This window comes from Corapipo altera, unplaced genomic scaffold (genome assembly GCF_003945725.1).
Source record: "Corapipo altera isolate COAL_440 unplaced genomic scaffold, ASM394572v1 48b, whole genome shotgun sequence".
NCBI classification, from domain to species: Eukaryota; Metazoa; Chordata; class Aves; order Passeriformes; family Pipridae; genus Corapipo; species Corapipo altera.
This window is the reverse complement of record NW_020884884.1, coordinates 17,181,788-17,253,876: the sequence shown is the minus strand read 5'-3', so window position 1 is coordinate 17,253,876 and position 72,089 is coordinate 17,181,788. Positions and strand designations below refer to the sequence as shown.

General features: G+C 37.5%; 1 long non-coding RNA gene across 1 annotated transcript; it reads left to right on the top strand.

Annotated features, from left to right (window-relative positions):
* The first annotated feature begins 30,015 nt into the window (after positions 1–30,015).
* On the top strand, positions 30,016–62,565 carry LOC113946334. The gene is made up of 3 exons (XR_003527394.1): positions 30,016–30,117; positions 61,916–62,000; positions 62,426–62,565. It is a non-coding gene; the product is annotated as an uncharacterized LOC113946334 (long non-coding RNA).
* The last annotated feature ends 9,524 nt before the right edge of the window (positions 62,566–72,089 follow it).

Sequence of the window (72,089 nt, the reverse complement as noted above, 5' to 3'; positions counted from 1 at the left end):
GAAAGGGAAACATTTGACTTGGGATGGGGGAAAGAGGACCATGCTGAGAACTGTAGTTAGATTCCTAGGACTACTGCTTGTGGTTAGTTTTGTTTTGGTGGTGGTTTTTTTTTTTACTTTTTTTTTTTTAATGGGAGATGAAGTGCCGTGAAAATTATATAATTGCAAATCCCATATTCCTAGAGCCTTTCTGATTGTGGTATATTTACCCTAAACCACACATTCAGTAGGGCCAGTACATTTGTGAGAAACAGTTTTAAATTACAATATTTGGGGCTGAATGAATTTTATTTTTGATGATTCTCTTCACCACAAAAGATTTGGCAATGCAGGATTGATTTATGATATGTGGTTACTTGTCCAAATCACTTTATTTGGAGGGGAGGGGGAACATGCAAAAATACACGGGGGGTGGGTCTCTTGTCTCTCTTATTCCAAAATATAGGCTGTGTCCCTATGCTCCTTAGGCTGTGTCCACAGTTCAAGGTTTCTGAGCTATCTTTCATTAGATATGTATGCAGTCCTTAGCTGTATCTCCTTACATGGGCTGCTTTGCAAAAAGTAGTCCATGTTATGCTCTCAGTTATGTGGACGCAAACTAAACTTAAATGTGGCCATCTTTGAGTAATCAAGAGGAGAACAGCTGCCTTTGTTTAAGGTAGATATTATATTTTTTTACAACAAGGATATTCTTAATATTTAATTTAATTTTTCTGAACTCAAATTCTTATAGAATATTTTCACTGCAGTGATGTGCTGTTTGCATAGTTTAAGTGTAATCAATGACTGTTTTGTAAAAAGTGAAAGATTATACTCTTAAGTGGTAGTCTTGTGGTGTGCTTTTTTGGTTTTGTTTAACTGGTTAGTTTAGAGGATTACTATAATTTTATAAATATAACCCATTTTGTATTTTGAGGAATGGTGGTTTTAAAACATATATTTTTAGGATACTCACCAAAATTCAGCAGGAGTAATGGCAAGGGAATAGGCTGCTAAGAAAGAGGGACACTGGAGTAAGCTTCTTTTATTATTCTTTTATCTTTATAGGTTGTGCTACTGCTGCATTGTGGGATTTTTTTCCTTCTATAATTCTCCCAAATTAGGCAAATTGTGGCTTATGGAAATGACAAGGTGCATGTTGGTATGCCACTGTGGATTACACAAGGTACATTGTGTTTCTGATAAAAAAATATATTTTTATATTTCATATAAATAGTTCTTGTCAGAGTCAACCTTGCTGAAGAGCTACTTCACATCTGAAGCCCTGATTCTAAAAGCAGTGAGTAACTGTTATTTTTAACAGCTATTTTTCTGAAACAGAATGGAAAAGAACATCTATGCAAATGGAAGAGCACTTCTATCTTCTTGGGAAAAGCCAAAAGCAGACAGATAATCACCAAAAACCTTATCAGTTATTGGTATAACTTCTGGCTGGCTGTTCAGCTTGCTTCCTCAAGCCATTATCTTGCTAGTATAAAACACAATGAGTATTCTTACAGTGCTAACAGCTGTCATGGTCAGGGCATTCCATTGTTACTTCTATTAGCTAAGCATATAAAGAAGGATGTAGTTACACTGGGCTTACATAGCTAACCAGGAGAAATAATAGTCAAGAGTTTGGCTGTGATATACATAACACTTCTGTGCTGCTTTGTTGCAGCTACTGCTCAATTTCAGGCATCAGGTACAGCATTTAATCAAGATGACATTTAAGATGGTACATAGATGTTTTAACAAAATATTATTGAGAAAAACTACAGAAAATGCTTTAGTTGATTTATTTCAAGCAGTAATGCCCAAAATGCCAGTTCATGGAGTACTTTCTTTAGGCAAATGCCCTCTATCAGACTATCACTGAATGACTGTATTTGCACAGCAACCTTAATTCATCATGCTTGACTCGGTCATCCAAGGAGAAGCATACAGAATAAAAAGCATACAAATATTCTGAACCAGTATATGTGGGTATGTTTAAGTATCTGTGCACCTGAATACAGAAAAGCACCTTCACTAGAGGGGAGACTCTTGTGGTGATACATATAATAGAAAGGTTTTAGTAGGTCACTGTTTAAAATGACATGCAGAGCCACTTGTGGCATGAAGTTTTGGAACAGCATATATTGTAAGACACAGCACTGCCACTTGAACACGTAGAAAATTGTGAGGGGAAGCTTCTTAATGGTTTTTATACTGACTGACTGAGACATAAGTTTCTCCAAAATAAGGAATACCTGTCCAGAATTGATGTGTTTGTTTGTTTTTTTTTCCAACATGAAACCTGAAATTCCAATATAATCTTAATTCTGGAATCTCTATCACCCACTACCAGTCTCTCCCCTACTAAAACATCCTATTTATTGTAAATAAGGTCTTCATGTAATAAAAAAACAACCAAACATTTCAAGGCCATGTGTTTATGCATGATACATAGTTAATGTACATAGGAACTTGCATGCTCAGTTTCTGTAATAGGTATAACTAAACCAATTCTCCCTGTAGCTGCACGGGCATTCAGAGTCTCTTCACTTTTGGTCAGTTGTAGGGCAGCTAGGAGGAAGGTTGTTGCTTTTCAAGTCCAGAGACAATTTTGTGGTAAAATAGCATTCCAGAAAGCAGAAAAACTGAATTTAGGTGAGATTTTTTTAACATGGTTGAAGGAACTGGGCTTGCTGGAAACTAGTGTTAGCTATAAATTATGTTTGATTTATCATTATTCTGCTTGAAAGCTTTTTTCATCTGCCAGTACCTTCTCTGGTCTTTTGCTAGGTTTTCAGAAGCTACATAGTCTTCCGCCCCTTGTGTCTCCTTTATCTTCAACTGCTCAGCAAGACTTTTGCCTGCTGCCTCTGCCTGAAGATCAATGGCCCCTTAGTTGCCTTGCCTCAAACTCTCCCATTCTTGATCCCAAAGGTGATGACTGGTTTAATGCTTGACAAGCTTCAATACCTCTGCTAGGATTAGTGCACCTCACCTCTGTCACAATCTTGGCCAGTTTCCAGTGTTCCAAAAGGTTAACCCTCTTTACCTCTCTCTGGTTGCCAAATTACATCCTGGGGGGGTAGGGTGTGGAGAGGAACTTCCTGCATCAGTGTCCTTAGAGCATGCATTTAGTGCATGCAAAAATAATAACAACTGTAAAGGAGAGTAATTTCATATTTCCTGGATAGTAGCAGGACATAAGGGAAATAAAAAACTCTTCAATTTATTAGCTGCAAAGAGACTAAGTTTTAGCCAATTTAAAAGTAGTGTTGCTTTTGCAATCTGGGCATTAAAATAACTGTAACAGTTCAATAAGCCTGGCTGGATGACAGCTTAGAATGAGAAGTTGTGTAGTCTCCCTGTCTCTCTCCCTTGTAGCAAGACCAAATAACTCACAGAGCTCTCTGAGGCATGGAAGGCTTAAACCAGAGGTCAGTGGTTGTAGGGCCAGGTGTGGAATCCCAGAGTGAAATCTCTGTGTAGCCCATATTATGGTAAACCAAATTATAACAGCCATGCTGAGATAGTTTATAAATCTAGGTGTACCTCAGATCTTCAAATGTGTTTTAAAGATAGATCTCTAAAGGAAAAAAATGTTTCTGCTCTGAAATCGTACAGAAATAAGAGCAATGGCATTCTTTGTGTATATATTGCAGATTTTTTTCTTTTTTTTCTGATATTCATATACAAATTTTATTTTATATTTACTTGGAAATATGTTTGTGTTGAGAAACATTGCAAACAGAATGGTATGACTACACATGGACATAAAAAGGTTAACAACTATAATTTTCTGTGAGTTATGACTATACTTGCTGTATATGTAGAAAGAGAACCAGTGAGTGACCTGCATGGCATAACAATTGTAATTGTGGCCACCACCTTACCAGTTGCTGCTGTGATTGGTAAGGGCACTGGGAAAAGAGAAGAGTAAGGGATAGTTTTAGTTTTGGTAAAACTGTGTTTGGAGGCTAATTCTTGAGTAGTAGAGAATGAAGTCTCTGTTGCAGAAGAACAATAATATACCTAAATAATTAAAGATATCTGTTTGAAATTATTGTATCAAAGAGATCAATTGAACACTTTCATTTCAAGTTATTCCTCTCTATTTGGAAGGGATAAGTTTTCAGACTAAGAAAACGAAACCTCATTTTCTGTCTGGGATATTAAGAAATTATATGGTATTATAAGCTGCTTTTCTCCATTTCATGTCTCTTTTGGGAGGAGTGAAACAGCCTATAAATTAGCTCTAGCTCATTCTTATTGTAAATCATTGACTGTGTTACTGATTCTCTTCAACAAACTGGAAAAGAAGAGAAGAAAATATGCAGTAAAGCTCTGCAGAAGTTGCCGAGGAGGCTACAGTTCACTGGGCAAGATAGCCTTTGGATTGAGAAGTTTTGAACCAGGTACACTTTCCCATAGAAACTCCCAGGGGAATGCATCAGGGCTTTTGGTTCTAACGGGTGATATATTAAAACAAAACAATGCAAACAACCCCTCCCAACTGGGAAAAAAACCAAACAAACACAACAAACCAAAATCAAACCAAAAATAAGCAAACAAAAAACAAACCAGAAAGGGGAGAAGATTTTTCTAGCTGACTTCCTGTTGAGAGCTATTTCCATGTTTCATTTAATAGGCAGATGCAGGTGAGCTCTAACCAAACTACTGACTTATGGTTGTGTGGTCACATTGATCTCGCAGTGAGTCCAGCTTAGAATGGTTCTGTTTTGCAGCAGGGTTATTAAATCAAAACTGTCTGGTCCGCCACTAAGATCTTTGGCTCAAAGTGTGCAGTGAACATCACTGAACATCGCTAGATGCCCCCAGTGCAACTTAATTAGGGCTGACCTCCATCACCAGGGAATGGGGCCTGTGTTTGGATACAGCTTCTGCAGCAGAGATGTCTTTGTTCTCATGTTTGTTTACTACAGAAGCACAGAATGGCTGAGATTGTAAGGGACCTCTGGAGACAGTCTAGTCCAACCCTGTTGCTGAAGCAGGATCAACTACCACAAGTTGCCTAGGACATGCTCAGTTGACTTTGGAGCATATCTGCAGATGGGTACCTCTCAATCTCTATGGAGAACTGGTGTTTGACCACCCAAATGGTACAAAAAGGGTTCTGTTCCATTCAGATGGAACTGTGTTTCAGTCTGTGCCTACTGCCTCTCATTTTCTCAATGGACATCACTGACAAGAGTCTGACTCATTCTTCTTCATTCCATCCCATCTCTTATTTATGTGCATTAAGATTCTCCCACTGCTTCATGGTCCAAACAGCAGTACCAGATTTTCTGCTTCTATGGGAACATAAGGAAAATGTGCCCTATAGAGCACACTGCTGTGAAGCAGACCTCCGGGCTTGTTTATATCCTCTTGTCCCTATGTTTTTGAAACACAGATTCTGCATCTTTGTACAGAAAAGGTTTTGAATCTTCTGGGCGTACATTCACAGTTGGAAACTTTTTTAGATGACATTAAAAGATGTAAAGATTTCATGCAGGATGAAAACTGATTTCTATCTATTCTTTCTTTCTGTCCTTGATTTATCTGTGGAGTTCTCTAAGAGCAGAGGAAGAGTTAACAATCTGAGGAGGATTAGCCTTGATGAGTTAGACTTCTGGCTTCTGCCCTCCTCTGTGGGAGGCAGCTTTAGGTGCTTGAGTGGTTTCTTACAGCAACAACTTATTCCAAAGGATTCATAAAAAATTGAATTTTCTAATGTGTTTTGAATCAATTACTGGAATTTACTGAGAGAGCAGATTTTGGGTCTTGGCAGACTCAATTCTCATGTACATGTTCTCAATACAGTTGAATATCTGTCAGCAATTCATGAAGTAAGCAAGAACATTTTGCAGGTGTGAGATTTCTCACTTACGAAATACATTTGGACATTGATGGGCCAAGATGGCTTTGAAAACACATATGAAATTTGTACTTGGAAATATGATCTGAAACAACCAGAATTATTGTACCTGTTCACAGACTATCCCCAGAATGTACAAATGAGTGCAAAAAATAACAGCAAGGGAATGTTTGTCTTTACAAATTAGGGAAATTCCTTAGGTAAAAAAGGAAATCTAATGTGTTGACACTTTTGTGGGACAATTTAACAGTGTGCTAAGTATTTTCCTTTCAGTTCCTTTCATTGGGCCATAACATGCTATCAGATATTTCCTGGGTAAGGACTGAAAGTAATGTTCACTTTGCCTTAATGGAACACAGCTTATGGGAAGGAAGGGACCAAAATTTTATGGTATCTGTTCCCAGAGAAACTGCTTTCACCACTTTTCTAGCTACTGGGGGGTTGTTGCTAAACCAAATAGAAGTTGAGGCTGGCATTAACCTATCAACTGAAACACAGAGATGTCCCATGCAAGACTCCCCATTTCTTTCCAGATTCCTGCCTGAGGATCAAGTATGACCAGGGGATAATCGAAACCGTCCTGAAACAAAGTAGGAGTAAAAATGTGTCCCTGGCTTTTTCCATAAGTGGATATTCAGCTCCTTAGAGACAATCAGATTTTTGTGGAATGGCTTTGCTAAAGGAAGGGTTAAACGCAGAAGAGTTTCTTCTGCTTTGAGAAAGGAACTATAGCCATAAGATTAGATAGAAGTCTATCTAATCATGGGAGACATGGAGGAAGTAAACCTACACACTCATTCGTTTATAAGAACAAATAACAGATTAAAACAGCAAGTGTCAGGTTTAAGATAAATGCTACTCTATGAAACTACTTGCCATGAAGTGTTGTAGAGGATATTGTTGATCCTAAATCTTTGAATGGGTTCAAAGGTAACTACATAAATATAAGAAAATCTATGATGATTTTCTTTAATTAAATGCAATGTTAGCACTTCTGTAATTTAGAAAGTCCACAAGCTTCAAGTTCTTCTGCCTTCTTGAATCAACACATCTACTGGCTGTTGTCAAAGTACTGTGTTAAAGGTATTTTAGTGAACATCAGTTTGGCTATTGACATGTAATGATAGTCATTCTATTCTCATTTTTTCAAAATTCCAAAGATGGGAAATTGAATCCACTCAGCAGAAGTAAATATCTAAGTGAGAATACCCAGGTTAGTAAGTTATGTTGGCTCTTACACCAAGAATTTCTCCCAGAAGACACCATGGCTTTGTATAAAGCAGAGACATGTCAAATTCCAGCCTTGTGTTTAGGTGAGCCTGTGAACCTTTTATGTGTTTGTTTAGCAGGCAATTTACCTTGTTTGTGTGTAGCAGTATGTTGCTGTTCTGTGCTGAAACAAAGCAAATATGAAATTATAAGGAACCAAAACAGAAAAGAAAATGCATTATTCAAAGGGTATGAAAAGAGAATGTGTGGAAGATGTTTTGTTTTGCTTTAGCTGGAATCAGTACTTGACAACTTCAGTGACACTTTATCCATACTGTTAGAACTCTTCAAAATCAGCAGGTTTTCAACCACACTGATACCCTGTGGGATGAATGATTTATTCTCATGTTCTTTCTTTGTCTTCCTAGAAGATCACGGTGCCCTGGGTTATCTGTTTCATAATTCATTCCAGGCCTGGAAGGAAAAGGGGGGATGTGTGTAGAAAATAAGGTCACACACAGAGAAAACTTCATTAGCCACTTATTAATTCTTCTGAGCTATTAGAGATATTGGTAGTTGTGCATTTAATACAACTTCTTGAAAAGGAAACTTTTTAATAACTGGGCTTCAGGTGTAAAACATTCCTACATCTCAATAGACCTTTTCTTACTGAGCCATACCCTTGGGAATTTTAGACACATCTGAAGCTATGGATACTTGTGAGAGCTGAATTAGTGGTAGAGACTCTGGTTTCTTGATACTTACTTTGTTCCAGACTGTGAGGGGAAAATAAGCCCTTAAAAAGCCCCAAACTTGGACACACAAGCCATAAACATAGTGATGTTTTCAAAAGTTATCATTGAGCCATTGTTCAGAGTGCCTACCCTGGTAGCAATAAACCATGTCCTGCTACATTCTCGTCCTTTGTAATGTCATAAAGAGTGATATGTGTCAGTCAAGGGTTGTCAGAAATACACCAGCTTTTGATTTAGAACACCATTTCAATGTGATGACTCTTAAATGATAAAAACATGGGCATGAAGACAACCCATTGTTTTATATACATATTCACACACGAGTATGCATCTAGATGGAAAAGTTTTTATTGAGTGAGAAGGGTAAAAATGTTTCAGAGGAGAGAATATACTGATTCCATAAATTAGAAAGGAAAAAAAAAAGGGGAAATGGATGGCAGTAGATAACATGTCAGATTATTATTTTAATTTTATTTATTTAATTAAAATATTCTAATAATTTTAGTGGAGTTTTACCTTGAGAAGAAGATAAACAACATTTGCAATCATGACAGTGGGCTCCAACAGTTAATGCAGTCGTATTGGAATAGTGCAAGTTAGCTCTCCCCACCTAATAAAAAAAAAAAACCGTTCTGCACATGGTACTGGGTACTGTGTAGCTGAGAAGACAACATTCTCCTTGAACAATTCAAACTTGATAGCTGTCAGTTGTCTGTTGTCTTAAGTCACCTCTTTTTTCCTGTATATTTCTCTCTCCCCCTCATCTTTAAATTCTATTTTGAGAACACGAACATAGGTCACATTCTAAGAATTTGAATCCCAAATATTCAAGATTTCTGGGGCAGTCAAAACACAGAATTTTTTCTATTCTAGGCTCAGATGCAAGCTCATTCATATCCTAGTCTTCCATTTTATCTCACTTTGGAAGGCCAACCTTGAAAAATCTCGAGGTATGGAACACTGTGACTACTGCAACTGAGGTCATCTGAATGTCCATGACAGGCAAATGGAAAACCAACAAGTACCACCAAGCATTTTGTGAATGCAGAGTTGCATAGCTGTCTGCAAGAGATCGGATACTCTGTCAAAATAGGAATAGATGGTTTTGGCTTAGCAGGCTGGAAAGTTTGCCTGTTGTCCCTTTCCAGCTCTCTGACCTTGTATTGCAATGAAATACAAGGTGAATGGCTCCACCACTTACAGTGATTGTCAGAATTTTTGCACCTTTGCTGTACTCTTGCTTCACAGATGCACAGTAAATATAATACTTTTAGAAATGATTCACAGACTTCTAGATAAGATTATGTGATAAAAATTGTCTTAAAAATGGCTGAGTTATTCTGTTTATTTTCCCTGCTTTTATCACTTCTAGTGTTCCTCTGTATGGTATACAGCTGTGTTCTTACAAGTGTTAAATTTGTGGTCTTGATGTTTGCTTGTCATGTAAAAGACATGTTTAATATAATGTGTTTTGACATGGTTATTTTTTGGGGCATGGCGGTGACTTCTACAAACTCTTGTTTCTAGGCCAGTTTATGTTGATGTTTATCCTTTTAAGTCAGCAGTATATGCAGGATCTTATATTTTTTTGTGTCATTTTTTCACATGAATATCTCTCTTTTTGCATTCATAGAACTTCCGTGCCCTCTATAATAAACTTATTAGCAAATGCATTGAAAAATTTCTGTGGGAAATGAATCACCACAGGACATTTCAAATATTTGGTGTAATCTGCCCTTAGAACACTTTTGAACCTTGTATTGCTTTTACATAACAAGGCTTTGGTAATGGAGGGATTACAGGAGTAGCCTCTGGGGGAAGGTAAGAATACAGATATTCAAAACTACATCTTTTCAATGGATGCATTAGATGATGAAAGTAAGCTCACCATTTCTATTTACACATGTCTATCACTACCTTGCTTCCCTCAGCTTGTAGGTATTGTCAGCTGAGCAGTGAGAAGTTTTAAGTTCATAAACTTCTAGGTTCATGCCAGCTTGTGGCCTTGTTTCAATGTTTTCATGTTCACAAAGAGCATCTGTAAGCTGTGCAAACAGCTTGGACCGTGAGTTACATTATTCTTAGACTAAGAAAAAGGAGGATGTGGCAAATCTCTGAGAAACAGCTAAGAGAAGGCTATACACACTGGTTTTATGTCATGAGAAGCAATCTGAAAAAAGAATGGCTGGTGGACTGAGTGTGCGCATATAGTCTCTGGAGACATAAAGATTTCAAGAGTTTGTTTCACAGCTTCGTGTACCTCATTGAAACCCTTATGTGGTCAGAAAAAGAAATTCCTCTAGCTTTAGTGTATCATAAATGCAAATACGTATTTTACAAGGATCTTCTGTATGTGCTAAAGTCTGGTTTTATCAAGAATCTAATCAAGCCTTCACTGCAGCTGATGGTGTCCGGATCAAGTTCTTAGTTTCTGTTTCATCAATTCCGTGTATAAAATTTACAAAGCATTTATGAATGTTTCACAGCTGAAGTTTTAACATGAATAAGAAAGAAGGTAATAGTTTTGTCTGGAGCAATAGGTTATCTTCTAAACTTTAAAAGCTTATGGTATTGGTGTACTATTCTCCATGCTATCTTCATATTAAACAGACTAGAACCAAAATTTTTTAGTTCTGTTTTGTTTTCACTCATCACAAAAGACTAGAGAGTCTAAAATTACTTATTTTTGGGAATTTTGTTCATAAAGTAGTAAGACTGATCTCTTCAAAATGTTATTACAAAAACAATGTCTTAATTGCCACACTGTCAGAACCATATTTGTGTCTGCGTGTTCATCCTCACAAGAGCTTAGACACTTAACTGTAGTTTTAAAACAGCTATAGAAACTAAGAAATAAATGTGGCCTATTTGTTTGCCACAAGAGAGTGGGAAAACAGCATGAAAAGCATGGAAGTGTGCATGGGTGGGAAACTTATCCTAATGGAAATTTATATCTCATAACCTCTATGAGTAAGTTAACAGGTAGTAGCAGCCAGAAGCAGTTGCACATCAGTAATTCCATCTGTAGGATACTTGAACACGTTGCACTGAGTTGTTTCTGGGAGAAATTACCAGAAAAACTAGCATGCTGTTTTTCAAGCTGCTAGTTGCATGGATTCCCTAGTATTTAAATACATATCAGCAGTGGTTGATTGTTTTCATTGCTTTGAAATTTTTTTAGCATGCAGTTAATATTTATGGTGTCAAATTTTGTAGTTTCATCACTTTACATTGATTAAACTCAGTGTGTACCTTCCAATGGGGAAGCTGAATGCAATGGGGATTAAGGGAAGTAGATGTGATGGATGTGGTTAGTTGTCTGGGATCTGAGAAAGAGATTGTGACAAGTAGAAGACAAGTCACACTGAAGATAAGATAAAGCAAGTTGGAAGCTAGAAAGTAGATTGATGTAGATAAGCGAGTGAAGAGATATGGAGACTGACAGCTGGAAGATAAGATGTGGCGCATGCATGCCTTGGCAAAAGGGCAGCTAAGAAAAATTCAAATAAAATAGAGAGTAAGAATGAATAGTTAAATGGTAGGCAGAGCTGTCCCATCCGGAGCAAATGTCGGAGAAGTAAAGCTGTGCAGCAAGGATGGAACATAAAGTGGGATCAGGGCTTTGTCCCTGGTGGGATATTGCATTCTGCCTTAGCTACTTGCTGTGCTTACCCTACAAGGTTGTGGTTTAGGTCTCCTTAAAACTGTATGTTGTCTAAGTATTGGAATCCAGTGCTTGAACTCTAACCTCTTTGGATTATTGGAATAGTAACTCAGCTGTAGGGACTTGACATGTCATGCAGCATCTTGTGGACACAGAACTCAAGCAGCAACTAGGGTGTTTTATCTCCTAATCATGCTTTCGTTCACAAGAAACCTGATTAAAGACACAATGATTATCATAGAATCATTAAGGTTGGGAAAGACCTCTACTATTGAGTCTAACCATTGCCCCAACACCACTGTGTTCACTGCTAAACTGTATTGCCAAGTGCCACACCTTTTGAAAACTTCCAGAGATGCAGATTCCACCAGCTACTGGGGTGCCTCTTCCACTGCCTGACCACCTTTTCAGTGAAGAAATTATTTCTAGTATTCAAGCTCAATATCCCCTGACACAACATTAGGCCATTTCCTCTGGTCCTATCACATGTTTCCTGAGCGAAAAGACTGACTCCCCTTCCTTTCAGGAAGTTGTGGAGAGCAATAAGTTCCCCTGAACCTCCTTCTTTCCAGGCTAAACAGCCCCAGCTTCCTCAACTGCTCCTCATAATTCTTGTGCTCTAGACCCTTCACCAGCTTTGTTGCCCTTCTCTGGACTTACTCCAGCATCTCAATGTCCTGGTTTATTTCTCATGAGCAGGGAGACCTCATCCCTCCTGCTCCAGAACTTGAGGACAAAGTGAGTGAAAGTGTGTTCATAACTTGCTTTTTACAATAGAATTGCAGGTTAGGGTTTTTTTTAAGGGCTTAAATTGAAATGATAATTCATATGATCATGTAGTTTTGTCTTCTATTGGCAAAGGACAACTAAGAAAATTAGTTACTGGTTTACTGTGGAGGTAAGTGAAGTAGGTGAATTGTTAGCACTAGGATGTCGTCTGATACCTGAATGGGTCTACTGCACACTGCAGTAGAAGGTTTGGGCAGAGATTCACCATACTTGAACATCAAGCTTGAGTTCAATTGTCTGAAGTTGTGCATAGACATTGTTGTGCTACTCCATACCATTCTCTGAAGGCTGGTCTAAAATGCCTGCATGCTTATTGAATAGATGACTCAAAGTGAGGTTAAGGACAAAGAAAACACTCACAAAAACTCGGGGATACTGAAAATTGTCTGGTAATTGCCTTTTTAAGCTATATTCTATTTCACTGGACTTTCTCTAACTCTGGTGCTGAGAGCTAGGCTTAGTCTTTCTAATAATTTTCTACTTCATGTAATCTACCTTTGGCATAAGATTTCCACTTGAGGGAGGTTGCTTGAGATTATATTTTGTTTGCTATGGTGTACTACCCAGTTCCTCACCTAACTCTTGAAATCTGTGGTTCTAAGACTCATGTTAAGCAGATCAAGGAAGATCAGGAGGTTGCACCACTGTTGTCTTTAATCTTTCTATTGATTCCTTAATTTCTTATTGACTGTTGTAATCTTTCACCTACAAAACAGACAGGAAATCCTGTGATAAAAAGAGAATGTTAACATTTTGAAGTTCGTGGTCTGACTTATTGTAAGTTTGCTTTTTGAATTTTCCAGCTAATGGCGTGAAGAGGAAGAAAAAAAAACCCCACAAACGTTTTACGTTTAAGTGAATAAAAGGCTGAATGATCTTTTCTATCGACTATGTAATACAAGGTATAAGATGCTGAGAAATGTCTTCATCTGATGCTTTTGCTAATTGGATGGTGCATGATTAGGTCAAGCTTGCCTTCCGGAACTAAAAAGAGCAATGCAATTCTTCAAATATCTAGGCCATTGCCGGAAGGTGTTCCAGCAAAAATATAATGGACTGTGAAACAGCCAGGGGAGCAGAGTGAAGCTTATCACAATGTCAAAAAAATGTATTATGAGAGGCCCTTATAGTGAAGATGGAAGGAGATGAAGTTACAATCTTTGCTGTCTCTGCCTTCTGATACTATTTTAGAAAGGATGCCAAGCCAGCTGGGAGTTTATAGTGGAACTGTAATCTGAAGTGGTGCGTTCCTCCCTTAACTTACCTAGTACTACAGGCAATTCTGTCAGCTTGACACTTGCTCTTGAAGTGTCTGTGCCAATTAAAACAGCTCAACAGAACTCCTTGATTTGAAGAATTTCAATTTCAATTGCATTTTTAATTTAAAAAAAGGACAGATAAATGGCTGCTTGTCTTTAGAAGAAGGGAATGGATAGAAGTTGGGATGTAGGCTAATTGTGATTAAGGAGCTTCTCACCATAACTGGGATTAGAGAGAGAGTTTGGATATTGAGCTGAATTTACTCAAATTGAGTGCACTAATGAGTAGAAAAGGACAGTGTTTGAGTAGAGTCTATTGTAATTTCAAGACAAAATGAGATATTTTTGCTTCCTTTTCACTGCCCGCCATTTGTTACACGCATTTGTCATATTGCACAAAATGGCATTTCAAGATACTTATAGTGGATAACATTTTTGAAAAGTGCTTATGGCTCAAGCCATCTGGAAAATTACATTTTAACTACATAAATAGATGTATGGAACTTGTGTTAGGAAATTTGTTTTAATGTAATAGTATGATTCTGATATAAGTGCCTAACAGAAGCACTTTGCCTGATCTGAAGAACAGAACTTGCATAGTTAAAGAATAGGAAAATGAAGAAAAAAATTAAAAAAATTCATTGAATTGGATGTAAGTTGATACTACTTTCAGGCACATATTTATATTTGTCTTTACTCCTCAAAGAGGTCAACCAGATTTATAAAGGGAAATATCATAGAAATTTTTCCTACTGTTATGTGAGAAAATAAATGGAGTCTAGTTAGCTACACTAAATGTAGTTCCCTGAAATGTGAGTATTCCATCAGATAAAAGGAAAGTTAGTAACAGCAGTGTCAAATAAGAAATGCTTATACTTCAATAATGAAATTCTTGAAGTGAGAATATGGAATGGAAGATGCTTTTTTGTACACTAGTATTTTTGATGCTGATATTCTCTTAAAAGGGTAGATTCATCTATTTTTTTCTGAAAGAATGCAGTTAGTACCATTGTCTTTCTCTCTAAATATACAAATCAGAACTAATTCAACATCTGGGATAAAAAAAAAGTAGGCATAAATTGTGACTGAATGTAAAAATATTAGAAAAATGTTTAATACAGTGCAATTGTACAATGGGAAATTTGTGGCTGGCCTCATTCATAGTCCCATTGATGTCAAAGGTTGCTTGATAAGGGTTTGTTCAGCATAACTTTGGGATTAGTCTTATTACATATCTAAAAGTGGCTGAAGGCCACACATCGCACATCATGTATTCTACATACGCTGTTATGTGAAAAACTGTGTTATTTTCAATTGTGATCTGCTGTGGATTTTTAGCAGAGTTTTCCCATGGTGTCAGTGTAGTAGAGAGGGAAAGAATGGTAGAGTTTGTTTATGTGACAATGGAAATCTGGGAAATGTTAACATAGTGAGAAGAAGCATGGAGGATCCAATGGTGGGTAGGTTACATGGTAGACTGGCTCACTGGTGATTTGAAGGACTTTAGAAAACCAGGAGTTCTCAGAAAAAAACCAAGAATTTGGGATATTCTTCTTTGAGTTCTAGAGATAATTGAGTGGAATAGAAGACTATTCATTGAGGAACTATGATTATGAAAAATATTGGCAAAAGTTGTTATTAATACTAAATATTTCGTAATATTCTTTAAAAGAAGACTTTCCAGGCAGAGAGGAAGAGAAACTCTTTTCAGTCTAGCTGTGTTCTTTGTAATTCTTCTGAAATACCAAATAAATTCATGAATCATGTTGGTAGCTACCCTGACTGACCTACTAATAATTTAGTTTGATTCATCTCCCACAACTGCAAAATATGGAAAGGGTTAAAAATGGCTTAATTGCCTTCCTTGTCTGTGTTCACCAGGCAGAAATAGCTGCTTTAAAAAAAAAAAAAAAAATCACAAGAGTGAGAAGACAGAACTGGAAACTTCTTACAGATATGCAGTAAGAGGACAAGAAGTAACAGACTTTAGTTGCATTCCAGGAAAACCCACTTGGATACAAAGAGGTGTTTGTTGTCTTGGGATTTTTTGTATTACCAGGAGAGTGTTCAAAACAGTGGAACAAGTGCCTAAAGAAGTTGCGCAGTCTCTGTTCCTGGAAATTTTAAAACTTGCCTTGTCAAGACTGAGTGACTTGATCTCACTGGCCATTTGAATGAGGTGCTGGACATCTAGAGGTCATATTCTGTGATAACATGAAGAAGTGCAAATTGTATCCTACCACTACATACACGGACAGTGAGATTCACTGTCTTTCTCTAACTTAGGGCAATTTCATAAACAAGTCTGTTCTAGAGGCTAATGGAGCTACTACTGACTATCAGTGTCTCTTCACAAAAAGAACTGATATTGACAGGCAAGCTAGGTTATACTCCTAGATAAAACAATGAAACAGAAAATGAAGGGAACACGAAGATTGGTATATTGTAGCTATTAAAATATTTGAATTTTAGTGTATCACTTGATACAGTGTCTCATAAAGTGATATTTGCTTGATTAATTTAAATTTGGGTGGATATCTGATGAAGATCAGAATATGCAGACCAAAATCTTCTTCAGAGACTGGAAATAAAGGTAAGAATTGATTTCTCCTCAGCTAGACCTTTGTAATATGCATAAAGTTACTTCTGGTTTTATATAACTTCCGTTTAAGGATAAAAAGAGATGATGTAATGGTCACAATTATTATCATTGTGACGAATCTTGGTCTTGTAGTGGACTTGGACTCTTTCCCCCTCAATCACTGATATGTCTATTTTGTGTGTGTTCCTGGGGTCTTAATGTTTTCAGTAAGTTATCTTTGATAATTACCTCAGAGTGGGTGTAAGCACACACTAATGACATTAAGAGGCAATATCAAATTGAAGTGAATTCCATGCATCACTGAAAATAGGAGGAGAAGGACAAATTGAGTTAATAAAGACATAAATTAGCAATATGATATTCCACTTGGTAAAAAAACTCATATGTTTGAGGAAATATAATCCAAAGCTCAGATAACCATAAAGGAGGTAAAGTGTGAGACGCTGAAAGTATTTCTGGTCTTAACAGAAAGGAAATAATTTTTTCTGTGTATTGGAGTTTTGCCTGAGACTACAAATGTGTGCTCAGGCACAAATGAATAGATGGCAGAAGGATATGCTTGTTCTGGACAGTGTGAACACTCCTGTGTTTCCAGAGAACACATGGTGTGGTTTTTGGGGTCCTGACCTCTCAATGATTTTTCTTCATCATATGCTCTTGTGTTCTTAATTTTACTTTTCTGCTTTAAAATCTTTCTTACATATTGATAAGTCTGTAGCACTGAACTGAACCTCTTATGTCTGTTACAGACGGATACCCATGATACAGACTAAAACTGGATTTGAGAAGGGCATGTGAGAGTATAATCAGGAATGTCCAGGCGTGCAAGTTACAAGTCAGTGTAACAAGTGCTATGTGAAACACAGTAGACTTTGTCAGTTCAGAAACTCTTAGGAGAGCATTGTGTTGATTTTGCTGAAGTATTAAGCAAGAGGGACAGTTGAGGGGGAGAGAGAGAAAAAGTGCTTGCTACATATCTTCATAGTCTCACACACCACCTGAATAGTCAGTATCTCGAACTAATTAAACAAATATTCTAACTTATTTTAATGAACCCCAAGTTGCTGCTCTCTGTCACAAAGCTTGCTTTCTCACTGTGGTTTTGTGGGTAGACATCATCTGTGCCTACTGACCAAGGGCTGATGTTAAGTTTTCAGAATGCCCTTGAATGCATCAGTGAAAGTCAGAGAAGAGACCTCCTTGCAAAGGATTGACTTAGCTATAAGTGCAATTGTGAAAAAAATGAAGACGACATTTTCTGCGTTCATCTCATAAGAACCATTAAAAGTTCATGGAGGTTGTGATTCATGCTTCTGAGCTTCTCTGCTCGAATAACTGGGAGGCTGAAGATGTTCTCAGTGGTACTACCAATCCCTAAGACTAGGCAGCTTTGGAAAAAAGTTCATATGTGACCTTGACTGCTGCTACCTTCCCTCTTTCTGAAGCAAATACATTCTGTGTATTATGTGACAAATTCTCTTTGGAGTTCTCAGATGTATCCAGTGAAAATGTTTACTTTGGTAGTTAGGGCGGTATGTCCCAACTTGTAGAGAAACAAGAATGTCAGTAATTACCAGAATTTTTTTTTTTTTAATAAAGATGGTACGCCTGATGATCAATGAATATCTGCCTTGGGGATTTCTTTCTTTCTTTTTCTCCCCCCTCTTTCCTCCTTTGTGGAGTTTTTTGGTCTTGGCTATTCAAAGAGAATTTCTTTTCTCTCTCTCTTAGAAACTGTTTCTGTGCAGCTTGGGTGAGATACTGGCATTATTTTGCAATAAGGAACTCAAATGCTTTAGGAGAGATGGAAAAAAAAAGAAACCATGAAGGTAAAAGGTGTTAGTTTCCCTTGTCAGATTACCGAGATTAAGAATGGTGAGTATTAATTGTGCTGTATTATTGAAGAGATGCTCCTTCACTCTGAAGAGATTAGTCAGCTCTGTGGTGTTTTTCCACAGAGAACTCTTCAGTGCTTGAGAATCTTTACTCTCAGCCTTTTCAGCTTTTAGGATGATTAAACTTTCTTTGTACCTCTTGAAGAGGAAAATATGAAGTGCAGTACAGAGCAAAAAAGAGCTTTTATTTTTAGGAGGCTAATTCTGTGGATATCAGCCTGACAAAGTATCATTCAGTCTGTATGTGTTTGGTGCTTATGAAGATAATATTTATCCCTCCTAATTTGTAATTTATCCCCTTAAACCTCAGGGGCACAGCAGAATTTCTCAGAAAAGTGACATATGAAATCTTTTGTTAGGTATAGTCTCCAAAGATAAGGCAGAGTTCTTAATTTTCTGCATTGCAACAGAGAACATCAGCTTAACAGTTGTCAGGCTATGTGGTGGTCTCCTGTAACCTGCATGCTTTTTCTCCTCTGCTAGGTGTGAGTATTCTTTATATAAAGCATCAAAAAGTTCATGAAGTCATGAATTAGACTACCGCTCTTTGGAACAGTTTGAATATGACCTGATTTTGTACCTCAAACTCTTGTACTCTTAACATCATTAAAACTGCTGCAAGTAGCCATATTGATGACACCTGACATAGCTGGGATATTCACCTAATAAATTCTCTGCTATTGCATGGGACTGGACTAGGGACACTAATGGTGCGGTTTTTTAATCTCTTGCCATGTTTTGCAGTTTTGTTTTTTTACTAAGAGCGAAGTTCTTCTTAGGAAGTTATGTGTTCATGGTCATTGGGATGCTCATACTCATAGGGAATGAACACTGTGTTCACTTCAGTGCTGCAGAAGGAAATTTGGAAAATAAACTCACCGTTCCTGACTGTACATTTTACCTAGGTAAATGAGTCTGCAGTTGACAATGGAGCTTAATATCAGCCATTGGACTAGAATAAGGCTTACTAAGAACAACCAATTAATATCTTTTTCCAAATTAGAATTACATCATTATGGTTATAGAGCTGTAAATGGCACTGCAATCTGTGTTTATCTGGAGAGTCTAAATATGGTGAAGTGGCTTAAAGGAATACTTCAGAATGAGGGGACAAATATTTAAGACCTGCCTGAAAAAGATTGCTTTGTGTCTCCTTGCTTTGGTGGGCTGTTCCAAGATTTTGCTAGGAAAATCAGCTAAAATGTTTTTAGAAACCATTTCAGAATGTACTTCGCAGCAGACTGCATATGCAGTAGCATGAATTGCTACTGCTGAGAAGTGGCTTACAATTGAATAAAAATACCTGTTTCAGTGCAGCACTAATAAACCCTTCTTACTTAAAAATAAATAATTAAAATGGAAGGAACTGTTAGATTCTTGGAGACTAAGCTTTTGGATACTCTTCTCTCATTGGTCTATTGAGACATAAACTAGTGCGGAGCACTTGCTGATATACTCTTTTTTTTTCTTTTTTTTAAAAATTACATAAATGTAGATGGAAATTAGGAGTGAGAGGGAGTACTGACACCAGAATTGTCATGATAATCATGTGATAAGCTGTGCCTAACCTGGAAGGGAGAATTTTAAGAAGAGATGCCAAGGATATGTATCGTGCAAAAAGACCAGCTGCTTGTACCTGTCCTGGATTCTGTTCTGGATCTACACATCTAGGAGTTGAGAAAAGCAAAATCAGTCTTTCTAACAGCAAATATTTTCCTGGACCTGAGTAAAATCAATTTATTTTAAAAACATACTGCTTATAGTCAAAAGTTTCACACTTCTATTCAACTATAAAATATATCTGTCTCTCCAGGCAGTACATGGATCCTTAATATGTCCATACTAATAAAAAATTCTGTTCACTTGCAATTAAATCAGCATAGCTTTTAAAGATCTACTTTAATGTACCCTAACCACCTATTGAAAATGCTATGTAGTTTGATTTTGTTACTGTAATTATACCATGTTCAAAATCAGCAATTGAATGACTTCATTTTATACTAATTAAAGCCTTAGATCTTTTTATTGTGAATTCAAATATAACAGAAAAGTACAGTAATTAGTACTTGGTTGTATAATTTTAAATTATGTAAAGTTTACAGCTACAAAACTATTCTAAGTGGAATATATGTCTAATTTATTTTTAAGTAACAGATAATGAGTAGTTCATTCTGTATAAGGATATTGGAGATGTGTAATCTAGAATATCGCTAAGCCTTAAGAACTCCTTTGCACTGGAAATTTCTGAATTTGAATATAAAAGATAAATTATTAATTTTTCAATGAAAAATCTTTTGGTACAGCTGAAGTCTGACAAACAGTCCTGGGGCTATCCTGTTGGTCTGCACAGCAGTCTGAAGTGGAGGAGGTTAGAGGAAGTCAGAGGAACTGGTTGTAGCCCACTGAATCTTCATTGCCAGGACACCTCATGAGGGTACATCTCTGGCATGCAGATACACAAGGGTTCTCACTCTTGTTCTACTCTGGACTTTTCTTTTGTAGACTGACTGCAGGGCAGAATGGCAAAAATTACTCTCCCAACCTGGCACAGGAGACTTCCCATGACGTTGGGAATTCTTCACTGATCAGCTTTGAACAGTTTCTGGTTTGTTCTCTTAGTAGTTCATTTCTGATCTTATCCCAAAAGTGCTGCACATTGTATTAGCTGGTTATCATGTGTGCAGCATGGCAGGATGCAAAACTGAGTATGCTCTGAAACAGTAATTTTGGAAAAAAATCAGAAAGGTTTAAGATCTGGTTTTCTGCTCTTGTGAAATATGTGAAACTAAGCCTTTTGTAGATCATCTTTGAGTAAACAATCTATACAACTGGACAGCTGAGCTATTGGTAGAGTAGGTAGGAGATCTAGGTTTTGGGGAAGAATTGTGAGGTTTCTTGCACTGATGGAAAATTCCATTCTGGATTCCTCAGGTAGAAAAGAAAGCGCACGTTTGATGGAGAAAACTGCTGTTGCAGGGTTTTTGGCTAAAATTCAGCTTGCCCAAGATCATTGTAAATTCTGTGGGATAATGCCCTAAGATTGTCTTTCCCAGATACATTAAGTCTGGATTAAGGGTATCTACTAAGCATCAAAACTGCAGAACCACATTATGAAAAGCACTTATGTTATTAACTTGCTCTGCCAATTCAGCTATTCAAAAATTGGGTAAGTCTGCAATATGTACCAGCACTTCTGGATTAGATATTGTCTGTGTGCATCATTTCAACTTTACTGAGTCTGTATTTTTAGCTCTTGGAAGCCCATAGTCTAATTAGTTCACCAAAAAGTGGAGCTGTATGTCTTTGCCGAATCAGGATCTGCATCAAATCTGTAATGCCATCATACCAGTGCATGGATTAATTCTTCTACGACTTGCAGTCTTAAACAGAGTACGTTAATTAGGAGATATATCTCTGAACCCTTCTTGCAGAGTCCTGGGTCTGCGAAGAGATGTGAGAACATGTCCCATAATGCTCAGTCCATGCACTTAGGATAATTTAGCTTCTTTTGTCAACAGACACATTTGCCAGAAAAAACATACTGCTGAGTTTCTGATTATTTAACTATTTTGCTAGGTAATAGGAAAAATGTGTTTCATTTATTCTGTGGGAAAAGTAAAAGGTCAAGTCAGCTTAAAAGTTTTAAGTAAATACAGAGGATGAAAAAGAGATAATTTTCTTTAACACCTGATTTGTCAGTAAATCTGAGTTAAAACTTGTACTTTAAAGTAGTGTCTGGAAAACAGGCAAAGCTTTGACTTTGACAACTTCTTCCTTATTATTCCTACTCTCTGTGTCTTTCATAATAAATCAATTTTGTTTGTATAAGTGGTGCTTTACAATCATTTTTAGATTCAGGCTTACCTGTGAGGTTGATAAGTACAGTTTGTAACAACAAGAAAAAATAAGAATATACTGGGGAATTAATAGTTCACTTTGCTTTGATCACTTGATAAATAGGAAGAGAATTAAATCACTGAATTTAACCTGCAATTTTTTCTCTGTAGGGCTTATGTGCTGCAGAACAATTCAAGCTTCTCCAGCTTTGCTCTTTTCATGTCTTTTAATAGCTTGTTTTGGCATCCTTGTTATCAGATACCCTTGTATCGGCATTTTTATCTGTTTTCCTGTTTGTCTCTAAGAGTGAAGATTATATATATATATATATATATTTGGAAACTGTTTCCTGTGAAATGGCGTATGATGGCTGATGAACTTTTTTATCATTGTGACTAGGATTGTTCGATTACCTTAAAGCTCTGGTTACATTTTTATCATAAACCATAGTTTTTAGGAAGGAAAATTTTTCAGTAATGCTGGGACTTGTACTTCATTTAGAAGTTATCAGAAACAATTTTTTGAACTTGTGGAAATACGTTGAACTTTTAAATATTTTAAAACTTTTCAGTTTTAATTGTAAATACTTATAGTTTTAATTTATTTGCTAATATTCAGCTAGGCTTAGTCTTGAAGACCTTGAGTAGTTCTTCTTTACTATATAAACATTTTAGCTATGTTATTTCTGACGTCTCTGTGAAGAGTTTGCTTTCAAAAATAAGCAAAATAAGTGATAGATTTTTTGATAGTGAAAGGAACACAATTTTTAGTATTGTTCTTTAGGTGTTCTGCAGGGCAATTTTGATGCATTTTGGGGCACACAAGAAAGATTGTTTATTTAAGCATTTGCTGGAGAAAGAAAAGTGTGTGGGTCATTGCAACATTGATTATGTAAGGTTACTAGCGAATATAGTGAGCAATATCAGTTCCAAGACTGAGTCTGAGGAAAGTCAATTGCTAGTCCACTTCCAGCCCTTTCCTTCTGCTTTTGAGAACAACTCTTCAAAGTCAGTCCCTGCTACACCACATTAATTCCTCTCTTCTATATTTTAGCTGATCTTGTGTGGCACTAAATCAAATGCTTTTCTAAAGTACAGATAGATTGAATACACAATTTTCCCTTCTCCAAAAAATTTGTGCCAGCCAAAGGTATGTTATACCAAATCCTGACACCTCTTCCTTGATTGCCTCCTGGACATTTTATTCTGATGTTCTGTCAGATAAGGCCAATTCCAACCCTGCGGCAACTCAGCTTGAGCTGATTTCCAATGGTAGAACTCCTCTAAGCAAGCAAAGGATATTTTTACCATATTTTTCTATTGCTGAGAGTCTCTAGTCTGCTTAAGGCTATCTTATGTAGAGACAAAATCCCTTGAACTTGTCCTGTACCAGTATGTTATGACAGAGTTGATCCTGTTGTTGCAAAACCCAGTTTGACCTCATCTGATGGGTAAGAGGCTGCCCCAAGGGTACTATCCCTGTTCTTCTTAGTTCTGTTTCTGCAGTTAAGGAGGATGTTGATTCTAAATACATTCACCTACAGTCTCAAAGTCATACTGTTTTATCTCCTGCTGCTTGTACAAGATAGAACTTCTGGTTGAGCTTCTATGACCATGAAAAATGGAGTCCTCAGTGCAAAGACTCTCCTTTGTGGTCATCCAGACTGCACCGTGCTCTTTGAGTCTTGTAGAGAGCTCTTTCTGCTGATGAAGAACCTCTCTGGTCTCTATCATTTTAAATCAGTATAGGGAATTAAAAAGTGGGTAGAGGGAGCAGGTGAAAAGGGTCCCTTGTTCTTCTCTTTCATCATGAAATAGAAAAGTATGCCACTTCAAACCCCTGGGTAATAGCAGAAAGCTCTAATGCACTGCCTTGTATATTGTTGAATCTAATAATTTTCTGGCAAGTGTCCTGTCTGAGAGTGTTGTGCAAAAATTTACTACTTTTGATACAAAATGAATCAACAGCACAATTCTGTGACAGAGGTGTCTGAACAAAGCCTTTGGTCACGCTCAGTCTTGTACAGTTGCTGAGAAGAGAGACCTGGGACATTTGCTAGGCTTATCTCAGTAAGGGAGATAGGAACCTTCATCCTTCTCTCTCTGTTTGCACAATGGAGAGGAGGCATTGAAAAGCACAGAGTCCCTCTAGAGTCTGGGTAATGGCTAATTACAAACTGTTTGAAAGACAAGTTGACAGGTTGCTTATTCTTCCCCATCAGCCAGTAGACTGAGTTGGGTGTGAGTGCAATTGCATGTACTGTAATCTCTCTGGTGTAAGCCTTCTATAGGGACTTTGGGATGCTTTTACTGCTAGAGGCATACTGGCTTTGTGGAAGCTGTATGGCTGAGTGCTTCTCCCCATGGAAAGACTGCTGGCTGAAGGAGATTAGTTCCTTCCGCTGTGAACTATTTTTTTTTTTTTAGAAACTTGTCAGGATTATCCTTCAGCTGTTTCTGTGGATCTCTTTTTCTGTGTGCAGTTTGTGTGTTGTACTGGAGAGAAAAAGAGGTGCATAAGGGCCAATTTGTTGCCTTTATTTACCTTGGGATGGGGTTTAGATGTGAATGAGACTTGAGCTGAGGTGCCAGATCTTCTACTACTTCTCTCCATGGCCCCAGAGTGTGATTACCTCAAACTATTTGGGATGATGCCAGTGGCATGTGTTTCTGGTAAACAGAGTTATTAGAATAACATTTGTGCTATAATTTTAAATACCAGCATAGTTTTGGGGCAGCAGACAATTAAGATAATTTGCTAACTTTTTGTAGGGATTGAGAGATTAGCAGTTTTTAGTGCTTTTCCAGTGTCTTGCTCACCATAAGCTCTCAACTTAGTTAATTAGTACGTGGAAAAGAACATTGCCAGGTCAGTCCATGATGGATCAGTTTTTAAGAGCTGTGATTTAAGTGTCACTCTGGTTATTTAGCCTTCTGAATCTTGGCAAATGTTTTCTATTAATTAAAAGTTCCAGAATTTTATAGCGAACTATCTATGCCTAGAATTCCTTTCTTGGTGTTATGTTAGATTGTTTTCAGTAAGGCTGATTGTGTGCATGTGACACGAAACAGATAGGACTCAATGTAATAGTGTAGGTGTTAAAATCATTAGTTCTTTTCTAGCTGTTAGGTGTCTCTGTAAATCTCTAGTCTCTATTATTTTAATTGGAAATGGAGTACTGTAATACATCAGGATCATAGGAAACAACCACCAAATAGGAGATTTTTTTAGATTTTGGAATTATCTTATGTATTTGCCCATGAGCAGACTAGAAGTTTGTCAACATATGATGCCCCAAACCTGGTAGTACCTCAGCTTGGATTTTACTTGCATGTATTTAGCCTGGTCTTCTTGTGTTTTCATTCTAGTTGTTTTCTGTGCAGGAAAAGCCATTGCAATACCTCTCACATGTTTACTCATGCTTAAGTTCTCATTGTTTTCATACCCGAGAAGAAATGTAAATGCTTTTGGCAAATCCACGCTGAACTTTGTAAGCAGGTATGATATAAATAAAAAGCTTTGCTTTATTATTTGTTGCAATGTATTTTACAGATGAAGGAATGATACTGGGGTTTCCACACCTCTCTCACTCCAGCTCTCAAAACTTTAAACTTCATAGACCTTAGTCAACTTTTATGAATTGATGAAAATAATCTTCAGCATCTCTCAGATTGCCCTGCCAAGTTCCTGAAGTAATCAGGAGTAAATTTCTTCAAGAGCAGTTGATTAAACACTTAATCTTGTCTCTACCATATAGTCTTATTATAGGTGAGTTATGGTAGCTCATGAAACATGTTGCAGTCAGACAAGTTCATTCTGAATGAAAATCTGGGTTTTCACTAAGGTCCCAACTCCAAATTGGTTTGTACAGAAAAGGAATCCTTACAAATTCATAAATGGAAAAGCAATGCATTGTGAAGAGATGTCCAATAGTACTATGGAGACAAATATTAAGTGCATTTTCCTTAACATCTTTATTAATTATATCAAAAGTCAAGTAAACAGCATATTAGTTAAATATAAAGGCAATGCTAAATGCAGAAACCTTTGCAAATGTATGAGCTAGTGTGGGAAAAATTCTAAGGTGTCTAGAAATCTTTGAAAATGGGTAAGAAACAAGAATTCCCCCTAATTTTCCAGATTTACTCTGCAAAAATTAGTATAGATAACATATTTGATGCAAAAAATAATTGGAAATTTAATTATTTCATATGTCTTTTCGTATCTTCCTGAACTATTGTTGCTTACCTGGTGCTTGAGAACCGTAAGCATTTTTGGTGCCTTAGTTCCAAAGCATTAGCAGTGACCACAAATCTGTGTAGACTTGAAGAAGGTTTGACATATTGATTCTGCCTGAAGGGAAAACCCTTAAAAGAATTTAGGGTTGTTAACTTTCTGAATTAGACTTAGAATTTGAAGATCTTGGCTTGTAATTGTAAAATATCTTGCCCTTGTGATGTTTCTTGATATCAAGCTACCTTAGATGGAACTTACACGGTATAGTCTGTTAGCAGACTAATAAACTCATGTGTCCTACATTGTTGTAATAGTGATGGCATGTTTTGTAACTTTAAACTGTTTATTTCAACCAATGTTGAATGTACAATTTTTCTAAGGTTTTTGGAAGCTGAATGAAATATGCAGCTATTGACATCCCCCCGTAATTTAGGACTGTTAATAAATACTAGCTCATATCACAGTGAGTCTAGAAGAAACAGCAACATACCAGAAGCCTGATGTTCTTAGTGGAAATGAGACAAAAGTAATTCTGCTAAAATAAATTAAACCTTTTTTAATGACAGTATTTTAAAACCCAAAGGGATGCAAATAGCTGATATGACAGATTGTGTATGTAATAGTCTAAACTAACCGTGACTACACCATCCCTTTTAAGATGGAGCTGAAAAGAAGTAGTTAAAATAACAATACTTTCAAAGACCGAAAGAGAAATTTTAGTTTTTTGGTGACTATTACCTATTAAAACTGAATAAGTATGTGGTAACGTTCCTTGAAAGTCTATAAACTTGCAGAACCCTCTGAAATCTAATGTAGATTGATCTATCAGTTTGTGATCACTGTACATTATGAACTATGTGAAAATACACATGCACAGGGGCACAGTGAAAGTTTGGTTAACCTTAAATTTGGAATTCCCTTAACTCTCTGGGTTTCATCATGTAGTCTTCTTAATTTGTCAATAATTCTTTTTCTGTTTACTCACATGGGAGGAAGAAAGAGTGAAGGAAAACATGAAAGAAAGCTTCTGGAGCTTTCATGGGATGCTGGCATGCCAAAAAAATTAAAAAAAAAAAAAATCAGAGGGTATCTGACAAATTCTTTAGTCTTAAGACTATTTGATTAGGCACTTCGTCAATTTTGCCACCAGTGTTTGTATTGGAATTTTCCTTGTCTCAGACAGACTAATATTTGCGCTACTTACCAATCTCAAGTATTTACCCCTTTTGAACCCAGGGTCAGGATTTCTGGACTGACATCATGGCCTTGGCCTTTGCAGCTCCAGCAAATGGAGTGGAATAATGGAGTATAGGTATTATATGGTCTGCATGAATGCCTTTTATTCCTGCAGTGTCTCTTTTGGTCTTGTGTACTGTATTACATGCCTGAAGTAATATTTCCCTATGATGGCACTACCACTTGCCTAGAAAACTTGAGTAGCATGTAAGATCCTAGGGTTCAAAATGTAATTGCCAATTCACCTTTCTTGGCTTTCGTGTGGCCAACAGCCTGGATTTGTCCTTAGTGGAGGGGAACAAGAATGTTCTAACTTTGGGAGAACTATGCTTACTTGAACTAGACGTGAATTTGCCCCAACTCTTCTCAATAGGTGAGTTGCTACAGAGCGTCCACAAACACAAAGTGCAATGCCATGAGATTTGACTAGTCTAAACTTAGCCAAGCCATTAAAGCTACTAAAAAAATACTGATATCTTTTCTTCATGTTTCTTGAAAGATTTTCAGTAGTTTGTATTTCTTTCATCTTTGTCATGTGTCTCTCAACCTCTGCTTTTCAATTCCTTGAGTTAACTTTGTGAAAAATTAAAATAATTTTAGAGGATTTTTTTAATTTTAAATTTTATTCCCATGGGCCCTGTGCCAGTAAAATGCTGTTAGAATTATGCAGTATTATAGGATAACATAAGTCAGATGCAAAACCACCACTTTGTTGGTTGGAAGACAACTGAGCACACATGCTCTCTGCAGAATAATATCAAATAATATGCTCAGTGCTTTGTATCTCACTTGTCCTTCATTGCGTGATCATGTGGATTTCTGTTTTGCTCACTAAGACAAAACAGTATAATAGTGTTTTGCTATGCTGGGTGTTGTGTGAAGATGATTAATTTGTTAATCAGGTTATTGGATTTGATATAGGGGAGCTTGATGAGACTTACAGACTAAATAAATAAAATGAAAATTTCAAAGGTATTCACTGGATATATTTTGATTATAGCATAGCAGAGGTTGACTAGATACTGGATAAAATAATGGCATTTTGACTAATTTGTTTTAGGAGAAGTGAGACTAACAACTCTCATTAAACCAGCAGCATCAGAGACCTAAATGCATTTTGTTTGAATGCGTCTGGACCTATTACAAAACACATGTGGCACTAGCTACAGCCCATTAGCTCAGGTAAAAGATAATGTTGTGTAGTCTGGCCTGGGCTGTGCCTGGCTGCCTGTTTGTGTTTAAATTGGGAAGAAAACCACACCAATTCCCTCCCAATACAACTGGGGCAACTAGGCTTTATAATGAACTGCAGATGTAATATTTTCTTGTTTTCAGCATTGCAAAGGCTGAAGGGGGCAAGATTAGATGGTAGAAAGCAATAGGGATGATCTAGTTAGGAAAAAGGGAAGAAGAGACCAAACACTTTGGTGTAAAGCTTTGCCCTTTTATTGTGGTGTTGTTGAGAGGAATTCTGTGCATAAAACCTGTTCTTGGTATCAGTATCTTGCTTTGGAAATTGATTTATCTGAGGAAAAACTGGAAACAAGGTGCAGTCAAACACCTTTCTAAAATGGGGGTGAGTCAGAAGCACTTTCTGACTCGGAACCCAGGACCTCCCAGTTCCAACCATGAAGCTGTGTACTGGAACAGTAACTGCTGAACTAACAGTTTATGCTCAAGTGTTTACTCTTTTAATTATTAAGAAGAGGAGACTTTCAGTTTTTTTCATGTTTTTGTGAGACCCGGACTTTCAGGAACCTTTGTTGTATTTATATCCACTTGGTTCTGAACTTGAAGCCTGAATTTTGATGCCACCTCTGAAGTGCTCTGGTTCCACACAACTGCTGAAGTTTTTGAGAAACTGTGAAATATCTCCTTTTTCTGCTTTCAAGGTAGAGTTGTATCAATACAGTTTTATCTGTGTGCTAGGATCTACACTATGAATCTGTAAGTTTATTACATGCAAGTGTGCGTACTGCTAATGCGTTTTAAACTAATTTTCCTCAATAATCACTTCTTCACGCATCTTACCTTTGTAGAGTTTATTATTTTGCATATTGAGTGATTTCACAAGTTCTCCCACCATCAAAAGTTCTCTGGAAATAAGTAAAATATAAAGCTCTTACTCTGGGGTCAAACCTAATTTTTTCTTACTGTTTAAAAATAATTTTTATTCTCATGAGAACTTTCACAACTTGCTTTATTTAGACCCAGTATTGAAGTAAAATGACATATTAGTGTCTTTAGTGTGTTACATAAGCTAAAACAATGCCAGAAGCTGAGAAATACAATGTTCTGGTCTTATCTTGCTTTTTTTGTGGAGGCTCTGCTAGCAAAAAAAGTTCTTATGTTTTCAGAGCTCTAATCCTTTTTTCCACTGACTTTCTTCAATGCAGACTGGATATTAGAAGCTGAAGTTGTCCAGGCCCTGTGCACATAAGGATCTCAATTCAGATTAGTAGTTATTTTGAGCTTCGTATACCTACTCCTTCAAAGCAGACAATTTGGAATGGGTTGCCCAGGGAAGTGGTGGATTCTCCGTCCCTAGAGGTTTTCAAGATGAGATTGGATGTGGCACTTAGTGCCATGGTCTAGTAACCATGGCGGTAGTGGATCAAGGGTTGGATTTGATGATCTCAGAGGTCCCTTCCAACCTGACTGATTCTATGAATTGTGGTGCTCTAATCCACCGTGGTTCTTTCTCCAGATACTGCACTGCCTTAGTTTCATCAGGCCTGAGGAGAACCTGGAATGTCAGGGTAGGATGAAAAGCAGTGGCTAAAGGTAGACAAGGAGGGAAAAGCTTGACAGAAAATGCTGAAACTTTGCAGATTTACTATTGGTAATGAGCACAAGTGAAAAAAAATAAACTTGAAAAAGATGTATTTTGAAATACATATATCTAAATGTAAACTGGATAAATAGTGAAATATTTATACTTTTTCAGTTCTGGGTGAACTCTCTGTTGTGAGAATTATCTTCTGATTTGTAAAGTCAATGGTAGTACTGAGAATTTATCAGCCTGTTAAGAGAAAATGTATCATTAGCAAAAATCATAAGACACTTACTACGTCCATTGTTCCTGAAAAATTAATGATTTGGAGAGCAAGTTATATGGCTGGATGAGCTCAATGGTTTTCTATTTATTAATTCTGATGATCCCACATTAAAAGTTCATTTGGCAGCACTATAAATAAGGAGTTGGGTTGGGTTTTGCCTTGTTTCTTTCTCTAGAAATAGATTTATTGCTAATAAGCATCACCGAGGGAGGTGAATAATGTCTTTTGTTTCAATAGTCATTCAGCAACACAACTGCTTATTACTAGCTCAGTGAGTCAGTGTTTTCAGAAATTACTAACAATTTTATATGCCTCCATTTCTGGCTACCCAATTTGAGAGGCCATAAAAAGGCCTCTGTGGGGGGTGGTTTGTGGTTTAGTGATTTGGTTTTTTCCCCTCCTCGTTTGTTTGGCTTTTTTTGTTAGTGGGTTTTTTTTCCCTTTTTTTTTTCCCCTTCTAGAAATCTGGATGTCGAATACTTAGTGCATGTAAAATTCAAGAGAATCCATCTCCTTCAGTGCTGCAAAGGGGCTAAGAGGCAGTTCTAAAATGTATTGATGACTTTTCCATGCTCTGAGATGATAGAGAAGGACACTTGATTCTTCAACTTTACAATAACTTCCATGAAATATTTAATGTTCATCTGATGATTTATTCTTCTCTGCATAATGCATTCTAATAAAATGGCTTGGTAAATTATTTACATTGTGCTGCTGCTGATATTTCTCTCCAAGTGCTTTCCAGCAGTAGTTGTTTCTGCTTTTTACCAGGAGAGACTTTAAAAGGCACATCTTGTCAAGAAAACAGAATTATAACTTGTCTTATTTCTATCTGTGTGCTTTATAATGTGTGTGCTGGGTAGAAAATACTAATGAGGCAAGAAAAGAGGGACTTAAAATCACCTGGGAGACCCATGCTCGGGAATGAGAATAAAGCCCCAGACTTTGCTGGGGCTTGTGAGTGTGGCTCTGAGGGCTTCTGACGGCTATGTTGGCAGGATGAATATATGAAAAGGGCATTTTAGAGAGGTTTTTGAAGCAGCATCAGCATAGAGTGAAGAACAGTAAAGGACCTAAGCGAGATGCCTGAGGGTGATGATCCAGCACCACTGCAGAACACTGAACAGCTTGCAAGGTGGTTGTGGGTATGCTTTTACTCCTGTAATCTTGTTTTAATAGGGTGTATGTCTGACAGCCAGTAGTGAACATGGCAGCAGTGGCAAAGGAGGGACGGAGACTGCCAGTTCTTCCTAGGGAAAAGAAGGTCTTCAAGTCTTTAGGTCTCATGTTGGTGATCTCCCTGGCTGCCTGAAAACATGCTCAAGTAAACATAGGAAAAGGAGATCTGCTAATGCTGACCTTCCATCAAAGGCTCCCCTTGCTGAGTCTGTTGCTTCCTCTCAGAGCATGAGGTAGGAGAGCAGAACAGCCCTTCTGCCTCCTGCAGAAGCTGACTGTCTTCTCTCTGTGACAGCTGAATTATTGTGCTACTCTTGTAGTGCAGTGGGGACCAGCATTTCCAAATTCATAGGAGGGAGAGGAGCAGGCTAATGTTTACATTTCTCTCGATCAGTCTTTGAAAAACAGCACTTCTAAAAGGGAAGAGTGATTCTCAGTTCCTAACCATTTGTCCAGCAAAGGTCAAAAGACATTCTTAAATGTCTTAACTTCCTAGATAGGATTAACTGGGATAGCCAGGTGTTAAGGTGACCAATCGTAAATTATACTAACAAACAACCTGAAAATTTTATTTCAGGAGTGAAGTGCTAGGGCCTGAGATAGGCCAGAACTGACTTACAGATGAATGCTGTACTGTCCCTATTTGATATAGAAAAATAGGTGAACTTTATACATAGATTAGCTAGACTGCTTATGCTAAGTATTATTATGTCAAACCATATACTTAAGAAATCTTTTGCCAAATTTTGTCTGTTAAACCAGATGCTTGAGAAGTTGTGCTATACTATTGTGATTGTCTGCAAGATATTTTGGGGACCTTTAGAGGACCTTGCCCAACCGAGGCCTGGACTCTGGCCATGCCCTGGCCCTGGGTGGTCGGGAAGACTATCACCAGATGTTTCCGCGTTACAAAATATGTAACGTGCTCTGACTTGCCAATTTGACCCTATGAAAGGCAGACGGACCTCCTCACAGCAAAGATGTACTACAAGTAGATGCACTGTGTAGGATTTCCCCATCCCATTGCTGGGACTCAGGACTCCCCACCGAATGAAGTGGTCTGGATGATGGTAATGTATTAATGGGGTAACTGGTGATGTATCTTTTTTAATCACTATTCTTTGCTTGTATAGTAATGATTAGATGCATTACCTTGCTTAGTTTGTTGCCTAAATGGTGCGCGTGCTAAGCTTATTGCCATATTAAATGCATTATTTTGTTTTTGTGTTGTCTTAATACTGCTAAAAAAGTAAGACCATTCCCTCTATTGGTGTCTGTGTCCTCTCTATTGCCCATCAATTGGCAAAACAAGGAGATAAATCACAGGGAAAAGACCCTTGTAAATGCTTTGTAATATGTGCTATCAAAACCATAAGGGAATTTGGTTTTTTAGCTTTCTCAAGAACTGCAATTTAGTCCTACACAAATTTAGATTATTCACTGCAGTGTGTTATACTAGGAAATAGATTTCCCGCCTCCTCTTTTGGTAGGGGAAGAGGAAATAAAGTCCCTGTGCACAGTGGAGGACTTCTCTTGGGTTGCAAGGATGTGCTGTGCAGTCTAGAATCTAACTCAGGGCATCCCCTGAGAAGAACAAGATAGATTATTCTCTCAGAAACAGTGGCAAAAATTAGGAATAATCTCAGTCAGTTGACTTGCATCGGTATGAGAAAAGAACAAGGACCAACCAGTAAGGCTGATTAGGTAGTTTAACTGCTGAGTTGACTTAGATTCACTTGCTGACAGGTCTCTTAACTGCTGATGCTCAAAGCTGTAGTAATATATTTTGGGACAAGATATACTCCATTTTGTGAGGTACAACTACTCCAAGGATAAAAATTGTGCAGTGGTTTGTAGGAGATAAGGTGTAACAATATCTGACCCCTGTTACCTGTATGGCACCTGGATGCCTGTACATGCTTATTGACTCAGTCCAACAGTCAGAATAATCCTGCTGACTTTCAACACAGCAGACCATGCCCACAACTGAGAGGAATGCTCTTGTTTATTTTTATGCTTTATAATAAACCAGCAACAACATATTGCTGCAATTTTTTTTAAACTTTGGAAAGCCTGAGTGACATGTTAGGGTTCAACTGTGCTGCAGACCTTGGAAACTTTCAAACACGTAGCCCTTTTGGTCACCACTGGCAGTATTATGGGGCAGAAGCCTTCCGAGAGTGCAGCTTGGAGACTTCATCAATGGTCTTATTGCTCAGCTGGGGGCTTCAGATACATTCCTAACAATTTCTGTGCTAAGCCAGTTGCCCCTGGCTTAGCCATATCAGAGGCATACCACATATCTGAGAATCTCACATTAGACTCATTTAAATAAACAAATGTATAGGGCAGTGAGGGATAGGGAGAGCACTGCAATTTTTTTCAAAGGCTTTTGGCATGAGTTGAAGTGCTTCTTTATTCTTTCTAAGAGAATCCAGACTTGTTGCTTTAGGTCTCTCATGAGTTCTCTGTGCAAGGCTCTTGTGAAATTCCGTTATGCATTTAGAAATATTCAGGCTTTCAAATTCTGTACATCCATGGCACCCTTTCAGATCTCTGTGTGATGAAAAAAAGCTGACAATAGACTGATCTTTATCTCATGGCCTTTATATATAATGCAATATTTATATTCTTAAATAGCTTGCAAGACAAGGAAAATTAATTGTTCTTGTACATCAGTGATCATTGCTCCTATCAGTGCCCACCCAAGTCAAACACTCTTGTAAACAGAAAACCAATGTCGACAAACAACTGACCCATACCTGCATGTTGCTTGTATACAGGTCCTCTCTTCTGTGCAGCCACCCATCAAAAACTGAGTTGGCAGTGGTAAATGCTGACAGGTTCAAAGAGCTGTCACAGATATAATCTGCAGGAGGACATCTTTGAATTCACTTGTACATCTTACAGAGGTGATCATGAACATCACTGGCAGATGATAATAAATAAATTTCTTAATAAATACAAACACATCCTATTCCAGCATTAACTACTGCAAGTCATAGAACTTACTATAGTATTGCTGCAGTACATAAAAATGCTGCAGTCTTGTGTGAGTAGAAACTAAGCAAGAACATGAGTGAGATTTGAGGGTGTATGAAGTCCCAGGAGAAAAAAATGAAATACATCGAAATATGATTTCAAGTTATCTGGGTCTTCTAAGACTATTTCTATTACTTCTTAATTTCCTTTGCTCTTTGTTGGATATTGTTTCCTTATCTGGTATTCTCTCAATTATTAAAACCCAATTACTGTTTGTTTGGTTTTTAAAATTAATTATTTAAAATTCAGAATGAAGCATAAGAGATATCAAATAGCTGTGTCCATCACAAATTTTTTTGTACCTTATTAAAATTCCCATCAGTTTCTCATACAACTGCTAGCCATCTCATTTTCTTCAGAGGAATTAATTTCAAGACTTGTGCATTTGTATATGAGATGGAGAAAATCTATTTCTACAGTTCTGTGTGCTATGAGCACCATTAGACTTGTCCTTTGGTTGAGGGAACTTTGGCATGATTTTATTCTGTGTGGCTGTTCAGGTCACTGCGACATTCAGAAATGGGCCTGATTTGCATTAGAATATTTAATTTGCAGTGCTGTGTCAAGAGAAGAGAATTAAAACTTCAGCAGAACTCTTTTCTTGCATGTCTTCATGAATTATTTTGTTGTAAGAGTCAATGTGGCCATACTGTTATCCACTGGCTCAGGATATGCGGTAGATTTTTTGGGGGCTAGTGTCTTGGTGATGCTTGGATTTTTTTGCCCTGGAGGCCCATGAGAAATAGTATTATAAATTTCTTCTGAAAGCATAAAAAAGTTAGACTTTCATATCCATGTTATTATTGTCATATATTTCCTACTTAATGTTGGACCAATTTTTAAAGGGTGTTTTGATTTCCAACGCTTCTCTAATGCTTGCTGACTGGGCTGACATCACACCATGCAGTGAACAGCAAGGTTCCCTATGTCTCCAGAGGGATGCCAAGTTCTGCTCCTAAAATATAAGTTTCTTTCAAAACAAAATGAGATTGTAAACCTTCCTCAGGAAAGCAGTCTCATGTCTGGCAGGAAGGTGAGGTCAGATGCCAGCCATGGTAGTACAGGTGCTGCTGCAGGACTCTGACACAAGCAGCACTGAGCTTAAGCACACATGTGCACACCCTGCTTCTGGCTGAGGAGCACTGTCTGTGGAGTAAATTCCTAGATATGGAGGCAGGGCTAGAATGTGTCCTCTAATACTTTCCAGGTTTCTCAGTGTTGTTGCTGGAGTCGAATTTGTTTGTCCCAAGTGGGAGGTACCCAGGCTGCATATGCTGTAGAAGAGAGAGTTAGGGGGAAAGGGCAGTTGTTCGGGTGGACACTAAAAATAAGAGGCCTGTAGGTAGAATGAGGCTTGTTGGACCTACTTCTCTATGTCAGGAAAATGAGGAAATAAGTGAACTTTGCTCTGGGAAAGGCCATTCCCTCATCCTCTGCACAAGAGCTGCTACTGTCCCATCTGCCACCCAGTGGCAGCTAATATGACTTCCAAAAGTTCTTGGTGGAGAAGTCAGCATCCCTCTGGAGACACAGGGAACCATACTATACACTGCATGGTGTAATGTCAGTCCACCAAGCAGGTATCACAGAAGCACTGGAAACCAGAATGCCATTTAAAATTGGTCCACCATTAAAAAGGAAAGAGAGGTGATGATAATATGGATATGCAAATCTAAACTTGAATGCATTTACGAATTGTTAGCTCCATTGCCTCTTGGGGCGGAAGGAGTCCCAGGGAATTCCTGTGCTGACTAGTTACTGACTAGTCTATTCTTTGTACTTTACAAGCTACTGGAGACCTCGAGATTGAAAGTTGAGAGCAGGAAAATAGGTTTTGTTGTTGAAGAGTCAAAGGATACTTTCAAAAATACATTGGCACCTAGTTACCTCTGGAAATTTGAAGTAGGTGGCATTTGCATATTTATGTGCTTCTGAGTGTTAACCATTGTGTAGAATTTTCAAAGAACACTTAATGTGCATCAATAGGTTCTTCTGTTCTGTCATTACCAAAGCAACTGATTTGAGATTCATAGCGTGGATACTTAAGAACCTCAGAAACTGTAAAACTTACTTTTCTGGATCCCAGTCTAGTATCTTCTCTGTAAAAATATGCCTTCTCAATATTTTTCTTGTGTCTGCAATAGCTTTTGATTTATTTGACTGATTTCTCAAGGTTGCTAATTCTTCGGTTCAAAAAACCTCATTTTCCTTGATGCCATTATGCTGATATATTAGCAGAATAGAATGTGTTGACAGTCAGCTGTTGCATTCATTACTAACTTGCTTTAGCTGCTTGTCCATTTCTAAAACTTTCCTTTTGTAATGTGTTACATTAATTTTTCTTATAAGCTAAAGCTTGTAATGATGAAGGTAGGCTGGAGTGGGAGCTGATGGTCTGCAAGAACTTACAAAGCATATGGGCAGCTGTTGGGAAAATGTGTAAATGTGTGTCTTGTTCAATGGTTGACCTTAAGCATTTATTTATTTTTTTTTTTAATTTAATGTATTTTTTTATTACTCAATTTAAACTTCTTAACCTACACATGAAAGAGGAATCACATTTGCTTGAGGGGACCACTAACAGTATGGATTGCTTTAAAATTGTTTTTCATTGGAGTATTATTAAAGGCGAAACCTAGCATAAAGGATTTGAATTAAGGACATTTAACAGCAGGAACATTGCAGAGAGTCAGGGAGGAAAAGGCATTTCTAATATAAATGATGATGGGCAGGGTATTTTGCATGTAGACAGTGCCACTAATTAACAACTGCGAGGTGGCCCAGGACCGGGACTGAGCTCAGAGGAAGACAAAAGTCCAGATGGCAGGCTGTGATTGGGAAGTGTGGAGCGTCAGACTGTGTTACAAGGTTATTGCAAGGTGAGAACAGGGATTTTTTTTTTTCTTTCTTTTTGTTAGAGCAAATGCTCTAAGAGACACTTCATGGGGTCGTGATGATCTGCTGCACAGATAGACCTAGCTTTAGAGCTAAGTATACCTCCCATTTTTCTCCCAGGGTTTTGCGACAGAAATGTTGCCTGGGAGATATTTAACTGCTGGAAAAGAGAAGCGAAAACTGTCACATGGAAGGAAATGTAAAAGCAAATATTTCATTTACCTTGTGTGCTAGGCATTTAGCTGAAGAGTTCATAGTCTAGGGGTGATATCATTAATCCCTTTGTGGAAGTGCAAAGAAACGTGTCAGCCCAGGAGGCCTGGGAGAGTGTTAGAGAATGGAGGGTGATGCAGAGGCCAAGGTGCTCCCTCCCATGGGCATGGGAGCTGTGTCTTCTGGGACAGTGAGCAACATTTGTTCTTTACTTCACCTCTGCAAAGCTTTTTCATCTTATTGTAGCATGTATCATGTATGCCTTGTTCATCTCTCTGGGCCTAATGTATCTCAGTACTTTTCTTTCAAGCGCTGCATTTCTTAGGTAAGTAATCCCATGTGTTTTGACAGCATCATCGCTTTGAGAAGTATCTGGCACTACATGGAATACCTGCAGAACGGAGCCATAGAATAGGACATAATTAGGATGACACACATCATATGCCAATACTCAGTGAAATGTTGAGGTCTCATAAGTCTAATTTTTCATGACATATATCAGTTTTTGACATAAGGTCAAAAAACTTTTGAGAAAAGATGAAACATTACTGATTAGTGTGTGGGGCAGTCAAATTTCAATAACAAAATTCTTCTTCACACAATCTCTGTTTTGGATGCAAAATATGAATGCATAGCAACCAGAAAGACAGACTCAGACTATATCCTGTTGCTAATACCACTTGACATGGTTTACAGGTAGATGTTTCATCCCTTAAACTGATCATAGAAGGGTGTCTGTTAATGGTTTTGTCCTATCTAATACTTGATTGGAGTCTCCAAATGTGAAGTAAATCTTCTCAGGCCATATTGAATTTCAGATTAAAATCTGGTTTTAGTTTATCTTTTGTGATGCCTTAATAAGATGTGACTTCCAGACTTAAGGCTGGAGATACATTTTTTTTTTCTGATGTTTAGGGTCTATATTTACTGTTCAGCTTCAGTCTGTTAAGAGGAGAAACTTGCACTGCAAATTCAGGCCTGGGCTACTAGTTGAGGACAAACTTTAATACCTGTATGTATATTACATAAGAATAATTCATAATGTACAGTATGAGACAAATGCTCTTGCTTACGATTGGAAGAATGTTTGTGAACAATTTTTTGTTCTTGTTATATAAATATTTGTTATGTGAAACTAGTTCACCATACGTAAAATGTTGAGCCAAATGTTTGCTATGTGAAAACATTTGCTGTATAGAATCTCAATTAATGTTCTTAGTAAGCATAACCAAAAATGCTGGAAATAACAGCTGCAGGGAATTGATTGAAAATCCACTGAGTATAAAAAGTATAATATCTTAGTACAAATAAACTACGATGCTCAGTTGAGTTACTGACTGAAACTTCTGCCACTCAAAACAATTTTGTATATTTGTGGAAAGCACAAAATGACAGCACTGAATATGTCACTTTTTCTGTTTCATTTTTGCCTTGGTATGAGGCAAGAAAAGGGTTGTGGGGCACATTATGGCAGTCAGTAGAAGGAGCACTAAGTAAGATTCCCAAAGCTCTAGTATGATGTTCTAGTGATGATGAAAAATGTCCTTCTATGCAATTTTGGATTAAATTGACATTGAATCATTCACTTTCTATTTCAATATACTTTCTTACAGTAGTAATTTCCTGGATTTTACTGTATGAGAGGCAGCTGCCAGCTTTTCTGTTCTCTATGTGAAGACAGAAATGTTGTAGTCTGACAGAGCTGACAATGACACTACATAGACTAAAACTTTCTGTAAAATTTATAAAGCTCTGAGTTTAGAATTTAGGGTAGAGTTCAGCAAAAAACCAATACTAAAGATGATCAAGGGCAAATTTCAAATTGCTTGTGAAACACAAACTCTGAATAACTTTTTCTCAGGACTGTTCTGACAGATTTAGTCTTCAAACTTCTAGTTTAATTTAATCAGACAAATTTTTTTTGGTTAAAAACTGTTTCATAATAGAAATAAATGCTGCAATACATGAGGTGTAGTGCTGCAAATTCAGGTATTATATAGGCAGCTTAATGGAGTCCTATGTTGATAAAATTTACTCTTTTCCTCTTTTGTGGACTCGGTCTCTTCATAATCCTTGGGCCTGTATTTCTCCATCCTTACAGTGGTGTAAATTGGGAGTAATACAATAATATCAATGGAAAACTGATGTAAAGCCTCTCAGAGATCTGTATTCAAGCTTTTGCCTTTAATTTCAGCTTCACTTGAATCTTTATAGTAGGTACATAAAACTTTGTTGCACATGAATTGTGTGTACATGTATATTATATATTAAATGCTTTCAGGTAGTAGTGAAATGTTTTGTAATAATTCTTTGTTGGTGATGTAGTAAGAAAATACAAAACAGTAGGAAATTGGACCACCAAAGATTTAAATCTAGGGTTTTTCTACTCTTGCACAGTTGCTACTGTGACTGTGCACCAGGGCATACCTGAGTTAACTTTAAATTATCTGGCTTGGCCAAGAGAGTAGTAGTGTGAGATACCTGCCAAGAGTTTCCTAAGCTTCCAGGAAAGGCGTTTCAGCCTTGTGTTGAGCTTGTTGCTGTAGTTAGCTCAGCCTAGCCTGACCTAAATTTGAGACATTGACTGTGCTGCAGAGGTGGTTTTCGCATCACATGGATGAAAGCGTATAACTTACATGGTATTTTGTTCTCTGTGTCTGATCTGCTGCTTCTGAGGGCTGATGTAAATCCTACTGAGGGGCACACTGAAGCCTAGAGCTGTCAGGGGAAAAAAAATATTTATATGGAAAAGTAAGGGTAGTTCTATCTTAGACATTTTTGCCCCATCTGACTTGCAGGTGCAAGGGACAATGTAGAAAGAGGAGGAGGGAGCTGCTGAAATGTGAAGGTCAGGACATGTAATGGCTGGCCTTCTCCATGTGGTCTCTGGACATGGCAAATTCACTTAAGGTAGTTCAGGGGCCAGGAGTGATGTCTAGCCTCATCTGTGGAGGTGGTCAGAGGGAGGTTCTGAAATGCCCATTGGGGAAGTGAGAGTGCAGGGTTGGAGTATGGGAACAGATGTCGTGAGGAGGGAAGAATGAGACGCTCAATATGAGAATCAGCAAGCTTCGTTTATTGATCACTACTAACAGCTTAATATACACTTTATAATTAGCTCATACATATTGCAAAAGCTAAGCTCATCATTGGTTCTGCTTAAATGTTGACTTCATCTCTTACTCCTTAACATTGTTGACACTTAGATGTTAATTCTGTCTTTCACTCCCTTCCTTTGTTGACACAGGTGGCTTTCAGTTACTTTTTGTTTTGCTAATCACAGTGTCCTGTTTACCAGCCAATTAACACGTACAAGGGCACTGTAACTTCCTTATCTCAGATCTTCTCATGGCCTAGACAGGCTGTGTTCTATACTCTAACAGCTCATCCATAGCTTTAGCTATATCCATATGTCCTTGTCTTGCTAACAAATCCTCTACAAACAGAGACCTTTATTTCTGGTGATGAGAAGAGTAGCCATTTGATAACTTTTCCTAATAGTGATATGGGAGCAGAAGGAGAGAGAAATACCAATTCTGTCTTTGCTTCTGCTAGAAGATATTGTGAATTACTGCTTTATCTCTCCTGAATTAGTCTACCGCTTCCAACTGAAATTGGGTTGGAAATTTTAGATGTATAGCACTCCTGAAGTGAAGGAGCATGTTAGTATGTGCTTCATGTGCAAGACCCTGATTTCTACAAATATATTTATTTCTTTTGGGTTGTAGAAGAGCCTCTTACGTTAAATGTTCTGATATGAATAACAAAGCAGAGTGACCTTTTGCTGTCTGTGCATACCCAAAGGATATAAGACATGCAGTTTATACTGCTAAATATCTGTGAAGTTATATTGTTGCTGGGTTCATTATTAGTAGATCTTTATCTTCTAAAATCAATGGTTCCCTCTGTGAGATTTAAATTTTCCATGCAATCGCTTCCCTGTGGTAAAGAAAGATGCCTGATTTAACAGCGACATTTGCTAGAGGGACTCACCATCAGGTGATTCAGTGTGTCCATTGTTAGTCTTTGCTTTGCTCCCAGGGAGTACTTTTCAATTCAGTTTGCCTCATACTGTGTTTGGCTTGATTTCTTATTGAAAACGAAAATGTTTTGCCCTTAGATTCATCAGAGGCTTTTAAAACCTGAATAGTGAGAAAAAAAATCATTAAGGTTAAAGGCAAGAATAATGTATTTGAGAAAATGGGAGCATTGGAATTTTTCACTCTTCGACTCATGCCAGCAGCTTTTCACTTCATTCTCAACAATATTGTTGTCCTTTGCTGTTTGTCTCTCAAAAATCAGTCATCTGTGGAGCAAGAGAACGAGATGACTGTCTATATATAAAATCATGAAGGTGTCAGATGCAGCCACAGAAGTGCTTGGTAAGATATTTTCAATAGAGGTAGCAGAGTTGGTGTTGTAGCTGGTACTGGGCATTCATTCAAAAGGCTGCCTACACCCCTCTTCTGTTAATGAAAGGCAACGAGAGTCAGAAATGCAGCATTGACGCGGAGGGAGGGCACTTTACCAAAGGGATTGTAATTGCCTGGATGGCAGTGCCAGAAAGCCCAAAGTTACATTTCAAAGTACATAAATACTGACTCATGATACATCTATATTAGCAGTTTAGTTTGGACAGAGGACATGCTTTTAAACTGAGCCTCTTGAATTTTTGCACTTACTGCTTTGGGTTCTCACTGAGGAACAGTCTTGGACTGTGGAAACTGGTGGTAAAACTAAACTGTCAGACCTAAACTCCTGTGTGCAGGAGCACACCTGAATATGCTCCGGCTGCTAATGGACTTCCAGCCTGTGGGGACAGACTACAGCATGTCTGAAGTGCTGCTTCCCCTCTCTGCCTGAGGTATACCCAGTGTGGAAGTGTGCTGCTCAGCACCAAGTGTTCTGCTCTACAGTTGCACTCCAGTTTGCACCATGCTACCCGATGATGCAGATATAGCTGTAAAGCGTCAGCCAAGGGCTTCATCTTGTCTGGCCAGCTTCTTAAAAGTAGTTCTGCTAGTCAGGAGAAGAGATATAGACATGAATCACCCTCTTCTTTAAGGGGGTTCTTGAGATAAGCTGAACCAACCTTAGTGGTCTTCTATTTTTTTTTTCCCCATAGCCTGTAAAGGAAGGCTAACTTTTAGGCATCTTGCATCTAATTACTAGAGTTAAATGAAAAGAATAATGTGCAAAATGGGGAAGAATATATTCTGTAAGAGACTCAAAATTACAAGAGAATAGAGCAAAACCAGCCATGAGAAGATGACTAAGAAGCTCTTATTCTCATAACAATTATTTTAGAAGAATGTGCTATAATATTAACTAAAAAATATTTTTATTGGGTGGCATTAAACTGAGATGTTAAAAGAAGACACTATATATTTGGCTGTGGAAATAATGATAAAAAAAGGAACAAATTTTTTTGTATAAGTGGTACATCATTCAGCAGCTCATCAGGAAGTTATGATTATGGGAGGGTTTTTCTTCAAATCATAGACAATTTGCATGTTCTGTGAGAGGGGAAAAAATGGTAGTTAGATATTGTTTGTTTGGAAGCCATACATGAGATAGTAAAACTCTTCACTAGGAAATGGATGTGTCACTTGACTTAAACCTTTCATTGTCAGTTGGCCAACACATCTGATTGAGTATGGTATGGTGTACTTGCACCATACATGCCTGTGTTTTGTCTCACAGTAAAATAGAGAGGGAATAATTTCACAAGGTACATCTCAAAGATTCTTAATTGCTGCTTTTTTAGCAGATATTTTGATTCAGTGATCAATTTAACTTATTTCCAGAAATGTTCTAAAAATGCATTTAGTTTAGTCTGTTTTGAATGTTTTTGGTAAGTAGGACTATTAATGGACTCTGTTTGGGTCACATATTCTGATATTAAATTTTATCTTTTTTTTGGTTAGCTTGCAAATAACATCTGATAATGCATTACTTTTAACATTTTCAATAAATCTTTTTATTTTTTATGCAGTGGCATTAATGCTAGAAATGCTGAAAGAATAGGTTCTTTAGTCAGGCATTTGCAGAGCTTTTAAAATTGATTCTTTGTATTTTTTTTCATTGTGTCTAGCTTGATTTTTTCTTGTTACATGAGCAAAGATCAGCTCTTTTTAATTCTCAGTCATTTTAATGGGGAATTCAACCTCAATGATGGTTTTAGGTTATCTCTGATATTCTAATGACAACTTAAAGACTCCACTTTCCAGCATGGGTTAAGCAAACACAAAGAAAAACCTTGCAATCTTTCTTTGTGTTGTCTGAAAATCCACTGAGAAAAACTTATCTTTTGATTCCTTGGTTACCACCTGGGGCAACAACAATGTACTCTCTACTGCACTTTCAGCTGCTTATGACAATTACTGTTTGAAACATAAACAGCTCTGGTGAGACAGTGTATTTTTAGCTGGTATCTCCTTTTTCCTCACTGAACAGGAAAAATGTGGGTAGGAGTAAAAGTCAGCAGATACAGTCTTTGCTCTGTTTTGCTTGATATGGAACAGTAAGTCTTGTTTCCTATAGTTGTGTTTAGTGATATGTTTGCTAATGGGCATGAACCGTGATCAACCAATATTTGTTTTAGGCTCACTTGCCTTTTTCCACCCCTCTTTAGTCTAGCTAAGCCACCAAGCCTATTAAGCTGCTGGGCTCTTTCCAGAGTACCAGCAAAGCTGCTACCCACTTCAAACTGATCTGACCATTTTGGGTCACTGACTCTCTCAGTGACTCTCCCATAATAAGTATTAGAGGTAAAATAAAGCAGTAGCAGCAAGATAGTCCTGTATGTGAATTTTATTGTCTCTCATATCTTTGTCTGACGTGAACAGAATGTAGAGTTTTCTTGAGGGTTTGCTGTTGGGAGCAGCTCAGCATTGTGTGACATACTTATAGAAAAATAAAGAGCAACTCTTTACTCTAGGTAGCATTCCTACCTGTGAAGTATGCTGTGAATCCAAGTTCCTCCTCTAAGAGGAAGAGGCATTGTGCATCCATCTGAGATACCTCTGCTCTTCTAGAAGGGTGATCTTTTTGTTCTTAGAAGAGAGTCTTGCTGTGAAGGTAGTGAATGAAACGAATATATGGAAATTTTGTTTTAGAATTAAGTAAACAAAGATATATATTTACTTAACTGTAAAAAACTGTCAAGTTAATGAAATGTCTTACTAGTCTCCTAAATTTCTCATATTGACCTGATAGGTAAGAGGAATCCCTGTGATGGCACTGTTACTTTGTTACTTGAGGTAAATTTGGCGGAGGAGATCGGATTAGTAAGGGAGAAAAGGACTACCTATTCCAAGTCATGCATTTCCAGTACCTTGATCCATTTAAATTTTTTTGCTCTCAGTATTATTTAAAGATTGCATCTTTGAAAATAGCCCCAAAGTATAACTGTTCTCCCAATAATGGGAAAAAATAAAGGTATTAAAATGTGCAATTTTCTGTTGGAAAAAATAAAATGATCCCACAGAGGAAATAAAATTACAAGATAAAACAGCAATAGTCTGTGTAGGTTATATGAAAGTGTATGTGATGGTGTCCTCATAAAGTTGTTTGTCTTCTCTCTAAGGGTGCTTTTCTAACAATAAGGTAAGCTGACCCTTTGGGAGAGTAACAGTTAATACTTTGCTATCACAGGAGGGAATAGTTCTGTGGTCAGCTTCCCAGGATAAGGTGATTTGGGCTGGCTTTGTTAATGCATGGCAACATCACAGTAATTTCGCGTTATTGTCTAGTGCTGCTGGAAGCTAACAGGGAGGATGGTATCTGGAAACAATAAAAGGTAGAAATAAAAGAACACTAAGAAAAGAATAAGTCTCACTTGAGGGAGTTCACATTTGTATCTGGTTTTACGGGGCTGTGAAATTATACTTCTTACTGAATATCATTTTGATTGTGACTGCACTAACTATTGCTGTTACCATGAAAGTTTATTTTAATGCTTTTTGGAAACTGACACTGAACTTTCCAAAGTTTTAAGTGTTTTTTGTTCTAGGCTATCAAAATGCCTCTCATAAAAACAGAACAAGAAAGGCCAGAAGAAAGGAAATGAATGAGGCTTTAGTAATGCTGGAAGTGATTGGTATTAGAAGAGAAAACTTTGATTTCAGGAAGCAGGTCCTGCAATGAACGGATTTTCTCATTTAAAGAACAGCAGATGTGTCATGGAGAACTTCTCAAACTGTTGTGATTTTGCCTATTTCTTGCCATTATTTTTGTTGTCTTTTTGCCTGTTATTACCACACATAATTGCATAAGAGCAAAGCATATTGTTTAGGTTTCATTTAAGTTTATATTTCCCACAAGAAATAGCATTACTTTGAGTATCAGTAATTGTCCCCTTTAGTGGAGCATGAGGCCACCTGATAGTAGCAAGGGTAAGAAAAATACTGTAACTCAGGCGATAAGGTACCTGTGATGACTTACTGCTAGTTTTGTCACCTCAGGATCCCACTTTTGGTCAGTCTTGCTGGCAGCAGTGGTCAGTCAAGCTGCCAGTAAAAGAACACCACTATCTCCTTCTGTTAAATGCTGTGAGATTAAGGTGAAAATCAATTTCTGCTGTCTGAATTAGATCCTCTATATGTGTGGATATCATGGACTGCTGGGTTGAAATGCCAGGTGGTTTTTGGAAGAGAGAAAAGATTGGACTTTGTGGAGTAAATCAGAAAATAAGTTTTCATAAATAAAAATATAATTTTTTCTAGGGAGATGCAGGTGCCTGGGTTTTTTTCTGACCTCCAGAGAAAGAAATGAAGAATGGAAAGAGGAGGCAGTGGTTTAATCTACTTCCAAGTTATGGAGATGGGAGGAGGTGTCAGTGTGATGGGATAGTGCTTGAAAGGAGTCGCTCCCAAAGGTGGCTGTGGCCTCTGGACACTGCAGGGCCCAGGTACGCAGGGTGACCCCAGGTGAAGCCGTGTGGCTGTGGGAGGTGACCTGCCTGATGCCTGGGGCTGAGGCTGCCCTGCCCTTGGCTTGGGCAATGAAGACAGGTCCTGGCTTCAGCACTGTGGCCCTGGGGAGCCAGCAAGCTCCATGGTGTCATGGCAGCTCTTCAGAGTGAGAAGAGCAGGTCTCAGTGGTGTCTGGAGACTGGTGCTTGGTAGGTGGTCCTTGGTACTGTTAGCCTCCTTCACCAATTTGGTGAAGAAATATAACTGGTAAACGATTTGCTATTTCTTCTCCTTGTTTGCATGCTTCCTTTTTTATTGTCTGGGCATCTCCAGATTTATGCCTTTTTTCTTTCTGAATGGTTTCCTTTTTTGTTAGCTCTTTGTATTGCTTGGTATTGAAGCATTTATTCCTGTTCTCTGTTTCTCTAAGTTATCTTGTCATCTCCTAAGAAATCACCAGAGCTCCCCTTATTGTCCTCCCTTCCTCTTTCTCATTAAACCATTTTTTTTTTTTTTTTTATTTTGAGAGATTAGCTTGCATGGGACATTTTCTTAAAAACACAAACCTTGCTGCATAGGGAATGCACGTGTCTCCTTTGCTGTGCCTGCCTCTCAGGAGTTAAGTGATCCAAAGAACTAAGTCACTTTTGATGTCTGCTTGTTGTCAGTTCTTATTTGGTGCACAGTTTGTTCAGAGGAATTTAGATGGGAAAAGCCAGTGAACAAATGGATCACAACTGTGTTTGAAGGAGAAGTTGGATTAATATAAAAGGGAGTGTTTGCCAAAAGTTGCCCTTGAGGTGACAGTGGGTTTACCATTGTGATTTCTGTGATTTTGCTGTGCTGACTGTGCTCATGATAGCATGCAGACAGCTGGGGAGAGGCACTGCTCATCCAGCATGAAGTGGCTGTGAAAGTGATAAGAGGTGGTTTATACTGCATGCTGATAAATGGCCTTGACTAGGAGGTTCAAAGCTGTTCTCGTGATGCTGGCCATAGGCAAGCCCATTGCTGTGGTACTGTTTTTACCTGTTTGTTACACTAGCCAGTATTTATAAAAAATAAAGTGTTTATGCTATTTCACTCCTTTAATAACCTGTAACTACCTCTGTCCTAGGGTACATGTTTATTCTTACACACTGGTGCAGTAGGCAGCAATTTTAACATCTTCAGGTTCACTCTGGAGTGAACTTGGCTGTTTGGAGAAGTTGCTGGAAGTGTTGGGAGATCACCATTCGTGTGTGACAATTTGCAACCAAAAGTTGTTCTTTTTCAAGGAAGTATTGCAACATTATTTGTAAGGATTATTTTGAAAAGTGGGTTCTCTGCACTACCTGTTAGTGATGCTGCTCTGCTCCTGTAAATTTTTCTCTTCTAATAGGATATCCTCATCAGAGATGGAGACCCTTTGACTTTACCTTCTTGGTGAGGAACAGTCAGAGGTGATAGAGACTGCTGCTAAACTTTGTTTTGTAAATGGTGTCTCGAAGAGTAGCACTTAGCTTTGAAAGCTGTTTTGTGTAAGATGCCTCAAAGAAAATAATTTTAAATTAATAATTTTTTGTTTTCAGCATTTTCTTTTATTTGGTATGTCTGAGAAATCACTGCCTTACAAAGCTATAGTCCTCAGTAAAGTACACATTTTGGATAAACCTCCAGAAACTTTTCTCTCAAAGCTTAACTCTCTCCATCTTGAGAGTGAAAGGACCTGGCTAAGGATGGGGTATATGCTTGCCCAGTCCTCTTTAAAGTGATCTTGACTTCATTGTTGTCTGTCATGAATTTAGTTCAGTCTGGGAGTAAAGAGTTCTAGGGAAGCAGAATTCTCTCTCTGTCTGCCTAACCTCCAGTCAATAAAGATTTCTTGTCACTTTTTGTTAAGTATTCAGCCTTCTATCATTTAAGTCTTTCTCAAAATTGCTATTTCACTGTTAAGGCATTCTGTGATACAAAGTTGTTCCAAATACCATGCTTACAGTTGTGAACTGTGGCTCACCTCACTTTCACAAGCTCTTACAGCATGCTGGAATGTACTTCCAAACGTACCAGAGACAAAAGACCCTATGAATTGAAACAAGTTATATGGGCTTAAATTTAGACCTTAATATAACATTAGGAGGACTCTGGACAACAGATATGATGATCTAGAGTATGCAAAAGTCATACAATCAGAGAATGGATTGTGTTGGAAGGGACCTTAAAGGTCCAACCTGGCCTTGAATGCTTCCAGGGATGGGCCATCCACAGTCCTAATAACATAAAAAGTGCATAATTTGAAAAACTACGTAGTTTTCCTATGGCTACCAAATATTGCATAACTGCCCATCCCCTAAACACAAATGGTTTTCCACATTCACGTTGTCTCTAAAAATAGGGCTGCTTTGTTTCTTTTTTCTTTTTAGAAAGATGTGTGTGCATAGTTCCAAGAGTCTTTCCACTTTCATCAGTGTTGTGTGTTTTACCTCTAATTTGATATACTGTCACTTTCTTCCTTTCCTATAAATATGAATGTTTATATGAAAATATGTTTCACCCATTTTCAGGTGGCATTTTCGCATTCTTGATGATAACAAGATGACAAGCTGTGATATGTGTGTTCTTCTAGAGGCACAAAGAGTTTATAATGAGTCATTATTATAATTTGTGTGTGTTTCTTTGATGTTATTGTAGATTTCCAGGCAGATGTCCCACCCGCTGTGTGTTCCTAGTTTCAGTCTGATGAACTGCTAAAGCTACTGGACACTCAACAGTAGCTCTGGCATCCCACAATGCACTAGTAATAAGTTTTCTTCAAGATGAAGAGGCTTTTACTGCAACACACAATCAGTAGCCCACACTGAAAGAAACAAATCAGAAAACCGCTGTTCCATAAGCATAGAATTGAAAGAGATGCATAAGTAAAATGATAGACTATCCATTCCAGTTTGGAAAGCATGAATAGGATTTTTGGTGAAGCTTAATTTCCTTCAAGCTCTTCAGCCGTGGCTAAAGCATTTAAAATAAAAATAGATGTGTTAGGGAGCAGTGTGCTCATCACTGTTTATTATTTTGAAAAGGCACGGGTCCTCCTCTATCTGTTTGCTAATGACAAATGAGTTGAATTCTTCTCTCAATTTCAGCAGCACAGAAGTGGGCTAATTCCCCCAGCTGCTGTGACTTTGCTTCATATTTATGGCAGAAAATGGAAGAAAACATCTGGACCAGTGACTTTTAATGACTTGCAAATAAGAGAGCATATATTCTCTGACACATCACCGAGCTGTAGACTTTTAAATTGCTTGGTGTAACTTAAATAAGCCTCCAGTGGATAAAATGTTAATTGAAAAAGATGTATGTTACTGACCAGTGTCATGCATTACTATTGTTGTCAAATGAGCCTCCCAAGCATCTTATACCTTTTGCAGTGACTTCAATCTGTTTCACCTTTTAACAGAATGCATCCTTGAATGATTGTGTGCACTTCATCTAAATCCACTAAATCTTAGAGAACTTGCCCATTTCAAGAGACTTAAAAACAATGAAAAGAACCAACCCACAAAACCCAGTGCTTTCAAAGAGAGCTTTCAGTCCAAGAATACACTCACATCCCAGTAAGACGAATTGTCTGGGGAAGTTCTTGACCAAAGGTCATGTTTTAATGCTGGATATTGTCTGCCTCAACTCTTGGTGGGTCACTGTCTTGCTGTACAAATAGTCATGCTCACTTCAGTGAACCTTCTTAGGGGGCACTGCCCCCGTCAGCTCCATTGACATTGCAAGCATCTCGCCTTTTATTATGACAAGCTCCTTGAGGAACATGCAAATCTGTGATGGATGTGCTAAAGAGCTGGAGCAGAAGAGGGATATGAACAGAAAAACACAGCTTTCCCTCTTCCTCCTGATTCCTTCTTTTCTTACACAATTATTCTTTGTGGTAATCAAAAGGATGGATGAGATCCTAAGTCAGTATCTTTTGAAAAAACCTTAATGAGCTATAAGATTACTTACTTTCTTCTGTACTTCTAGCCATTTTGAGTGTAACACATATAGAGCAGAAGAGGTCATATGAGTCTCTGCTGCAGCACGCCTATGTTTTCAGCTAAGGCCTCTGCCTTTTCTTTTGCTGTGTTTTTTGAAGTGTGATATCATAGGTAGCTGGAAGAAGTGTTTTTGAACATATTTTCTAAAGAGCTGATCAAGTGGCCAGGCTGTTACTGAAAGTTTTTGGAAACTGTTTTGTCTTTGCAGTGGTACTTGGGGAATTACAATATATCACTTGTTAACCACTGTTGGTTTGTAGGTTTTCTTTGTTTTCTGTTATGGAAGTATCTGTATGAGAGAGCAAAGGGATATTATGTTACCCCAGTGTGGTCAGCCAAAGCCAAGGGAGAATGTAGGAAACATGAAAATATTTTGCCAACAAGTACCTTTATAGTCTCACACAGCCAAAGCACAGGTGCAACGAACAAATATGGTAAAAGAGCTGAAGAAGGCAAATGGAAAAAAAAAAGTTACATGTCCAGGCTGTTGATTTATTTGGGGCAATAATTTTGCCAGCTCTAGCTTAGGTGGCAATCACTGGAATAAACACTTAATTTGTAAGGAAAATTAAAGGAAAATGCAGAATTTTTTTGAGGCTTGGAGATGTATTTATTTGTTTTTCATGCCAGTGTGCTAGATGAAAGGTAAGGTAAGTGGCACTGGTTAATGCTAAAAGAAAATAAAAATGCCAACTAAATAAAGATTTGCAAAACTCACAGCAGTAATACACCTCATTTAGCTACAGACTTGAATATTGTTGAGGTAACAGTTGTTGCTGTCTGTACTGACATATTTTGGACCTAATTTTGATTCTGATGAGTAGTACTTAACCATATGAAGCTATGGCCAGAACTGAAGTCTCTTATTGTCAGTGGAAAGAATTCTGAGAAAGAGCCAGAAGGTTTTAGATCAGCCTTCTTTAAGACAGTTTATTTCAGTGGCACCACTTAGCAGAACAAGCAGTCAATTCATGTCTGCAAGCACACAAAACTAAAGCTGTCTGTTCTCTTCACTTGTTTCAGTAGACACAAAGCTTGAATGGGACTTCCCATCAAGTTATACTCTGAAGCATCAGCCATCTGAGCATTCCTTTTTCAAGTGAGTAATTCCTTTTGATCCTGAGGTCAACTGTAAAGTTGCTCAAAGTGTAGTTAGTATTTTCAGAGCATTATGAATGCTGGAGATACTAAATAGATTCCTGTGGATCATGGGTGAGGGGTTTTGTTGTACCTCTCTTTATGATTAGTCTGCCCACAATCCCAGTGTTTTCACCATAGATATAACTTTTGTGCAATGTCCTAAGTGAAATTGTCTGGGATGCCAAAATAGCCAACTTTATTTGAAGTGAATTTTTACCACTTAAGTGCTGACAGTACTAAAGTGAAGTTATAGCATCACTAATTAGCCATGATTGAATAGTATCAATCAGATTCAAATGGTAATATATTTTCTCCTCCTCTCCTCAGTGAAGCTTGACAATTCCTGTGAACTGGTGTAATAATATTTTTATTCTGTCTTTAGTATATAATAGTATAAGTGAGAAATGAACAGTTTATGGACTGTCCACTATCTCTCCAGAGATTGTATTGGAGATTTTAAATTTTTTACCCTGGGGCAGAAGAGTTTATGTGCTTTCAGAGTGACCATAGCAAATATAGAGGAAGAGCAGTATTGCACACATTTTCCTTTTATTTCTTCTAGGGTGAGTGAAACGCAAAAGCTCAGCTGGTCTCGTAAACAGAAGTCCCTCAGAATGAATAATCAGACCTCAGGAGTTTATACTTTCTTTTATTGCCTGTGTCAACCTAACAGTGTCGTATTATTTGCTTTTGCATTCAAAAAAGAGTTTTTATTAAAGAGGAGCAATGCATTTAGTAAATTTGCAAGACATCTTGCCACTCCATCTTTTGCCTGGTTTTTTTTGTTTATTTTTTTGTTTGTGGGTTTTTGTTGTTGTTATTGTGGGTGGGTTTTGTTGTTTTGTTTTCCAGAAAATTTTAAAGAAGGGTGAAAACAGGGCCTTGACTAGCTTCTCTAAAAGCTTCTTGTTCTGTATTAGAATCAGTCCTAACCTCTGTGTGTTAAATGTTAGACTAATATTTGTATAAGGTGATTCTCAACAGTAGATATGATTCTATATTGATATCTATAATTTGCCTTACTGTGTTGTGATATGATTAAATAGGAGTCAGAAACTTGAGGAGTTTTTTAAATAATTGAAAACTTCACAGGAAAAAATATTCAATGGTCAGACTCTGGAATAGGTCTTTGAGTTCATTAGCTCTGAACCAGCTTACGTACCTGCGAATATTTTTGGAAGAACAAAAACTGTTCCATTTCTTAATTTTCTCCTTTTCACAGAGATTACAAATCAAATTGTAATTCTTCCAATCCTCCTGGTTTAGGTGTAATTTTTTATTCTGCTTGCAGTGTTACCTTGCAAGTTCAAGTAAATGCAATATAGTGCTTGTGTCTAGAGTATGGATGTGCTTTTACAGAGGTGTCTGTTGTCTGCCTGGCCCAGGACACTGAGGTCCTCTCTCACTTGGCACAACACTGTGCCAGTGCTATGATCCTGCTGGTTCACTGGAGGGAACAGATATTTTTATACTTCAAATTTACTTCCTCTGAATTTAGAAAAAAGAAAATAAAAATAGTAGTGAATGTTTAAACTGTTTAAAATATAAAGGGTTCAGGTAAGTGTGGAAAAAACCCTTTCTAAATAGAAAGTACAAATTCACATATTGATTGTTTTTAGATATGTTGCAGAAAGGATGGGTCTGGAATTTCCCCAAAGATCTTATACATGAATGAAGTTACAAAAAACCCCCAAATCAATCAACCAAAAAAACCAACTACAAAAAATCCAAATCAAGACCAAAAAAAACCAAACCAAGCCAAAGACTGAAACAACTAAACCAACAGTAGAAATCAGTAAAACTCATTATTCTGAGATCAAAATTTTTTTAGCTTTTGAAAAAATTCTGCATATATATAACTATGTAAGTTTTATTAAAATTTCAGCATACTTTCAATTTGACTTAATGTCAAAATAAATTCCAAACAGAATACTCCCTGTTAATTGCTGTGTGGTCTTTGATCAGTAAGATTATATTCATTTCCCCATTACTCTTGCAGTGTTTTACAGTAAAACATGCCAGGGGCTGGATGTATAAGTGGGGATAGGTTTTTCATTTTCTAACAGAGATGATACTGATAGTACTCATTCTAGCTTCTCCCCTCATACCTGCTCAGAGGTAAAAAGTGAAGGCTTCAAGATGTCCAAAGGGCATGTGACCTGCTAGACTACATAATGTTTTGATAAGTAATCACAGTACTGTTTGCACTTCAATTAGATTAACAGCTGAACTTGCAAATCATTTCTCTCGAGGGTGTTTTTTGATAGCTAACTGGTAGTTGTCTGAAGTAAATTGCTTGATATTGGTCAATGGTAAATTGTGATCATGTTAATTTAATTACAGCTCTGCCAATGCTATAATTAACGCTGCTATCAAAGCAGTCAATCAGTTCATTGGAAAAAGAAGGCAACACTACGATATTAAATTCCCAGGTGCCATGACACAGAATGTGATTCTGCATAATAATAATAATGTTGGCTCTGTTCACTGTGAGCTAAAGCCATTGTTTTCAGTGGAAATGGATGCAATGGTGTTGTGCGTTATTACAAATATTGCCAGCAAATTGCCCCAGAAAGACTTCTGTCACTAAGAAAATAAGTTATTTTCCTAGCTGTCTGGGAAAAGATGTGACCAGGAGCTGTGTTTTATGATCAGTTATGATTGACAGAGATGCTGCATAACACACACAGAAGCAGATCACAGAATCACAGAATGGCTAGGGTTGGAAGGGACCTCTCGGAATCACCTAGTCCAACCTTTCTGCTTAAGCTGTGTTCCCTAGAGCACATTACTCAGGGTTGCTGGGACAGGACGCAGAAAATCCCATTATCAACCCTTTCCCATATTCATATTTTCTATTCTCACTTTTGGGAGTCATTTACAGGGGCTAATGACATGGACTCTGTCCCACATGCACCTTCTTTTCTTCAGATGTGTTCCTCAGGCATAAAGTGGCCCTCTTCTTTCCTCTTATGCCCAGCCCATGCTGATGCCTGCCTCCATTTTTCAAAAGTATGTCTTGCCATCACTGGAACCCAGGGCCTTTGAAGTCATTGTTTTGGTTTTGTTCTGGTTGAGCAGGAATAGGATCGTGTGCCTTTTTATCTCCAGCAGTTTGATTCAGCAGTTGTCAAGCAGCGTTACGAAGAAACTACCTTAAGTGAGTCTCTGGCACTCCTGGGTTCATTGTATGCCTCTACAGCAGCAAAATTCTGCAATAAAGATTGTCTAAGCAGGTAACTTATAATTTTTTTCTGTATTTGAGGTATACTCCAGTGAGTTGTAGGTGTCAAGAAGAGTTGGAAAGCAAAGGGTTAATGCATTCTGGCAATCTCCACTTGACAAATTGTTGTGCTGGACCTTATTGTGGCTGACACAATTTAGAACAGCCCAGAAAATATGTAGGCAGCTCCTTAGGACTTGTTGAGTACCTAAGCCACCTGCAGAAGTTACTTTCTAGAGCCTCTTTGCCCCCCTTCTTACTTGTGATATGCTTCATGTCCAAAGAGGGAAATTTTAGAGGAAGATCATAGTGTGGAAGACCATATTGTCTTGACTATAGAGACCAGCTATGCTGCTGAGTGATTACAACTGTTTGTTATAGCGAACTCACCTACTCATTGCGTGCTCCCCTCCCCAATTGCTTTGCATTGTTTCTGATAATAAATACTTAAAGTGGACTAGGGTGTGCAGGAGGCAGGACAAGTTAACCTCTTATTCTTAGGCATGATGTCCTGTCTGTTCTTTCCACATACAGAAAGTACCCACGTGCACAAACATATGTAAGTGCTTATGGATAATTAAGATTTTCTAAATTTGGATATTTAAAAAAAAAAATCTAGGTTTTTTTTCCAGTTCTGTTTTTTATGTGATGAAATAAAATGAGATCTATAAATTACCCTCTCCAACATCTAGTATGCTGCAGTCAACAGGCTGATATTGGGTATTTATAAAAATACAGTTTCAGAGCTGGCTACTCTAAGAGGCCAGGCTCTGCAAACCTACTTGAAATAGGATTCTAATACCACTGGGTGCAAAATACTAGTAGATATTCCAGATTTTCTTCTAGTTACTAATACCATCAAAGTATATAAACTTTGTAGCTGCAACTTGAATTTCAGCTTTATTTTATAAGAATATTTTGTGAAGAAAATAAGAAAGACTTTTTTTTCTTATTTTTCTTTTTTTTTTTTTTTTTTTTTTTGTTTTTTTTTTTTGATTTTTTTTTTGACTCACTGAAACTGGTAACCAGATTTACTATGGCAAGAGATGAAAAATGGTCACACAAAAATCTCATATTTGAAATGTAAATATATAAAAATAAGACATATAATATTTTCTGTCATCAACTAAAAAGGTAATAATTCGTATTTGAAACACTAAATGGAAGCCTGAGCAGATAGTGATCATTTGAAAGGAAACTGACTTTGGGAAATATTGTTATCACCCAGAGTAAAGCAGTAACACAGAAACTGGATTTTCATTGGTAAGAGTGCTGATACTTGAAAAATAAGGTAATACAAATGTGTTTTAGGAGAAGGGGAGTGCATTTGTACTGGTACTTGTTCTTGTCAATTACCTTTTATTCCAATATAAAGTTCAGAATAATATGAACATTTATGTTTCCTTTAAGAGAAAATTAGAGCAGCGGCATTTTTAATGAGAAGCATTCATGTTATCTCTTTCCTAAATAAATTCTCAATTCACACAAAAGAAACACAAAGCAAGTTGTTTTGTAGTGTTTTAACACAAATGGTAACAGATAAGAGCATTTTGAAAGATAAGGGTAAGGTGAAGATTAATAAATCAGCCAAGATGCTGCATGTAGTAGCTTTATAATTGTAAGCAGCAAGATTTAAATAACCAGATTTCTCTTTTCTGTAAAGACTCACTTTCACCTTCCCTTAATCTAAGTCTTTCCCTTCCAAACAGTTAGATGTTATTTTAGTTTCTCTTTAAATTGTCTCTAAAATGCATGTTGTGCACTTGTACAAAACACACTGCTTTCTGTCAGTATTACCATGCTTTTTATGTATCTCTGTGTATAAGCTGGTAAATATCCATGGGAATTTCTACCAGTAGGAAATTTCCAATATCACATGGTTTGCAGTTAACAAATGAGCATAAGGACTTATAATTCTTTTATTACATCTTGCTTTGGTAATTGCAGCTATTTCTTTAGCCAAATTCATAATTTTTAGTCTACTAAGTTCACTGATAATAAGTGACAAAAAATTCTATGTTTTAACTTTTGGTCATTTTTGCTTAGCTCTTGTGCTAAGAAAAATATTAAGGTATTAGATCTTTTCACTACTTCCCATTCCTTCTCCTTTTACTCTGTGTTCTAGACTTGTCTGCATTTTTTTTGCAAATAAATTATTTCTCCATATTTCTGAAAATCAGACAATCCCCTTCTTTTCTATATTTTGCTTCTGCTTTGTACATTGAAGTAGAATGTTTAGAGAGAAACATCAGATCCAGATTAGGATGCCCAGATAATACGATTTAGTAGATCTGAAGAAAATGTTAAAGAGGGATTTAAGCTGCACGTGCATACAGCACATATGATACCAATCCACAGAAACAATAAAATGAAAATTAAGATTCATGTCTCTAAAATTCATAACCTCTATCTCCCTCACTACACATGTGTTTCACCATTCCTATCATTATAGCTACTGCAGCCTAGAAACCACATGTTGCACTTTGGATGACACTGAATTTCACATTTTGGGAAAAGAGGCTTGAAATATTCAGGGAAAGCTAAAACGTTTCCTGCAGTTGAGAAAACGTTTGTAAGAACTGCAGATAAATAAAGCATATTCCGATGTGTAGTAGGAAGTGGTTGGAAATCTTTTTGGGTTGATCTTAAGTTTTCACAGCTCATAAATATTATGTAAATATTACTCTGAATTTTACAATTCAAACAGCTGAAAAAAGTAGAGCACTTCAAGTGATAAGGTAGTAACACTCTTTTCAGAAGGAAACAAGTAGGTTCCAGGTAACAGAGTTTGTATTGCTGTCAATGGAAGAGACAAGAACTTGTTCAGTCTTTGGCCTGAAATCTCTATGAACAGTTATTTCCAGGGTGAACTTCATGATCTGTCTATTCTATATACAAGCGATGTGAATTTACTACTCATGATACTGTAAGTTTCAAATCTCAGTTTATAATTTGTAAATTCTGATATTCAACAGAAAAAGGGGCACTGACTTGGAAGCTTTTTTACATTAGCTCACTATTTCATGACAATCATCTCACAAAAAAAAAAAAGGAAGTAAATCTCCACTACTGCATATAGTTTAGAGCAGTATAAGATTGCCACAATATTTTATTCTTTTTCCCACTGAAGCTTAGAATGATTCTCAATTGATGTTATATTTGAGTGAAAAATAACAATATTTTTAGATAGTTTTGCTAACACTCTGATGTAACATAAATATCTGACCTAGCTGTAGGGCAGGAGAGGTTGAAGACAATATTTCACTATAAGCCACAAATTGAAAGAATATCTAGCTTAGTTTAAACAATTCCATTATCTTCTTTTTGTTTAATCAATAACTATTGCTTATTTTTAGACAGAATGTTGGACGTTTATATAGCTCCATTCTATGCATTCAGCTCTCAAACACAGTATTTACATTGAGCTTTTTGTTAAAGTAAACATGACTACATCAGGAAAAGACATAGTTATGTGTTATACAACAGCGTGAGAACATTTTTCCAAAAAGATGATTCTTCTCTAGGCACTTCATCAAATTTCTTTTTGGTCTTTTTAGTGAAGACTGAGTCTGATTTCATTCAAAGCAACCAAAACACATGAAAGAATGTGGGGAGGTAGGTCTGAAATAAAATCCATGTTGTTGTCATGACAACTAAAATGCTAAAAAGGGGGGATGCAGAGAATTATTATTAAATAAGGTATTGCATCAAGTTGTTATGGCAACTATATAGTAATAGGAAAAAATGAGGTTTCAGAATAACATTGTATAAAAAGTTTTCTCTTTATCAAAACATATAATTGTAAAAATATCATAATGAGGAAAAAGAGGAGTGGAAGACTTGGTACAAAAAGATGTCAGGATTCAGCTATCTGCCTCAGTGTATTTACCTTAAGTGCTGTAATGTTCTGTGGAGAGTATCTCTGCTTGGTTTCCAGTCCTGTCACAGAGGGATTAGAACACAGAAGACACTAGAATATATTCCAGTGCTCTTTCCCAGCATTATAACAATAAAGTTCAATGCCACATTTCACAAATAAGCCTTCATGGCCCCCATTTACCCGCAGTGAGGTAGATGAAGCTTCAGTGGCATATAAGAATGGACTGTGAAACCCTAACTGAAAAAAATGGGATAGGGGAAAGGTTGATGGTGAGGAGTAGTATCAAGAGGCTTCAATTCTGTGAAAGAATTATTTTTCAGCACACTGGATTACTTCCTTCTTTGTTTAGTTTAGGACTTCCTAATAAATGAGTATTTGCTAATAGAAATCATTAAAAGAATTGTATAAACCTATTTTTGAAGCCAGAAAACCTCTTAAGCAGCAACGGCAGTAGAAATGACTGTCTGGACTCTGTGCCACAACTTTTGGTATAAGCAGCACTAAAGGCTGCTTTGCCTGGTGCAAAGGAAATGAGATATCGTGCTCAGGGAAGCCAAAATATCTCCTGTGCTATTTTCCCTGGTGTGTGGTGCCCAGCTGGCTCCATCCTGCAAGTCACTGTGGTTTGTTCTTCCCGGTTATAAACCCTCTTCTGGATAACTCTAGCAGGGAGTCAGAGGCTTTTTCTCCCAGCAGTGCTCCCTTCCTGGAGGCAGGAGTGAGTAGAGGAAAGAGGAATGACCAGGGAGTGTATGGAAAGTTCAAAGTCAGAGATATATAAGAGAGCAAACGGGCTTTGAACGTTAAGAGCTGGCCACTTTCTTGGCCCCTTAAGTTCTCCCGCAGCAGGAGTTGAGGCAAGCTGATTGGTATTTTTATCCGGTTTCTGTCAATGAGCAAGTGTTTTTCCAGTTAAATAATTTTTTATTATATTATTTTCATGAAAAATAATTGCTGTGTGTGGAGATACCTTTTTTATAAATATATATATTTTTTAAAGTAACACAAAGCTAAAATATTGCAACACTAAAGAATGTTGGCATGGGTGTTCTGTTGCAGTGTCTTCTGGCTTCTGTCTTCTGAAGTTTGCTTGTCTGATGTCTGGCTTTGTCTTTAAGGGCTGAGCTCCCCAGCTGGACTTGACTTTGTAAATAGTTTCAACTCCAGTTCTATCCTATAACATTAATTCTCTTGCTGTCAGTTGAAATGATGTAATCCATCCAGAGGTAAAGGAGAATTTGAGCTTGAGGGACTATGAAAACTATGAGTAGTGGAAGATACTAGGTCTTGAATCAGAGTAATTTTTCAGAGTTATTGCTAAAAGTATGAGACTTGTGGGAGATGGAGAACATGTTTGGAAGCCTAGACATAGGCCTCCATAAAACTGCGGTACATTGTGATTTTGCAGATTTGAAAGTAGTTGCATATTTGCATTGAAAATATGTGTGAACCACAGTCTGAGGTCAGATTTTAGCTACTTTTCCCTGGGATTGTGATGGCAGACAACCAGTCTAGCTGTCATGATTTATGCCTTGGAAACTTTTTTATATTTTACTTTATTTTGAAATTCAGAGAACAGTGAGTTTTAGTAGAAACTGTAACTGTAGGCATACATTTCTTAATCTTCATGGTATTTTCTATTGTGTTTGTAGCAGAGGTATGGACTGATTTGACTTTACTGATATGGTTGGAAAAAAAGGGTTCTGGAAAAAGTTGGCTTCCAACCCAGAGGTTGCAAGTGGGATGGTGGTGATGAAGTAGGACAGAGAAAATGAACTCACATGTAAATAAATTAAAGCTTCTTTTTCTTTCACATTGGGATGGCAAAATCCAAGCCAGCAGAACTCTTTCAAGCGGACTCTTGGTAAAGAGCCCTGAACTCCTTTGCCCAGCTTCCGCAGACTCAGATGTTTTTGTCGCTACAAGTTCTTGTTTTATCTCCTGGGACTAAATTAAATGGCCTTGCTAGCCCAGAGAAAATTAATTTGAATCACTTCCCTGCCTCTAATAGTTTATGCCACTGTCCCACTGGCATAAACAGAGGTCCTGAAAGCATGAAGAGATGTCCAAGCCACCTGTGCACAGGAGGCCCTTTTCCCGCATGGCTAGTAATAGCTAATGAAAACAATTTGGGTTCAACACTAATCAAATTAAGATATTTCCCTGAGGGAAGCACCAATTACATACTTCTGTGTAGTATCTATAGCTTGGCTAGTTCTCAAGACTCATCTTAATGACACCAACAAGATTTGCCAGTTACTGCTATTCTTCATGGATCAAACCAGGTGGTAAGGGTTGCATGCAACACCACTTGCCCTGAATGTGTGTGTCATCAGCTAATGGTGTTATTTCACCACTCTATCTGTTTTCAGTGGGACGTAGAGACTACTGACATCCTACTGATTTCCAGGGCAGTTTTGAAATACAAACATAAGTGTAGAGTGCCTTGAAGACTTAACAAGACCAAATCTGTTTAAGTAAATATGGAAAAGGAAGGTGTGTACTAGGGAAAGATTATGAGAAGAAGAAATAATAAATATGCTTTAGAAGAGGCTAGACAGAAATCGGTGTCTTAATTACTTGGCTCACTTTCACTAAGTGGTTGAACAAAGCTGCCAACAAGTAATCTGATTAAGAGAAAGCATCTAGATTGTACTCTGAATATTGTCATGCTCTTTTTTCCTCTGACTGAAAAGAGAGTCCTGGAGGACTGCTGTGCTCAGACTACCTGTTAGCTTTGGTCTTCACTGCCCTTTGCAAAGTATGATCTGTTTAAACCTTTGTTAGTTGTGCCTCCGTTGCTTAGTGCTTGCTCTCATGCAAGACTTTGTACAGTGATGAGGGGTGTGTGTAAAGCTTCCTCTGTTATGGTATCATGGCAAGATTTTCTCCAGGAACGTCCAACTTGGCTCTTCTGTAATACTTTGCACAGCACCTTTCTTCGGATCAGAGTGCACCTGAGAAGTGTGACTAGGTGTTTAATATCTTCCTAAATTTAAATTTTTCCAATCCTGTAGGAACACACTTGGTGCCATTCCTGGCTTTGATAAAAGCCATACAGCCAGCTCCAGACTCTTGATGAGCTGCAAGTCACTATTCCAGGTAAAAACACAAGGCATCTCTACTCTGGACTGATCCTGCTTTGTCATTCTTGGAAAGAAACACCAAATAGATTTTTAGAATACTGAAATTTCAAGACATTCTAATACACAATATGCACAATTTTCTTATCTTTTTTAATAAAGAGCAGTCTATAAAATGTAGTGCTTATATTCTAGTCTGAGGGAAAGGAGCAAGGATGTGGTGAGGAAAACAACTGAAGCTGAGAGAGGTAGCTTAAGCTCTTCCTCCTGCAGTGACTGTGGCTTCATCATGTCTCTTAACTCCTGCAATCAGATGATCATATACTGATTTCTGCAAGCACCTGAGAAAGTGGATATAAAGAAAAGTGGAGGAGAAAAGAAAAATCGTTTTTCCACTTTGATGATTTGAAAGTTTTCTTCATGTTCATTTTATTCTGAATGCAGAAAGGTGCAGCTGGTGAAGTGTTCACTGAAGCACAGCAGAAAAATGAGTACTGCAGGAATCTGACAGGATAATGCAGAGTTTTGGTGCAGTGATTTGCAAAATAGATGGGACACTGGAAATAAATTTTTGGTCTATCTGGAATTCTGAAATCTCCATGGTATGGTAATGTGGTTTGTTCATAGACTTATAAAAAAGACCATTTCAAATATGTGGATTTATTTATCATGAGTCATCTAGACACATGAATCAAGGGGACAGCAATGGGGAAGTGTCAGCTGTTCTCATTCTTCTAAATAGCTTCACTTTCAGATTGCTGAAAAGGTGTATCATTGCAGCTGCAAACTTTTCGTCTTGGAATGTATAATGATATTGTTTTTGCTTTAATTGGGATTGCAACAATAGTCCTTTAAAAGCGTTTTCCATTTTTCTCTGTTTCTTACTGTATAGGTCTTGATAAATCAGTTCACAGTAGGGATAAGGATCAGGTTCTTTTTGGGGTTTATTTTTTTGTTATTTTGAAAATGTCTGTATTCCATGGACAGTTCTTCCATTGCACTGTATTTTTCTGAAGGCTTTATTTTATCTCTGCTCACAGGAATAATGAGAAAGAAACCCAATCTTGCAATAATCAGTGACAATGGTTTAAAACAACCAATAAAAAATACAAAAGTTGATTATTTTTCTCTTGTTAAAAATTCATCCATTGAATCTTGACCTGTATTTCTATAAAGACCAGGTAGGTTACATCTCTGCTTCCTTTCTGGGTTCTTCTGTATCCTGATAAAGGGTCTGTTATTGTATTTCATTTAAAACAACTGTACTTTTGTGTATTCTGCTGTGGCCACCATAACAGGGCCTGAGGCTAAACAAGGAAAGATGACTTGGGTATGTCTGCAGTGTGTCAATATAACTGCAGACCAAACCAGATAGCTTCGACCTAACTGACCAAAAGTAGTCCAGCAGTGACATCTAATAGCTTATCATGGGATGACTTATGCCCTCTTCTGAAATTGGATGCTATCTGTGAACTTCCTTTCTGTGATTACTTTGACTTTCAAAGCAGAGTAGAGAGAGAAAAAATGTGTTGGCAATGCTTGTTGCCAAATGTGGCAATATTGGGCAATTGATTTAAATGCCCTGCGATTGAGTTAAAATGGGTCTGACTTCGAAACAAGATGTGTTATGGTCTATGTACTGAAGAGCAAATGTGAGCATAATAATTCACTTTATCTTATATAATATGAAATTATCATTACCATTCTGGTTCTTCCCATTTTTTTAAAGCTGAGAAACAAGAATAACTCAGCATTTAACTGTCAGCATAAATTGTCATCCCGTTTGGAGACCTTGTGCTAATTAGGTTGTCTCTTAAAGGAATCTTAGAATAATGCAAGGAAGAAAAGTCTTAACTGGCAAATTTCCAGTATGAGAAGACTAAATATGAAGCTAGGCAGTTCTCTCTACCTTTTGTCTGAGAAGCAGTCTTAAGTAATAATTAGTGTATTGCTCTTTCTGTTCTCAAAAAAAAATAATCTCTTTCAATTTCGCGTTAATGTTACTTATGCTTTCATAAAATGCATTTAAAGTAGGTGTTTTAAACTGGGATACTAGAAATGACAATGGTAAATCTTGAAATAACTCAAAAGTGGCCAGACAGTTCACTGAATATCACACTAGTCAAAAATAAGGAGAGAAAGTTCTCTTCCCATTTTGGTATTGATCTATTTGAAGCAATTGTACAGGTCATGTTTATCTGAGGCTTGAATATATGGTCTGTACAATGGGCATAACTGTGCTTTTCTGTTTTTTAAACCAATGGAAGGATTGAACTTTTATTAAAAATCTACTTTTGACAAATACTAAAATGAATGGAAGTCCAGAACTGACCAGCTTCTGGTGAATTAATGTTATATCCAAACAGGCTTTGCAAGGTTCTGGAGGTGTTGCAGTGAACTGTCTTGCAGTCTGGGCTTTCACATATCAGCATCTGTAGCAAACGTAGTTGAACAGCCAACAGATAGTGTAACTTGGGAGCAATTAACACTTCTTTCACTGACATTGGTTAAATCTTGAATGTGAACTTGCTATTACAGGACTTCAAGTACCAAAAATATTGTGGCTCAGAAAAAAGGTAAGAAAGATAGAGGTGTCGCGAAGAAAGGCTGTGCACTTTTATGCATACACAACCTTTATTTTGAGTTAGTATAATTCTAAGTAATTCCAAATATCAAATGACTGATTTTTAAATGTCAGGTCTTCTGCAGATCCCTAGGGCAGCACCTCTGAAAATGTTCTTAAGAATAATAGAGGACAAACGTTATCATAACCAGAAGTTTTATTGCAAATACTAAGTGACAAATTCTGACAAGACTAGTTTGATTAAATGAAAAGGGACTAAGAGGCGTAAGTTACCATAAAAGAAGCCTTGTGCAATTTATATTCTCTTGCTGGTTTTTTTCATTTTTAGCTAATTAACAATAGTATCTATATTAAACCAAACTGAATGGTCAAGTAAATTTTAAAAAAGGGTTGATGAGATGATGTGGTATCCCTTTGCAGTATCCCAAACCTGTACTGTCTCCCCAGAGTATTGGTCTTTTGTATTATTAACTTATCTGTAACCTTTGACTGCAGTAAAAATCTTTGCTACTACAATGTCTGATTTTGGCTCAGAGAGAGCAGTGATGAGGAGATTCATTAGATCTTCACAGGGTACTCTTGAGACTGCACATACAAAGCATAGGGTAGGCTGCTGTGCTCAGGAAGCTTGGCACAGGTCCAGGACGCAGTCATGGTTTCTGAAATGGCATAAGAAATTCTGACTGTAAAGGAAGAATATTGAATAAATCTTTATGGATTCAGTGACTGATCCATGCATAACAAGTCTTTGCTGTATGTGTGGCATGCTGATTCTTGTAGTCCTTTGAATAAAGGCTGCAGATTTTATTCTTTTTTGTCTGAGTCTCAACCCCAGGACTGCAGTGCTCCTGCGTGCAGAGATACCTGGCTGAAGGTTATCTGACTAATTCTGAAGTGTTAGAGAATGCCAGCACTGTCTCTGTTCTCAAGCCCTGTAATGCTGTTATAAATATGTAATTGACATACTATAATTACACTAAAAATCCAGTAATTCAACATGAAACTTTTATAGGTGCACAATAAAGTTTCAGAAACATGACTCTTCTACTGAAACCTTGGTGACATCAACATGTCCAGGAATGGTGTAATTAACTGGAGCAGTATTGTTAGGAGATTTTATTGAAAGCTATCTATAATATTAAAAAATCATTCACCTTATTTATAATGTTTCCTGGATGCAGTAAATGCTCACTTTACTGAGGCACTGTAGGTTATTCCTTTGAGAAAATGGCCTGGAAGCTACAAGCATCTACCTATAGGGTTTTTTTGTATGGGAGCCTGAAGGTTTTTTTAACATTTTAGTACTTTCTGAGATTTAAAAGGAATGTTCTACCTATTACAGTTGGAGTACCTTCAGAAAACTTCTACTTAACAGCTGTTATGCACACATATGTTTTCTAGGTATTTTACCTAAAGATATCCCAGATTTGTTCCCAATTTTTGTGGCACTGGTTGACACTTTCAGCACGTGTTAGACTGTTGTGGAGTCTGTGTTTGTATAAAAAGCAGGAATAGATTCCTTGCTACCACTTTCTTCTAGCTAGAAAATAGCATGGCTAAACTACTACTCAATGAAAATATGGCTTATAAAGGTACTACTTTGGCCTAGGTAGCTATCATTTTTCAGTTCAGGACATAGATGATCATGTCTATGATCATCTCTGGAGGAGCTTGCTGTATGGGCTTCTTGTCTCTCTGTTTTAGCTGGTCAGCGGGATGTACCTTAAAGGGTCTCAGCCACAAGCAGTTTACAGTCTGTAAGATTTTAGCACTTACTTGTAAGGTTCCAAGCCCATGGAAATTGGATGAAGGCTTTGGTTACTTATCTAAATATTGAGAAACAATAGAGAAAGGCCCTGTTTCTGTTGAAGGGAAATAGGCAGATCAGCTGAGCTCTTGAGGAAAGACTATGGAGTTCCCATCTAGGCCTTCTCTGCCTAAGTGGCTTGAGGGATCTGTAGCTGGGGTCTCCCATGAGTCATCATATCCTTTGATTTCTTGGTGTGGACGCGACAACTAGCTACTGAAGATAACCAATTGCATATGGGAATGTAGGCTTTCCCACTTTCACTGAAGAAAACGAGATCTGGTCCTCTGGTCTAGTATGGGCAACCTTCCCACAGAGTCAAGTAACATCTCATGAGGTTCTACTCTAAAACTGTAGTAAATTGGATACAGTAACACCTGCTTACAGGTACAGAAATAATTGGTCTGATATTCCCAATACTTTTCTTAAACTAAAGACTTGTGCATCCTATTCAACCATGTGTCTATTTTGGAAGAATGTTTATGAGCAAACAGGTGACATTAACCTCTCTGCCTTATTTCCTAGAAAGTTTCTGGTAAGTCTAGTTCAAAGGGTCAGCAAAGGTGGACAAGAACGGTTTCATGGATTAAGGGAATCTGGGTGGTCTTAAAGCTCCTGTCTTGTTCATATTTTCTTATTTTTCCTTCCCCCCTCCCCCCGTATCTTCATGGGCTCTTTAGCCTCTGTTTGAGAAGTGTCACATTTGACATAAATATTTGATAGAAGGACTACCTAGTAAATTGTTTGAAGAACATAATTGGGCTTTCAACCTGTCTGTCCACACTAAGCAATTAAGGCTTCAAAAATGCAGAGGATCTCTGGAAAGGTCACCTGGTGTACTGGTGAAATGAAGTCAAGCAACAGAAGTTCCTACAAAAGGACCCAACCTCTATAAATTCTGTCAATTGTGAGGCATCAGAGAAAGTGTAAAAAGCATTCTGATGTTTTAAAATATTTTTTTTCCCACAAATATATGTGTATCTTCCACTGTACTATTCTCTTTTTAGTTTCTTTATTTTGTACTAATAATCAGGTTCATTTCAGTAGGGATAGCTCTCTATCAAAACAAAAGATGAAAACCCTCTAACTGCCCTTTTTTTTTTGTCTTTTTCTTTTATGCTATGTTTCTGTGATAAACACAGCTATGGGAAAATAAACACTAGTCATCTCTGAGCAAATGTCAAACTGACTGAGAAGAGGTCAGGGTATACATGAAGTGACACATTTTTTAAAATCATTGACCAATAGTCTGCTGTCATGGATGTTTATTATTTCTATATCTATGATGACAGGAAACTAGTGCTCCATTTTTTCTCTCAATTAGTGTTTTATGAGCCTAGTAAGAATTCAACAGTAGGAAAATATATTAAAATGATATGGAATTGCTGAAAATTATTATTTTTTTGGATTTTTTTTTTTTTTTCTTTTTTAAAGGTTGTTAAAGCTTTTACTCTTCTGTGTGAAAGAGCTGTGTTTTGTGTGTTTGTGGATTTGGTAATACAACAAAAGAGGAGAGTTCTGATACTGAAGTGTAATAAGGGTAAAATGGGATTAGAACAGACAAAAGTGAGCTTAATTTTCTCATTTACAGAGTTGGACCATTTCATATGGCAGCATCATGCAGTACATAATGTGAAATATAATTAATGTTGAATTACAATGGAAGTGCTATAAATGTACAATGCACATATGACATCCACCAACCCATCAAATAACTTTTTTTTTTCTGAGAATAGGCTAGCAATTAGAGTGGATGCCAAATGGATTTGTAATGAAGGGGGACATAAAATACAGTCTTACTCTGCTTACTGTCACAGCAATTACCTAGGCTTGTTTTTTTTATTCTAATGGTGGTACTGCATTATAAGCGGTAACATTTTGATCTGAATTTTGGCTGAAAGAACTTTTTTTAATAGAGATCAGTGCCTTCATTCCTGCTCTTAACATGATACAGAACATGGCAAACATACATTGCGTGAGACTGATGCGTTAATATTATTGACATTATTAGTGTCATCCTCAATGTATTGAAAAAAAGAGAAAGGACAACATCAGAAGGTGTAGGGATATTGTATTTTATAATTACAGTCAAGCTTTTAGAGTGATTACTTAAACATCTTTCTAACATTACCATTTTTTGGAACTCAGGTAGTGGTACTGTAAAGCTCAAACCACATAGCACCTGTCCCTCAAAACATTTTAGGGTGTTTTTCCATTTTTCCTGGACAAAAATGCTTTCAAACTAATTCTCTGTATGTGTATGTGTATGTATACACACACACATACACATATATAGGTATAAAGATTCCTATGAGAATACCCTTTACTCTGTAAAAGAACCCTACTATCTGATTTTTATTTGAAGGCTAATGGAAACTTTTGAAAAATAGTCAAAGTTCACGTGGGGAAGCTAAGACTTTTGAGAGATGGAAACATTGTTCATAAGCCTTGCCAAAGATACGGTATAGTAGGAGACAGAGATGATGATTCAAAGTTAGTATCCTGAGAGTTTTGTATTCTTGTGTATAGTATGAACTCATTGGCAAAGTTTTATATTTTTTTGTGGCCATCTCCCTGTTTCAATTTTTATAAGCCAGTAAAATTGTCTTTGCTACCTATAACACTCATTGGTATTATACAAATCTGGTTTTTCTTTCTCCAATTATAAAATGTATTACTTTGTGAGGAGCCATACAAGAAAAGAACACTACCACATGAACAAACTATAATGACTTTACTGTCCAATCTCAATGTAAACAGAAGCAAAATATTTCTACTTAGGGTAAGATTATATGAGAGATGACCTTAGATATTATTGCTGTCAAATGAAATGCCAAGAAAAATAACTGGATTTTATTACATCTTTTCTGTTTCCTTTTCCTATTTGCCAAAGTATAGATTTATTTGAATCATTTTTGCAGAACGCTGAGCCATGTCCTTTTCTCATTCTTCTGTCAAGTATCTGGGTTTTTTACAGCTTTCTTTATTTTTTTGTTCTAATCTTTCCACACATTCCACTCTGTCCTTTGTAAAGCGTAATGGCATTGCAGTTTGCTGTTGATTATTACTTATCCAGAAAACTATTTATTTCCTCTTGGTGCATTTTCAGCAAAAACCCTGTTCTTTTTCTCTTTGACCATGACATTGCTTACTGTGTTTATTAAACAGCTTGAGTACTTGGATTTTCCTTTAATTAATTTTAGAATGAGAAGTGAGACTTTAGTTACTTCAAATAAGTTACTTTTACTTAAGAGAATCATATATGTGTATATATATATGCACAAACATTTCTCTGAATTAATTTTTGTTATGACTATGGAGTCTAATTTTTGTAAGGAATATTTTCCCAAATACATGAATACACATGACTGAATTAAGGCTTAATCTTTTTTGAGCTTCCTTTGGGCATTTTTTATTTTTAACTAGATATGGACAAGCTGTTTCACATGTAATCAGACTCACGTGAGTAATTTTTTGGTGCTTATATGTTGAGACAGCATCTAAAGTTCTTGGTTATACTTTTAGGGCATTCCTTATGGCTTTCAAGCTGACGATTATTAACCTTTTTTAAGTTTATTTACTGGAGTGTGGTTTGTTTTTTTTTCCTCCTAGCTTTTTTGGCATTGCATATTTGGGGCTATTTAACAAACCCATACAATGCACACCTTGTTTGTACATATGGACATGGCGTTGTCCAACCTTTTTAACATGGCAAAATGGATAATAGATCAGTTAGGAGGCTCCTTCATTCAAAAATGTAATTGACCATTGGCCAGCAGCATTGCTCTTTTGATCAGAACAGTCCTCTCTTCCTCCATAGAATTGACTGGGAAAGCTTGAGAGGTTCAGTGTTGACAATTGCAGGAAGCCTTGAAAAGCTGTGAAGATTTACATGCGCTGCCAGAAAAGCTGTTCTCCCTCTGTCCCTATGAGGCAGAGGACAGCAGGTCATTGGAATTTCAGTTGCAGTGCTCCATCTTAGCTCCCAGCTAAGCAAGCCATGGAGTCTTTCATGGGCAGGTGAGCAGTTTGAGTTTTGTCCAGTTCAAAGCTGCTTTAATCTAATGATTGGCCAGCCCTGACTTGGGGATTCTTGGTATGCATAGGTGCTGTCTTCATTATTGGCATTGACGAAGGGATCAAGTGCACTCTCAGCAAATTTGCAGATAACACAAACCTGAGGGCTGTGGTTGACACACCTGAAGGATGAAATGCCATCCAGAGGGAGCTGGACAAGCTCAACAACTGAGGCCATGGTTATTTCATGCAGTTTAACAAGAGCAAGTGTAAGGTGCTGCACCTGGGTTGCGGCAGTGTCTGGTATCAACACAGGCTGGGGGTTAAAGAGATTGAGAGCAGCCCTGCTGAGAAGGACTTAGGAGTGCTGGTGGATGAGAGGATGGACATGAGCCAGAAATGTGCACTGGCAGCCCAGAAACCCAATTGTGTCCTGGGCTGAATCAAAAGCAGCATGGCCAGTAGGTCGAGGGAGGGGCTTTTGCCCTTCTACTCTGCTCTTGTGAGACCTTACGTGGAGTGCTGCCTCCAGCTCTGGGGTCCCCAGCGCAGGAAGGACATCGGCCTGTTGGAGCTAGTCCAGGGAAGGTCCACCAAAATGATTAGAGGAATGGAGCACCTCTCTCATGAGGAAATGAGCTGAGAAAAGAGAAGGCTTAGGGGTCACCTAATTGTGGCCTTCCAGTATCTAAAGGGAGCCTACAAGAAAGATTGAGAGAGATTATTTACAAAGGCATGTGGTGACAGGACAAGGGGGAAAGGCTTCAAACTAAAACAGAGTAGGTTTGGATATTCGGAAGAAATTCTTTACTGTCAGGGTGGTAAGGCACCGGAACAGGTTGCCTAGAGAAGCTGTGGATGTCTCATGTTCAAGGCCAGGTTGAATGGAGCTCTGAGCCACCTGGTCCAGTGAAAGGTGTCCCTGCCCATGGCAGGGGGGTTGTAGCTGGTTGATCTTTAAGGTCTCTTTTAACCCAGGCGATTCTATTATTCTGTGATCAAACCCAAAGGGGTTTGATTTCCCCCTTGGGGGATTCTGCTGAGGGAACTGCCTCAGTAGCCAAGATTTCTGTACTCACTAAAAGGTGTGAGAGTTTCAGTGCCATAAGGACCTTGCACACATATTCAGCGCAAGAAGAAAACATCCCCAAACTACACCAGTTATTTTTAAGTTATTGTGTAGTTGTTGTTTCATGGTCTTTTAGAGTCTGATTCATCCTTTGTGAATTTTGGTGCTAACCATCTGAGAGTGGTCAATAGAAAGAAATGCAGGAAAGATTTAAGAGGTTTAATGTGGTCTCTGAAGGACACTGCAAATAGCTGTTCTGGAGGGGAAGAAGTGAAAGAGAGAGGATTTTCAGAAAAGGGATGGTTAAGTTGGGGAGGAAAAAATCCACCTACCTCTTAGGAGCTGACCTCAGAGTATAAGGAGGCTGGCAGAGGAGAATCCCAGTAAAAACCACCTTGATGCTGGCAGCTGAGTGTTGAGGAGAGCCTACTTAAAGACAAGCATTGATTTTTCAGTTGCCACAAGCAAGAGGGATGTTGCAGAGACACGATGATTTGTATGATGCATCTAGCTGAGATGGCTGTATATGTGAACAGATTTTTTTTCCACTACATCTGTGTGTGGCTTCATGTAATCAATAGCAGTTATAGAATTCTCATAGAAAAGTTGTTCTGCTGATTTATATGGTGTT